This window comes from Lichenostomus cassidix, chromosome 1Aa, assembly GCF_008360975.1.
Source record: "Lichenostomus cassidix isolate B80296 chromosome 1Aa, HeHo_3.0, whole genome shotgun sequence".
Taxonomy (NCBI): Eukaryota; Metazoa; Chordata; class Aves; order Passeriformes; family Meliphagidae; genus Lichenostomus; species Lichenostomus cassidix.
In genome coordinates this window covers 20,884,221-20,956,309 of record NC_139480.1, presented here as the reverse complement: position 1 = coordinate 20,956,309, position 72,089 = coordinate 20,884,221, and the positions used below count along the sequence as shown (strand labels likewise).

General features: G+C 39.8%; 2 protein-coding genes and 1 long non-coding RNA gene across 5 annotated transcripts; 2 read left to right on the top strand and 1 right to left on the bottom strand.

Moving 5' to 3' along the window:
* The first annotated feature begins 20,566 nt into the window (after window positions 1-20,566).
* On the top strand, window positions 20,567-27,190 carry SPAM1 (sperm adhesion molecule 1). Of its 3 annotated transcripts, none has more exons than XM_085042004.1 (4): window positions 20,567-21,535; window positions 22,957-23,046; window positions 24,913-25,351; window positions 27,026-27,190. In XM_085042004.1, exons 1-4 carry the CDS (start codon window positions 20,567-20,569, stop codon window positions 27,037-27,039), a joined length of 1,512 nt encoding a protein of 503 aa, XP_084898130.1. In that variant the 3' UTR covers window positions 27,040-27,190. The 3 variants fall into 3 exon arrangements, with proteins under 3 accessions (XP_084898130.1, XP_084898121.1, XP_084898112.1); XM_085041995.1 differs by having other exon boundaries at window positions 24,913-25,356; XM_085041986.1 differs by having other exon boundaries at window positions 24,913-27,190.
* Window positions 20,894-33,785, bottom strand: LOC146443285 (uncharacterized). Its single transcript, XR_014846702.1, has 4 exons — window positions 31,343-33,785; window positions 31,069-31,203; window positions 22,925-23,015; window positions 20,894-21,026 (listed from the first exon to the last, which is right to left on the bottom strand). It is a non-coding gene; the product is annotated as an uncharacterized LOC146443285 (long non-coding RNA).
* A 386-nt stretch (window positions 33,786-34,171) lies between these two features.
* On the top strand, window positions 34,172-57,433 carry LOC146443284 (ADP-ribosylation factor-like protein 8B). Its single transcript, XM_085041975.1, has 7 exons — window positions 34,172-34,528; window positions 38,942-39,022; window positions 50,226-50,299; window positions 50,691-50,784; window positions 53,211-53,278; window positions 54,285-54,355; window positions 57,046-57,433. The coding sequence occupies exons 1-7, from the start codon at window positions 34,340-34,342 to the stop codon at window positions 57,093-57,095; spliced, it is 627 nt and encodes a 208-aa protein (XP_084898101.1). The 5' UTR covers window positions 34,172-34,339; the 3' UTR covers window positions 57,096-57,433.
* The last annotated feature ends 14,656 nt before the right edge of the window (window positions 57,434-72,089 follow it).

The following is a 72,089-nucleotide window of genomic DNA, read 5'->3' as shown; positions in this document are numbered from 1 at the left end:
TAATTAACTTGGAAAAATAGCTTTGGAAAGAAAATATATTCTTCCCTTTGAAAAATAGTAAAATATGTGGAAAGTTCATGTGATCATTTTATTGCCGAAAAGGCTGAGTATCAGGCTGAAGGTGGGGGAAAATTACTGTGTTAGAAAATATGGTGATCTAAAAGAAAAATGTAGGTCAAATGGAAAAATTGTACATAGGATCTAATAGGATTGTGAATTTTTTGAGCAGAAATGTTTAAACTGTTATTTTCCATACAGACACATCAGAGACTTGGTTATCAGCTCTGCAGGGAATTCAGTTTACCCAGGCTCACAGGCTGGTCCAGCCAGATTTCCAAAGATGGGGATATCAGCGAGTGAGCACCAGAGACAGGACAGCTAGATTAATCCCTTGCATCAGGACACATGGAGCCACTCAGTACCAGTATCTGGGGGATTTTATACACCAAAGCCCCATCATTCCCCTCCACAAATGTAAATCACACACTGGATTATGAATCCATAACCCTGCATTAATAGTTGCTATTATTGGAATTGTCACCAAGGAACCAAAAAGGAGTTCAAGAAGGTTTGGAGTAATTCCCTTCAAAATATCTTACTCTTTGGACCCTGGTAGAGCAGGAAAACAGGGATCTTGTCTTCAGCCATGTTGTACCCGGACATAAGAAGAGGTGTGGGTTTAGCCCTCCACCTGCCAGCTCCTCTGGAGGGATGTGAAGGAGTGAATCACAGGCTGGCTCACACTCTATACCTTGGCTAACTGACCTGAGCCTTTAAAACGTGACACCCAAAAGAGAGAGTGAGGGGCCCTTTGCCTTCTGCCTACATTAGTTGTCTCTGAAGTTGGTATCTGTGGGTCCTGGGTAGCCTCCTCATTGTGGTAAAGAAACTTCAAGAAGCATCCTGTGTGCCCACCCAGGGCCAGCTGGCCAGCACAGACTGTGAGAGATGCTTGGGTGTTTGTGGCCTTAGGCATTTTGCTGCCTGACACATCCCATCTTTTACTGACCTAAATTCACTTTTTTTGCAATCCCTTCAGGTCATTCACTGAAGGCTGACTCCACTTTGAAGATGAAAATGTTGTAAATGCCAAACAACTTTGTCATTATTTACATGCAAATTTACATTGTGTCAGTCATTTACATTATAGCAATCAAAAGCATAAGGTCAGAATTAAGCAAAAGGTCAAAAGTCAACATTTTCTGCCTGAAACTAATGTGCCATTGAAAAGTATTCAACTAAGCTCAGTTCAGGTAGAAAAATTGATATTTATACCATGTTCTTTCCTCAGATATCAGACATGAATCCTTCAAAACTACAATGAAGTTGTTACACACTGCCTTCCTGTGGCTCCTAGAAATATTTCCATTCCAAGTATCAACATAAAAATCCACTATGGCAGAGCAGTAGTTCCTGTGTTCTATTTACAAAACAATCCTCTCCCTTGGCTCATGGAAACCTACTGCCCTATTCCACTAATTTCTTCCCATTCCAAATCTTTGGGCAACTTGAGAGGCTGGTACTAGTCATAGCACAATAAATTAAAACAAAAGGGCTTTGATTCTGATGGCACAGGGTCAGATCCTAGGGCAAGGCATTTTATGAGCAATTTTGAAAAAATGGTAATGAATACAATAAATAAATAAATACATTTACTTTCCCCCCTCAGTCAATATATACTTATTCTCTTTTATTTGTTCCTTTGTGTTAGCAACCTATAATATTTTAGAATTTGGTTGCCTTTTTTATCCTCCCATCCTGTTCCTGAATTGCTCCTTAGTGCTCCTATGCAAGGCCAAGTCCTCTTTCTTTCCCCCAGTTATCAAGAAATTGTGTTGTAAGAGGGTCTTGACTCTTTTCCACCAATATTTGCATTCTGCAGTATTTTAGTTTTACCTTGCATGAACAAATTCAGAGTTATTCACAAGTAAAAGCAAGAAAAGATCTGTGGCTGCTTGAAATTCCCTCAGAGACAAGAAGAGGCAGTGAATAAGTAAATTGTATTCACTGGGAAGCAGAGTACATTTTCTGAGTTAGCAGCAGTTCTCAGGGAATTAGTTGTAGTAAATTGTGCAAGTTTTACAGGCCAGTGGGCATGGGGTAAAATTAGTGGTAACAATCAGAGAATGGAAGAATTTTCTCCCTCAAGGAAAGGGAGATAGTTGGAGAAAAATAATATAAAGCATTTGTTCAGTGAAAGTTGTATCTAGGAAAAGAAATGCTGAAAGAGCATAACAAATATCAGTGGCTAACAAACTAGTAGCTTCACCTAACTGCAAAAACACCTCAAACAATTGAATTTGGTGTAGCAATGGGACATCATGAGGCATTATCCCTGCACTTCCAATATTGCACACTGATCTGAATAGAATCCTACCTCAAAAATATGTTAAACATTATAAGCAATTCAGGGGGAAAAAACATGAACAGGAGCTAAAGAGACCACTATATACATTATACACACACACACCCCCCAAGTGGCTGATTATAAAATGATTCCTGGTAAAAGGACAAAGTCAAAGGCTCTAAGAAAAAGTGCTGTATATACCAGGAAAGAGAAGATCTATCTTGTGTGATGTCAAAGGTTATGAATGAAAACAATGGATTCAGACTAGGAAAGGAGGGAAAAATCTGGTGAATATTAGAGTAAAATAAAAGTCGTTAGATTATTTTATTTTGTGTGAGGTGCTTGAAAATTATATGTGAATTTAGGGATATACACACATTTTAAAAACAGAGACCAGATGAGATATTTAAATTTACCTCACTTGGAAGATTCTGACAAATTTATCCAGGGAATGAAATGTCATCAACTTCAACATCATTGATGCTTTTCAATAAAATAAGTTAATCTGGCACCTCGTTCCTGTATTAAAAAAATTCAATAATGAATATGTACATTACCATTGCCTGAATTATTTTGGATGATAACAATTGCTTATATTGTGGGCATCTTTTGGAGCTAACTTGGTACAGGCAACTCTTTCACCTAACTGTCTAACACAGTATGCTCTTTGAAAAAGTTATCAATATATGCGGTTTTCATTTTAATTCTCACATTTTTTTCCTTTTAAGTAGGTGATTATTGGAATTTATCTTTACATAAGTTTACTGAAAATTAGGCTAAACATCAAGTATTCAGCTATGCAGTATCTTGCAGAAAAAATAGATGAGCCACTAACCAAAGTTGCTGCCCCTGTGGGTCCCCAGCACATCTTCAGACTGTGCCCTGACTCACAAATGGAGCAATTTTGTGTGATGGTATTCACATTGTACTTTATCACATCCTGAGTAGTGCAATATAGTGCAGAAAGCACTCCCATCTCCTAGGGAGAGAAATTACTTTTCACTTTCTGTGTGAATATCTGACTATTTAGGTCTTGAATTCATCTACATACCTTACCTTTCCTGTGCTAATTAGAGGCCTGCTCTCATTAGGTACCATCTGCAAGTGACTTAGAGAGACACAAACTTCTGCAGGGTGATTCCTTCCCCCTCACCCACTGTTGAGGATTTGAGATGACCCTGAGATCTTCCTGTAGAGATAGCCTATGACAACTACATTCCTAAGTCAAGCATCTCAGCTAAATGCCTGAAGTTACCTGGAAAGAGATCTGTGGCATCCAATTCATACAACTTCAATCATTTATGTCTGTGGACCCAGTTATGTGTCCATGATTTACTGAGTCATTATTAGAGGGAGAAGGTATTCCCTGGCAAAGCTAAATCTACTAGATAGATGTTGTACATAGATGGGATGAGTAATGCTTTAGGGGTTTCTGTCTTTTTCTGTCCATGATAGAGTATCTGGAATAACTACCTCAGAGCAGGGACATAACTTTTAGATGGATGAGAGAAATCCCATCCTAAACAATAAAGGAAAGTATCAATTTGGCAGCTAAACAGTCATCTTTCAGCTTGCCCAGAAGGATGAAATAGGCAGCAGGATGAAAACTTCACTGTAATGTTATGTGAGTATCATTTGAAGTTATTAGGCTCCAATTTGCCTGAAGAGTGGGAAAATAGCTCAGTCTTCATTGCCATTAACTCAATTACTTCCAGCTGTACCACAGATTTTATGCCAGAGCACTGAACATTCACTATACACATTTTATGTGATGAAACAGGTAGATTAGATACTAACAGGAAAGACTGGAACAGAAATTTCAGCATAATCATGATGCCATGATAAAAGAAAAAATATAGTTAACTATAGATACTTTGAATCCATTGAGAGAAGACATGGGGAAAGGACCAGTATTATTTAAATAAGGGATGAAGACTATAGGTTATGGAAGATTTTAATGTCCTGAAGTCTTGATCATCTGAAAGAGTCCCCTGGAGATCGTCTGATTATCCCTTGCTTTCTTAGTCCTTGTCTAAACCCTGGTGGACATGGAGAACATAAATGTTCCTTCATCCCTTTTAATATTTTTTTTTCCATTTCATAACAATAAAAATTATTACCATGTTTTCCTAACAATCTCCTTTAAAGAAGTGTCCTTCCTTCCTCCCTTCCTTGCATCCCAGGCCAGAGCTCTGGCAGACCTGTATGCCATAAAAGATGATCTACTAAATATGATTGAAAAAAGGTTGTGTATCTTGTGGTAATTGTAAGTGATTTACTTATTTGAAAATTATTACTTTCCTAAGCTTTTCTTTAAATATTATTATGAAAAATTCTACCCCATGAAATAGAAAATTCTAACTATTGTGTAATCCATTATTAAAGTGTTCTTTTATCTGGGAGCACGTGGACTCAGAATTAACATAACAGCAGAGAAAAAGATGCTTCTTAATATTTTTTCTTTGTTGATATAATATTCAGAATGGGATTCCTACATTTGCATGATTTCACCAGCTGCAAGATCTTTCCCTTTCCCTCAGTAAAGCTATAATTTCCTCTATGTTTAGAGAAACGTCTGTCCTTGATGATTAACTCTGCTCAACACAGAAGCAAGAAATAACAAAAACCCACCACTTAAAAGAATCCTATATAAAGCTTTTGAATTTCTTAATCTCTACCACACTCTCATGTTCTGTTTGTTTCATAATGATCTGATTGCAGGTGGTTTTATTTCCAAGTTCAAATATCTGTATGGTTTGAACAGTGGAGCTGGAAATAAGTAATTCACTCTGTTTTATAGAGGCATTCCAGAAGATGGTATATCATCTTTATATAGACAGTTTCCAAGTAAAGTCAAGCTTAGAAGAAACTGTAATGGTTCTTAAATGACTAGCTGAAGAGTATAAAAAAATACCCTCCAGAAACTCTGCTTCTATATTGCAAAGAATTAAGCTATTGGAAATCAAATGTAGTCTAGACATGAAATTCTCATGGAAATTGCCATTTCCTAAAGCTATTCCTTTAGGGTCTAAAAATATCGGCTACTGCTGTCTTGAAGTATAGTGCAATTTTTATAGCATACAACAACATTTTAAGACTATACAAGATAAATAACCCAAGAAGGCTGTCACTGCAGCCTAGAATCCCCATTTCACTTACCATGGGTCTTCCTGAATATATTTTGGCACCAGCCTTTATGACTCCAAGTAGTTCTTTTCATGTCTTTAACATGTAGATTGCTAGCCTGGGAAAACACTTACCTTTTCTACACTGCTTTGCAATCCAAATGAGCTGCTACCCCTGCAGCTTTCAGAAGTCATTTAAAGTAGTTCCCCAAGCAGGTGAAGCAGTTCCAAGGCAGTTTATAATGCAGATTTTCTTTAGGGCTGCATTCCAGCTGTGTTAGATGTGGAAACTTACAGGTATGGGAGCTAGCAGGTAAGCAACCTCCTACCCTGGTCCTTCTGAAAAGTCTTGATTTCTTTATTTTTAATTCAAATTCAGGTCGTCATTTTCACACAGAACATTTATGGCCTATTTTAACTGGCACTTTTCTCAGCAGGCTTAATAAATTGGACTCTTAGTTTCTAAAGGTAACAGACAGTAGGGTCTGTTGCTTCAAGCATTACTTTAAATTGAGATTCTTATTAACTTAAATAATGCATAAAGTGCATAAAGTCTTTGTCAGACTGGACTTACAATGACTTGTATTATTGTTCTTAATATGGAAATCACAAGCAAATCTGGGTCTGATGTCTCACTCTGGTAGAAACAAGTAAGAAGTATCTTCTAGTAGTTTGTGCAGGATAGACAAACCATTTCTAGATAGATCTTCTTAGAAATAGTTCCTGATCTGTTTCTGATTTCTTCAGAAGTGATATGTAAGCCAGTAATAGGAAGAGGAAATAAAAAAAAGCTTCTGGAACCCTTGAATTTTTTGTAATACAGGGCAAATATTTGTCATAACCTTTTAGTATCTACATCTCAAAACTTCCTTCTAGTGTACTAATAGTTATAGCAAAGCCATAATAAGTTTTAACCCTCTTTGGCTTTACAAGCAGGGGCGGGGGGGAAGCAGAGTCACCAGACAAGTTTTGAATCCTAATGAGAAAGAACAGATTTAACTCCAAGAAGGTCTCAGAATAAAATCCTTGAAATCAAAGACTGAATCAAGCTGATACATGCAAAGGTGAGGGGAAAAAAAACTCCTAAAAATCAACTACACTGGGGAGTACTAGTGGATGGGAACAGTTTGATCAAACTATTTTTTAACACAAAATGCCAATCTGTCAAAAAAAAAAAAAAAACCTCTCAGAAATTAGTAGGGAATATAGCAGTCCAAAAGAAATTAATCTAGTCCACACTGACTAGTTAAATATCATTTCCCTAGAGTGGAAATGGCAGTAGGAGCAATAGAAGCAGCACTGATCTCCCTGCGCCTGCTTACCATGCTCCAGTGAAAGGCAGCTGAGGGTGATTTTGGCTGCCCACACCTGTGCTACCCATCTGTGCTGCATGTGTAGACATCTCCCAGCTGAGAGATGGGAGTGGACTCTTAACTCAGTCACCCCAGCAGAGATGGCAGAGCTTATTTCCAGGTATTCTCCTTCCTCCTTCCTTTTTCTTGTCTCCATCTTCTTACGCAATCCATTGTGAACAAATACCCAGGAAACAAAGCCTCCTCCTCCATGAGCCTTGCATATCTTTGCTTGGGGCAGTGATATGTTTCTGTGGTTGGGGTGAAGGTCAGCACTTTTAACCAAAGATAGCTTTTGCTGGTCAGTATCATCTGTCATATTCCCTGTATTATCCTCTGTAATGATGCCTAGTAAAAACATTAGTATTTTGGAAAAAAGTGGGTGGAGAACATTAACATGGATTTTGCATGTCTACCACATGAATAACCCCCAGGTGGATTACATTTCCTTAACAGAAATGTTCTGGCGTGTAAGACACATTCTGGTATGAAAAAGTAAAGGCTGTCATCTGAGAACAAGAACCCAGATTTGCTGAGGTCCAGTGGTCCTGGTATCCTAAATGACAAGAACTAAGGAGTCCAGGGAATGCTGGTAAGTGCCTCTTGTACTCTCCAGTATTTACAATGGGAAAGTTGGTTAAGTTCCCATTCTCTGCTGTTGTGGTGAGGATATGTGCTTTGCTCTCTTCTTTCCAAATGTGCTCTTGAACCTGCCCATGTGGAAAGGATCCTTTCCCAGATGACCACATCAGTGCACATGAATAGGCCAGTGGGCTTACTCTTGCTAAAGGTGTGATTCCAAGCAACCACTGTATTAAGGAATGTTGGTTCATTGGTATAAATTTGCAGAGATGCACCAGTTAATTACCTGCACTGTCTGGGTTTTCACTGGTGACACTATGAGATGAGATAAGCTTTGGAAGCATTCTGTGCTATTGCTGTTGATTTAAGCTGGAGTTTAGGTTCCCACATTTTTTTTCCCTTGGGTGAGGAAGGGTGTCTCTTTGCTCTTGTGTTAAAGCTGCTGCTTTCAATATGTACATTTGATAAACAGGAATATATCTTTCTTGACATAAAGCCATTTCACCCAGATTGATTTCAGCTTTCACACTGGAAGATATAACTTTAAAGTGCATTGGCATAGAATGACATAAAGGACAATGAGACATGAATGGCAATCAGGTGAATAGGAAGATTCTTATTTACTAATTTTTTCAATGTCTATTGTCACGGCAGCTTGGCAAGGGATTAAAAAGATTTAAATATAAATTAGATCTGTCATTCTCAAAATGAAAACAAGTTAGTTATTCAAAATTGTAGGGAAAAAAAAAAGAAAAGAAAAGGCAAAAGAGCCTCCTGTGTTGCCTTTAAAAGCTTAGATCTGAGCCCTGGAAATCATTGAGTGCAAGCCATATTATAGGAGGCCTCCCAGGGGAGAGTTATGCTGCTCCTCTTACTATTTTCTTAGTCTGCACAGAGAAGCACAAGTCAGAGATAGCCTTACATATGCAAATGTGCCAGAAGAGGAAAAAATTGCAACTGCAGGAATGTGATGCTGTGTCCAAACTAAAAGGTCTGCAGAGACAGCAACAGCAGAGCTACTCTGCAAACGAGGTGTGGGACTGAAACCTGCCAGTTTCTTCAATGGCAGCTTTTGGGCTTAGAAGGTGTAGTGCAGGACTATCCCACACTTAGACCACCTCAGGTCCTAAAAATAGGCCAGGCAAACTAAAAATGTCCCATACTGAACAAATACACTGCAATTTTCATGCTTTACCATTTAAAAATCCAGGCTGGTATCTCTGTATTTCATTGTACCCTGCAGGTAAACTGCTTTATTTGGAAATAAACACTTATTTGGTCTCCATTGCATGATACAGACTCACCCACAGAACATCAAATGCCCCAGTGCACAGTGGGAGATGTCAGTGGCTTGAACTGCTATAATACAGAAGAGGACTCTGGTGCATTCAGGACATACTTCCACCTGGAAACTTTATACACACATAGGAAGAAAAGTACTCTCTCAGGGTAAACAACAGCTATCAACCTCCCTGGTTTTCTTGTATGCCTAATGTACATCCTGTGGGAATGCTGTGATTTGCATGTTTCTTCCCCACTGCCCTGGTTTCCAGAGCACAGAAACCTGGTGACAAAGGCCATGTATATACAGGTCAATTCCCTGACACAGATGCTCAGGAAATAAGATTTGAGGATGTCTATAGTATGTGCTTGTTGGTCAGATTTTTTGCAGACCTCAGCCTTAGAAAAAGATTTACAACTTCACTAGCACCAAAATGGACCCTTTCAAACAAAAGAGAACCCAAGTGATAGCTGCTTATAATGTCCCACCTCTAAAGGTATCTGAATCCAGTACCACATGGGAGGGCGGTATGGAGTTTAGTCATAGTTCTCCAAAAAGCAGTTTGAATTCTTTAGGCTGGAGCTGGCAAAGAACTGTTGAAAATATCTAGAAAATCTTTACTAAAGAGAAATAATTGGTAAAGGCAAAGCGACAAAGTCATTCCTAAATGAGGAAAACAAATCTTAGATGTGCACAGGGCATGCCAAATGCTCTGTGGTGCTAACCAGAACTACCAGTGCAACCTGAGCTCCCATAGCTTTCCTGTCAGAGACACAATACTGCCTGGGTCTGGCTGCATGGGAGGACAAAGCTCACCAGTGACAGGAATCCTGGGAGCAAGTTAGGGGAGTCAGCCCCTCTTGTAAAGGGCTGAAGGAGAAGAGTGTCCAGAGAGATGTAAATTGGAGGATAGGTTCTGTCCCACAGCCATGGTGGGTGAGCATGGAGATACAGAGCAGGTCCTTCTGCCTAGGGTTTGTGGAGGTTAGGATGGGCACTTTGGAGAAATGAGGGTTGGAGGTGTGAAGGTGCTGGAATAGAGAAAGAGGACCTCAGCAAAGGGTGGGCTAAGGAAAAGGTGATATGGTGTGTGCAGGGTAGGATCTGTCATGAGGCTCAGGGAACCGCTGCTGAGAAACAGGTTACAGGTGCCTTAATGACTTGCTCTGCTGAGAGATGAAGTGGCTGGTGCCAAGGAGGTGCGCTTCATCTCAGTGGAATCAGACTGGCAGGAGAGCAGGTGATGTGTGGAGAGAAGGGAAGGGAGACACCACAACCTCAGCTCAGTCCCCTGCCTCTCATCACTCCATCCCATGTACCCTCAGCCTTGCAGTCCATTTTTGCCAAAATCACAGTGTTGATTTTTGCCACTCGTTAATAATGGGATTCACTCCTCCATGCTTCATTCTTGGATAAGCTGAGTTCAGTCTTTGCTTACACTTCTTGGAAGCTTTCCACCAGCTCTGCCTATGCACATTACGCATCCTACTTTTTTATTTATAGTGTATTGTGGTATTTGCAGATCTTTAACAGCTTCTCTTTCTATCTGGGGAGACATCTCCTCTCTTACTAGCTGCCAGCTGTGGCTCTTCTATTATTTCATCTTCTGCTGCTGCCTCACAGCCAGCAGGAGCACCAAATTAGTGTTATATCAAAGTGAAATCAGGAACCACCCAACAGCCATATTCTTATGCCTTGAAGTAGTTTGGAAATATTTAGCACCAGATTATTGGGTTGACTCCAGCTCATTCAGCAGCAACTGCTGACAGGCTGGCAGCTGTGGGGCGTGATACTGGTGGCTCTTCTCCAGTTGCTAATGGACAGATGTCCATGTCATAAAGCCCCAAAGATTAAGGCTGTTGCTGGCAGCCTCAGCAGGGACATATCCAGTGGGCAGTGAGGCTGTTCTTACACTGAGCAGCATCCCCAAATAAAAGCCCAAGAGTACTGAAGTGAATTTTTTGCAGACCACCCCACTCTGAGGCTTGTTGTGGGGATGGGAACCCACTCTACCAGCAAGTCCTGTTTTGAAAGAAACAGTTTGATGATAGAAGCCAGAGGGGATGTTGCTGGACATAGAAGACAAAGTGATAGGTTAATGAGGTGGGAAGGGTTTGACCATTGTTCTCTGCACTTCTTATCTTTTTGTTTCCCATACCTCAGCAGACCCTTTTTTATACTCCTCAGGCCCCTTGGCTTTATTCTATTCTGCACCATCATTATTCTTTATTCTATTCTATTCTGCACCATCACTTCCACCAAGTACAGTAATGCTTCATTCAAATGTTGAGAATTATTTCCCTTTATTGTTTAATACTGCAGCCAGCATGAGATGGCTTATTCTGCAACGAAATTCCTATTTAACTGGGGAAGTGAATGCTAGACCAGAAGATGGGTGGTAAAGGTGCTGGATGGGATTTTGACTGTGGAGTGAATCCTGCATCATAAAGATGCAAAGTTACAGGAGAGAAAACTGCTACTCGTGAAGTGGAAAAGCCTTGTAGTCCATGGCTTGGGCTAAACCAGTAATAGCTACCATGAGTCTCTCAGCAGTAATTTGACCTACATAGTCTAATTACTGTTTATCTTATTTTCCTTTTTATTCTGACACATAAAGCTGGTTGCCTATTTTCCATGAAGAAATAGCAGGTGGAAGAATTCAACACAGACAAAAACATATTTCAGCACTGAATTTGAAAACTCCAAAACTTTATTTTCATTTTTTCCTAAACTTTTACCAAACCATACTAATTTAAAGTTCTTATGCAAAATAAGAGTAATGTATATAGTAGCATGTTACTGAGGAATGATAATGTGAAAATGTATAATTTGAAAAGTTCTATCTTCTTCATCATAGCAAACTGCTTTACAGTGTATTTTCTCATAATTTTAGAATTACCAGTTTTTTAAACTAATTTTTAAACACCTTTTTTCCTAAATAACTATTTTAAATTGTTGTTCTATAGTTGACCTTAAAAAAAAAAGATGGCTTTTTTGGATTATTTATTTGGATTTGAATATTTGGATTATTTTCTAATTTGGAGGATTCATCATTATAGACATCTAGGGAGGAAATGTCACAAAGTACCAAAGACTTAGTAAAAAATATTACACAAAGAAAACATCATGTATGACATCTAAAATGACAAAAACATTTCAATATAGAAATGACTATCTTGAAACCAAAATTGATTCCAAGGACAATTTTTTTTATGCCAGGAAAGATGAGAAATAGTTTTAAAATTGCAGTATTGAAAGTGTAACAGAGGGTCCACAGCTCAAAATGACTCTAACGTGTGGCACTGCCTGCCATCCCTTTGGTGTGGGAAGCCCTCAACCAACCCAAAGTGCTGTGTGAGCATAATCAGAGCCAGGAGTTTAATGACAGACAGTGGTAGGTTGTTTAATTATAAAGCTCCAGTGGTTCTGCCCGAATCCCTGTGAAAGCAGTCAGAGGGTCCAATGTGGTGCTCAGCTCAGTGATGCCCAAGCATGGCAATCTTGGTATCTGCTCTCCAGCACAGGATCTCTTCCTGTGACCTCGTTTCACACTCCATGTGAATGCACCACCTGGGGGTACTCCAGAGTCTGGCAAAGCAGAACATGGTTTGGCTCTCCCTATCCCTGGTTTTTTTTTACCTCCACTGGACAAATCACTGCTACATTGAAAAGCAAAATTAAGTCAAACTGTATTTCTTTTTTTAGAAAAAGGAAGTCTTTCAAAGAATTTGTTCAGTAAACTACAGAACATGGTGCAAGACCTTTGACGGGTAATGTGTTGTTGTACTACCTAACTGTAATCAGCTCTGTCAGAAGAGACCTTTGATCAACTACCCTATAATTATGCTAAGGCTTTCCCCAAATGATGACTCCCAATTGGTTGAGCCAGAGCCCTGCCTTTCTAGACAAGGGTAATTATTTTGTAGACTCACCTGTTCATTCATTTCAGCAAGCCCTGACCTGTGGAATCATTGAGGTGAGTATTTACTGATTATTTTTGTGCTGTTTAAATTTTTGCTATTTTTAAATTCAAATCTCAGAGAGGGAAGGCAGAATTTGGTAGGACTTTCCAGAAAGATTGTCAGGAGTTGTGAGGTGTAATAGCCACTTATCTGTGTTACACACACTGAACAGTGTGTGATGCTATCAGCTGTTTCTCTCAGTGTATTTTGACTTTTTTTTCAATGCCACTGACTCATTGAACTATTACACACAAAAAATTACCTATTAACTGAACATATATAGCTGTCAGAGGTATTGAGTGAAATCTATGTCTTCAGACAAACCAGGTTGCTAAAACAATATTATTTTAAATAAGTCTTATTTCAAGCTTTTTAAGTCAAGTTGTTATTCTAGACAATTTTTCTTAGGAGGTGGGAATAAGTTTCCTTTACAGGTGAGAGTAGGCTAATAGGGCTTTTTGTTTCTTTAGGAATCTATTGGTATAAACTTATGCCTGAGAAAGTTTAATATGAAGTTACTTCATGCTAGTGAATGCCTCTAATCAGGGGTGAAAGAAAAGACACCTGCATGTTTTCAACCTTTCAACTCAGGTAAATGATATGTTGCAGTGTAATAGTTATTTTTTACATGAAGCTGCAGGCAGGTAAGACAACCTATAAAATATCTGAGGTAAGAGGTTTAAGTCAGAGTTGCATGTAAGCAGTGGAGCACATGCTGGGCAATCCCACACAGGTGAGCTGGCATGGATCTCCACTAAAGCCTCCCAGAAGGAGAAATCTGAGAGGGTGTGAGGATATGGGCATCAAGAGCCATGCCTGAATGGCACTCACTGTCCAAGTCCCAGTTCCCAAGACAAGTGGTCCAAACTCACTCCCTCAACATGCTAGATGTTTAGGTCTCTTAACCTTAAAACCATCACTGTGTTTCTCAGCTTTGCTCTTTAGTCAGAGTTTGTGAGGGGGTTTGCAGGTTGTCTCAGTCAGAAGCAGATGTGGCGGTGGGGTTAGGTGTCCCAGTAGTACATGCGCAGGGAAAGAACCAACTTTGCCACCCTAACTAGTGGAAGGTCCAAACAAAAAGAACTCATTTCCTCAGCTCAGAGCCACAAGCCCCTGCTTTCAGTTCCTGTGCTGTAAATCCTTTTCCTTAGGCTTTCTCCAAGGGTTATGCTAATGTTCTTGCTCAGGCAGGCCAACTGTGCTTCTTTCTTCTTTTTAGTTGAACAGCTAATTCTCTGCATACTCGTTTCCCAAAACAATGCTCGATAATGCTAATGCCTCCTTCATAAATCACCGGTTTTCTGCATAGCTTTGTACTCACTTTTGTTTTGAGACTTTGACATCTGTTTACCCATCTCTCCCACTTATCTCCAGGGATGGGTGGCAATTAGACTGGCTCCTTGGAATTAGTAGGTTTATCAAAATAACAAAAGGCTATGTGAGGCCCGTGAAGGAACAGCAGGTGAAAAGGGACACAGTAGGAGAGAGAAATTACTCTTGAGGCAAGGTTTATTTCTTTACTGCAGTTTCGTATTTTTGTCAGATTGTATTTATTTATATTCAATCGTGGGAGAAAGGAAAATGGAATGAATTACAGTCCCAGGAGAGGAAGACAAAAAAGAGAGAGCATTCAGGTATTGCAGAAGAGAACTTGAAATCACATACTGTGAAGACATATGTTAATGTACAAACTGGTACGAAGGTTAATAATACATATTTATCTCCAAGGATAATTCACTCTGAGGACCCCCCCGCTACCCCCACTTACTGTTGCTCTAGCAACACACTATAGAGTGTGGCTACTGAAAATCCAGGAACAATTTCATCCATGCAGGTTTCTTTACCTCTGGAGTGCTTCTGCTCCCATACATTTGAAAGTGAACACCACCATCATCTTTCTTGAAGATTCTGATTTTTTCTAAAAATGACAGCACAATTTTGTGACTCAGTTCCAGATGCAGAATTGACCGCTGTGTTAATTTTAGTACTGAAATACTTTCAAGGACTATGCACAAGCCTGTCCTGCTCTCTTCTGCAGACATTCTCCAGAGCAATCTCACCTTTTCCAAAGACACAGTTATTTTGTTCAGTGTAGATACTGTTTTTTCTTTCGTAATGCCTTGATTAGGGTAATAATTTCTTGGGGAGAGGGATATATTTTTAATACAGATGTGAAATGCTACCTGCTTTGTGTAGAAGTGTACTGCAGTGCTTTCTGTGCTGCAAGTTGGCTTAAAAAAAAAAGAACGTATATTTTTCTGTTCAGACTTCTGGTATTCAAAATAGTATTCATAAGGGAGAGGATGATCATTAAGTGCTTACTAATAGCAGATAATAATCCTCCATAATATGGGCCACCTTTGATAATGTCTATACACTTGTAGATATAACATTGTCTTGTTTGGAGGAGCTCACTGGGAAGATCGAGTAAAGTGCTTAGGAAGCCTGCTCTTGTACTGCAACGTGCACAGTGAGCTACACTAGAGCCCTTTGTAAATACTGCTGTCCAAAAGAATTTAAAATGATGCTGGAATACGTGATGCTGCAGAAAACCTGACATTGGGCATCTTAAGTAATATCCCTAGTGGGTGTTGGACCAGGTGACCTTTAAAGGTCTTTCCTAGCTTAAACCATTCTATGGCTCTATAAAAATCTGACCTACAACTTTGAGCAGTAATCAAAACAAAAAAGAGGCTCAATACACAAGCCCAAAGAAAATTACCCTTTTGTTTGTGTTTATTTTCTCTGAAGGCTTCTAATTAGAATTATTCAAGAGGTTTCAGTGTAATATACTGAAAAACCTACTTGATTAAAAACAAACAAAAGAAAACCACTAGCTGCTTTTAAAAAATGGGCTGTGATTTGCCCAGTATTCTGGGTTAGGATAGCAGCGGTGTAGTACAATGATCCAAATATGCTCCCAGGTTGTTCTCGCCTTTAATTAGCTGTATATATTAGTCTAATAATATAATAGCACTAATAATCTATATTAATGCTGAGTATACAACTATATTTTTTAAATATTATATTGACTGGTAATGCATTTTTCTTGCTCTAGAGAATATGTTTGGACTTGTTTTGCCACAAAATACTGGAGATTCAGCAGACAGTGCACATTTTGCAGAGTAATAGTGAGATAGAATACTTTGCAAAGTCACACATGATGGACTCTCTATTTACTCTCTGATTCCTCTGCAATGGAAACCATCGTTACAAAATCTGAGTTCTGCCAAATCTATTTATTCATAATACAGCAAACGAAATTTTTCCAAATACTCCTGGAAATGTGTTGAGATGTTTTAATTTGTTTTTTAGCAAGTTAGCCAAATACACTATCAATTAACAGGCTGTTATGATATTGAGAAATTTTATAGAATTGAGGATTAGAACTTGCAAGAGAAAAAAAAAGAGAATGAAGAGTACAGAGAATTTCCCAATACATGAAAGTAATCATGGAACACTGCAGCAGTCATCAAAAGACTATGAAAATAATTTGGACATAATAGTAAAAACTTAGAGTTTAAATAAAATTAGTTAAACTCATATAATTAACTCATTTAAATAATTAAAAAGTTGTTTGACTACTTTTGCATATGTGTTTTTAAGGAGTGTGGGCTACAATTTGGATGCTCAATTCCTGACCTTTATATTACTGGCGTACTTTGATTTTTTTTCCACAGGCAACAGCCAGGAATGCTGGCACAGAAATTTGTTGGGAGGTTTTTTCAGGTCCTCATGCACTCATTGCCCTGTGCTCAGAAATGGAACTCAGGAATGGGAGTAACCAATGATGAAAGAGATGATTTGGCAGTTCTTGATGATAAGGGCAGCCACAGCACTGGGGTGTAGTTTGACAAGCATCTCTTAAATCAGACATGCTGACTAAACTAGCCAGTTTTGCTGGTTCATGTACCTAATAACAAAAACCCCTTCCTCTCCTCTATTTCAGCTGAGGCATTTTCAACCTCAGCAATTCATTAAGTGGCCTCATTAACAGTTGCCTTAGCCCAGCTGAGAAAATTATACTGCAATGAGGGTGGGTGGAGTTTTAAAACCACTGTCAAGATCAGTGCTTACCAAATTCTGACTTTACAGAGAAGTGAAGCTTTATGCATTTGAACAATGAAGCTACATCCTCTATGCAAAGATCACCCTTCACAGGTTAAACCTGCCACCTGCTGTGTAGCACAGATGGCTCATACTTCCAGAGGTGGACCTTCTTTCTGTGGACCTTTCTATTCCTCACAAATATCAATGTTATTATCACAACATCCATGTGTGTTTGGGTTAATTGAATGTCCTTGCCTCTTCTTTAAGAAGTACCAAATTGACCCAAATGGGGAATGCAATATAACTACAATGTTATTGTTCCCTTTCTTTTGTGGCTGTTCTATGACTGACATCTGTTTGTAATGAACAAACAGTCTCTAGCCAGAGCATGCACCTCTATAAAGAGCAGGAGGGTTTAATTTGAAACAGTGTTGAAGTTGAAACAGTGATACTGTTCCCTTCATCCAGAAGAAAGACCCTTCCAGAACAGAATGGAAGGGAATGGGGTCATTTCCCACAGTAGCACCACCGGGAGCACCCAAGGACAGAGCAGGGTGGATGTCAGACACATTGACTGTTTTCCATTGATCTGTGAAAAATGTATCTTGACTTCAGACAGCTCTTGCCCAGCCACGTGGGCTGACTTGATCCTATTTAGAGAAACTGTGTATGGCTGTATCTGTATTGCTGGTAACTGCTTTGGACTCTCCTTCAGGTTTTTTCCCAGTTTAAATATGTTAACATTTAATTTAACATATCCTTAGTCTGTTCTTCCACTCCTCAGAAGTCTACTCTGTTTCTCCTTAGGACTTAATCACTGTTGACCTCTTCACAGAAGCTAAGGTTGAGTCCTTAAACATCTGTAAACTTTATTTTTTCATAACCTTCAGATAAAGGAAAATATAAAGCAACTTGTCTCAAGATCTTAAGTTACACTAATACCTTATTTTGTCTGTAACATAGAGTTATTTCTACACTAAAGTAGCTAGTGTTTATATGAAAGCAAAATAATAAGGAATAAATCCTTAATATTCTGGTCCCATCTGCATATTTGACCATATGCCTTATATCACAGCCTCAGGCATTTAAAGACTTAAATGTAAAGATTTAAAGAGCTAGATTATTCTATCCCATCAAAAACTGCAGTTCTACATGCTGACTTCTGTATCTCTATTTTCTTTGGCATAGGGAAAAGACCAGCCAATTTTCACATCAGTATTTTTTTATTATTATTATATCATTAACAGGCAACAACACACATATTATTTGCAATGCAAGAAACAGTTAATAAACACATGAGAAGTATGTAATCTATAATCTAAAATGATATCATTGATGATCTTGGCACTGGCAGTGTTCTTACATGCTGTTGTTCAACAAGACAGATCAGTAACACTCACCTTCTGCCTTAGAATCATGAAGAGCACCCCTGCTTTCACGTGTTCCAACTAAAATAGGGAAAGTGTAAGATTTTTGCTTGACATTCAGTAAGTGTAACTAACACTATTAACATAGGAATGTCAGAAACATTTTGCTTATTGGCTTAAGTTTAGTGTTAGCAGCTCTGACTTGACTAAGCAATGTCTAATTATGTTGAGGCTGAATATGGACTGTCATCTAATTTTCATAAAAAATCTAAAAGCTGAATTTCTCTAATGTTTAGTGGCATGTTTTGAACATAAGCCAAGCAGGATAACCAATGCTTTTTAATGCGATACACTTGTGGGGCAACAAAGAACATCCATTCGTGTGAAGTTTAAGGATACATATAGTACTTCTTTCCCTTTTGTTTTCAAAGTCTCTTTGGTCAAGTGGAACCTTTTCAGAGTTCACCTTTTCAGGGACATGTGGCATGGCCCAAATCTATGACTGTGTAGTTACCAAAACACACAAGCACAGTTGCACTTTCAACCATGTGTGTTTCTGCAGTCCAGTTTATGCAATGAAAAATGATACAATAATTAAACCAAGGAAATTAATATGATTTCCTTTTAATAATTAACCTTTACAAATGGCAGACATGGGAAAATCTAAAGTCAAAGCTTTTTGCCTAGACTAAAGGTACTTAGCTCCATCAATATGTACTTCCAGTCAGGTAGCCCCTGAGCAATTAGTGTTAATATATTGTAAAGAAATTGACTTTTTGACAAGGAGAAGGGCAGCTTTATGACTCAGCTCACTTAGACCGACATCAAGGAGACTGAAGAGAATAACATTTATCAGAGCTGTCATTGTTAGACTGGGATAAAGGCAATCCTTTTAACTGGAAACTATCACATAAAATAATCTATTAACTCATACCCAGTAGAGTACATCACAACGAGATTTGGAGGAAAACCATTTCCCAACAATTAGTTAAATTAAAATTTGCAAGATCAGCCAATTATAAATGAATTCTAGCTAAACCAGTAAATGTAGTATTCAAAACAATGCTTTCCTCTTTTTCTTTATGTCAAGTCAGCCTATTACTAAAATTCACTCATAAAAAAGAGCTTACAGGAACAAATAATAAAATGTGCGTTCTGTAGATTTCTGACTTCAACGGAGGCAAGAAATCTCTTATAACCAAAGCCAGAGGAACAGTAAAAACCAAACTACTCCTACAGCTGCTTTCTGAGGTGATCCCACTTTCTTATGACAAAACCAATCACATAAAAGATCAGTGTCCTGGCAAACGCTAGGGTGTATCAGGTGGTTATGTATGAAAATTTATTTAACTTGAGTAGGCTGTATTTGTGTAAGTGGAAAATGTATTTCTCCAGAATTTCAGTGTGGAATTCTTGAAGTTTGTCCAGGAAATCTCCATCTGTATTCTCTCAGGAAGTGTCACTTACGATAATGCATGAGCCAGCAAGAGAGATGCTCTGTTGTACCTCACAGTTACAAACAGGAGAGGTGGAGGCTGGGTCTGGGATATGGTGATTATGAGATAGTGGAGTTCAGGATCTTGAAAACAAGCAACAAAACATATGGCAAGATCACAATCATTGCCTTCAGCAAAGCACATTTTGGCATCTTGAGGCATCAGCTTGGAAAAATTCATTGGGAGACAGCGCTGGAGAGAAGAGTTCAGGAGCTGATTGACTTTTAAGAATCACCTTTTCCAAGCTCAAAAATCTCCACATGCAGGAAATCAAGAAATGGCAGGAGGAGCTCATGGCAAACCTCAGACATAAAAAGGAAGCACACATGAGGTCCTAGCAAGGACAAGTAAACAAAACACTGTCTGTGCTGTTGGGATGTGGTTAAGAAAGCCAGAGCCCACTTGGAGTTGAATCTGGCAACATGTATGAAGGGCTTCTAGAGGTATAGCAGCAGCAGAGGGGAAAATGTGGGCCTAGTGCTGAGTGGCACTGGCAGAGATTTAAAGCATTTGTCATATGAGGAGAGGCTGGAGAGAGCCAAAATTGTGAGCACATTCACTCTGATCCATGAGCCACGGAATACTATGCCGCTGTCAGTTTGACATCTAAGTTTTATGTATACATAGTTTATTTCTCTATGGTTGTACATTGTTCTTTTCCTTCAAAGGGGAATTGTATTCAAGCATTATATATTCAAAATCAGAAATGGTATTTGTTTCAGGGTTAGAAAGTAAATATTTATAATTTCTTACTTTACATTTGCCTCTTTTTCTGCATTAGGTCTGAGAAGTTGTTGAAAAGTTTCCTGCAGCCTGAAATGACAGAGAGCCTTGTAAAAAGAACACCCCTATTTTACACCCAAGGAATATTGCTTAATAGGCATTAATCTGAAGAAATATATGGTATGGTAAAGTTTTTGACAGACTACCAACCTTTTAAACACCCAGAGAGCATTTAATTTTTGTCTGATTAGAAGCACCTAATGTCATTGCACATGCTACAATGGAAACTGTAAGACAAATGCAAAGTTTTGGCATCTGTGTTGCCTGTACATATCCTGTAGCATCTGGGGTGGTGTTTGCCACTCTTCTAGTTTCTTGCTGCTCATCCCTGAACATAAGAGCTCGTCCACTTGTTCCTAATTCACCTTTCCTTTCTATCTGGAATGCTCCTACAGAACTTTGTACTGAAAGGACTGGAGTGCAGCTGGACATGAATTTTTTTCCTCTAATTGGAAGCACACTAAAGACATCCATTGGGCAAAACATCACTCTCTTCTATCCAGACAGGCTTGGCTACTACCCTTACAAAAATGAAGTCACAGGAGAGGCATTCAATGGAGGACTCCCTCAACTCTCGCTGCTGGAGAATCATTTAAAAAAAGCCAAAGAGGACATCCAGTTCTACATTCCTTCAGATGAACAGCTTGGATTGGCTGTCATTGACTGGGAAAACTGGAGACCTGTGTGGATAAGGAACTGGGGATCAAAAGATATTTACAGACAGGAATCAATTGAGCTAGTTCAGCAAAGAGACCTCAGCCTATCAGAAGCTGAAGCCAGAACTATAGCTAAAATGGAATTTGAATTTGCAGCAAAATCATTTATGTTAGAAACTTTGAAGCTGGGCATAGAAATGAAACCAAATCGTCTGTGGGGATATTACCTTTATCCAGACTGTTATAACTACGATTACAAACAAAATCCACACAATTATACAGGAACCTGTTTAGATATTGAAATAGACAGAAATAATGAGCTTAACTGGTTGTGGGAAAAAAGCACAGCACTTTACCCATCTGTCTATCTAGAGACAGCCTTAAAATCTTCCAGAAATGCTCAACTCTTTGTTCGCAACAGAGTTCAAGAAGCCATTAGAACTTCCTATGTCTCTAATTCTAGTCATCCCCTTCCAGTCTTTGTATATACACGCCCAGTATTCACAGATGTCTATGAGGAATATCTTTCTGAGGTGAGTGAAGATAGACCTTAAATAGTCCAAATTTATATGGGAAGAAATTACCAGGTGACAATTATTTAGCAAATATACTAACTTGCATCAGAAAAAAGTCTGCAATTTTGTACAAAAATTAAATTAATCCGTCAAAGAAATTTGACCAAACAAAGCACTAAGAGATCTTTTTTCAAACCTTGCTCATTGTACTATTCAAATAATGTTTTATTCTCTCAGTTGTCCTCACAGGTAACAAAGTATCACAAAGCTGGAAAACATATTTAGCACATTTAGGCAGAGGAAAGAAATACAAGTAACGTCTTTCAAAGAGAATTAGTAATACTGGGCTTACCTAATGCCTACTTTTTAGGTTGTAAGAAAAAAAAACGCAATAATACAAAATCTTTCTTTCCTCAAAAAGTGTTTAAAGCTAGTGAGAAAATTCTCTCCTTAGTTGTACTCAAGTAGCTTTTTAAATGGTATTTCAGCATGTCACAGGTCAGTTAAGGTTAGGCTTTGATTAAAATCCAATCATTTTATTGCAGTTCTGGCTATACTTTTCCCTTCACATTTTTATAGACAGCCACCCTATCAGAGATACCACCAGTCTGGGGAACCTCTACTTGGTTCCTCAGCCCACGAGGAAGGGGAAGCTGGAGGCTGTGGTCCTTGTGATGGCATTTTGTCTGGTGTCCTCCCACATTCTGGACAGAGCATTAGCAACTGTTGTCCTCAGCTCTGTGGATGCTTTCAGGGAGTAAGGGGTAAATCCAGGGGGCCCTGCTCAGATCCTAATTAATAATTTCAATCCTATAATATTTACATTAATCCTTTTTTTGTGTTGTGCTCCAGAGTAAGTTACTTTTTTATTGTTCTTTTCATTATCATAGTTCTCTCCCATCCTATATCGGCCTTAACATTTTGCTAAGACTGGGCTACTAGCTGACCCTAAAAGGAGAACTGAACAGAAAAAATTTCCCAAATCAATCTCTGTAAAAGATCAGAGACATTCTCTGGAAAAGTGATATTCCTATTGTTGAAAGCTCTTTCTCTTGCTGCTTTTCTGTTTTAGCACCTTCTAGTAACAGAAATTAACTTGAGAAAAAAAAAAAAGAAAAGAAAAAAAAAAAGCAAGCTTTAACATGGTTGGAGGAGTGTTTGTCATATGCCTAACCACTGGCTCAGTTTCACAGGCTTGTTTTTCTAACCAGATGACATATATAAATTGGATATTGTTGGCAACATTTTCTGGCAACCTGTGCAATCCAATCCCAGGATAAAATCGTGCAATTGAGAGCAGAACATTTGCATTGTGTATCATTGCTTGCTGTATTCAAAGTAGTTATTGTGGATATGCCATTTACTATATGCATTTTATCATTTGCCTTTATGTTATAGGTTACTTACATTTGTATGATTCTTTGCACATTTTGCCTCAGGAGGACCTGGTAAATACCATCGGAGAATCTGCTGCGCTGGGTGCTTCTGGAATTGTGATCTGGGGTGATTTAAATTTAACACAAAATAAGGTATGCCAAATCAATTATTACATGACATTTTTAAGCAGAAATAAAATGAAAAGGATGTAAAGCATTATGATAATTTACGTTGTATCTTCTACTTTTAAAATGATGACTCCATATTGCTAGCAGATTTTTTCAGTCAAAACCAAAGCACATCTGAGGCTTTTTAAGGTCATCATTGACTGTACAGAACAGGAGTTCAAAGTATCAGTAATGTTGGCTCTGGGTAACTGGTCAAGCTACTAGGACAATTGTAGGCAAGTTATCACTTCTTTAATTAATATAAGAAACAATTCCTATATCTTCATTGAATTCCAGTCATGAGATAAATAAAAAATTACTTGTGCTTGCTCAGAACAATATTTAAAAGACCCTTCTGCTTTTTGAAGTGGTGCATGTGGAAATGATATTTCAAACACTAGGAGGAGTCAGTCTGTAAAAGTTCAGGCCTAGCCTGTTCTGTGCATTGTAAGTACTACTTTGATTTGTTTCACTGTATGAAAGATCTGAGTCAGAAGAGGAAAAAACTCTAGTTTGTTTAAGGAAGGTTCCCCTTCCTTAAACAAACTAGACTTTTTCCCTCTTCTGACATAGTTTGAGAAACATTGTTACAAGGATGTTCCAATAATTCTTTCCAGGTAGTTCATTCATAACCACGTAAGTTAGATATAACAAACTATTGTATGGGAAGACTCCTGTGAAGTCTTCTGAGTGCAAAGAACTGCGATGCTTCATCCCTGCCAGATCTCCTGTCACAGAAAGCATGGCCAAATAAACCTCCACAGCTCTGTAACATTCTCATTCCTCAAAGCATCCCACTTCGACTTTTTTTTCTGTGCCTGCCTTTGAGAAAGGATATCAGTTGTACCTGGAACTTTTTTGCCCATTATCTCAATATCAGAACATAGACGAGCAGCAACTTTTATTGTCTGAACTTTGAGATTCCAGTGAGAAAAAGGAACTCTCCACAGCCCAGTCAAACTATGTATTTGTGCACTAATTGCACCTGATTTATTACAGCTTTTACAGTCACTAGCCTTTCAGCAATTGGATATTACTGTAAGCCTCACTTCTGCATCAACCCAAATTTCTTGGAAGTATTTTTATATATACCTAAAAGAAAACAAAAAACCCTATGTATATCTCAGATTCAGCAAAGTGATCTTCATGGGTATAAATATTAGGTGTATCTACATGTATTGGGCAAATGCCCATAGTGTCAGGAACAAAGAGAGAGTTCCCAAACCATCTGGTTATTAAACAGTGCCAAGAATGCACAGAATATATGCCAATTTCATGATCAGTTAGAATGATCAATTTTCTTAGCATACTTTCAATTTGACCATCCGACCACAATTATTTTAATTCAAAAGTGCCATGAAAGCTCCCTACCCTGTAGCCAAGATATTCAGGTTAGGGGAAAGCTGAAAAGTCTCACAGAGATGACGTGATAGAAAAAGTATTTTTTTAGGCTGAAGAAGTAAGGTTTTTTCCCAAGATCCCTTCAAACTATTTGAGTTCCTATTAAAAAGAAACTTCAATCCTTCATGAAACTTCTTTAAATGCATCTGATCCAAAAAGCTACCTGAAATATAGAGATAAAATGCAAGCTTAAAGACAACTGCTTTCTGATGTGCTTTTTGTAACATCACCAGCAACTATACAACATAAATTTGCTGTGATCCTTGAATTTTTTAACAGCTTCTCAGATAACCTTGCTTCCAACAACAAGTTACAGCTATTATCAAATCCTCAGGGGAAACATTTATAGATATACACTGCAGTATTGTTATTAGAATGACAGCACTTTAAATTTTAGTAATTTTAATGGTTTCCATACTAAACTGTGGAAGTATAATGCTCTTTTCACAGAACACCTGTAGAACTCTGGACAACTACCTTAGGAGGACTTTGATTCCATACCTCATCAATGTCACAATGGCAGCCAGAATATGTAGCCAAGTGCTATGCCAAGACTCTGGTGCTTGTGCACGAAAAAAATGGAATTCCAATGACTATCTTCACTTGAACCCTGAGAACATTGCAATTCAAATGACAAAGGACGGAACATACACTTTACAAGGGCAACCATCGTACCAGGATCTGCAAATATTCATAGAAAAATTTGATTGCCATTGTTATGCAGGGCACAGCTGTGAACCTAGAGCTGATATAAATGACATCCATTACCTCCATGCTTGCATTTCAGAAGATATTTGCATTCAGATATCCTCAAATTCACTTTCTAACATAGAAGTCTCTGAAGAAAAGATCCTGTCTAACAGAACTGCATTTTCATTTACCTCCGAGAGTAAGGTGACATTATCTACACATCCTGAAAGAGATTTCCAATCTACCTTTGGAAATAATATACTTAATATAACAACTGCAGAATATAACACTGTTACAGCTGCCAGTAGCTATGATTTAGAAGAAAATGATACTCGTACTTTCAGTAGCTCTTCATCCTATAAGATAAGGATGTTTGATCTGTTTCACTTAATTCTACTTTTGAGAATCTTAATACAAATGACCCATGAAAGTGAGAATATTCTTTTCCCTGTATGCATTTGAAAATCTAAAGGTTTTACATACAAATCAAACAAAATAGTTCCTGCAAGGTTTATGATCTTATCTGAATCAGGTAACCTTTTCTAATCTGTGGGTGACACTTCTGCTTGAATGCATTTCTTCAGTTCAGTTCTATAAACTACTATTTGTGCCAAAGATTATTGGTCTATGTGTACTGACTATACCATGAAAAGCTAATCCAAAAAAAGAAATATTTTTTACAGTTTACATTTTTAACCCTTATATTTGGGAAAAAAAATGTTGGCAATGCTTTTTTGTGTACTTTAAGACAGTTAAATATATGGTAAACATACATAATAAGTAATCCGGTTTCATTCTTGCTCTCTGCAAGAATTAATTTCATTTCACATGAATGGAATTAGCTCTTAAAAATATTTGGCTTAACTTTAGATCTGTGGGACTCCGAAGTATGAAATTAATCTGATTAATGTTCCTTCACTTTTCACAAAACTTTTAGGGATCCTGTAGTTGTTATTTTAATTAAATATATTTGTAATTCTTCAAAAGATTCTAACTTTTAGTGTAAACATTGATTTTGAATATTACAGCTTCATTATTTAAAATTTGAGCTGTAGCATTTACTCTTTCTTCTCACAAACCCTCTCCCTCATTTCAGACGTCCCTTTCTTGTTTTCCAGTTGTTTTGTCTTGCCAATACTCACAACTCATCTGCTCTGCCTGTGAACTCCCTGCCAGCACTGGTCACCAGTCCTAGTTTCTCCATCCAGACATCTCTAGGACCTGGATAGGGCTGTATGTGCCATTTGGACAAAAGTCTGTGCATGGGACTTCATGCCTCAGTATTTCCTGAGAAGTCCCTTTGGCAGAAATCAGTTTGCTCTGCAGGAAAACCCAGTAGTGGAGGCAGAAAGATAAGAGTCACTGGGGACCTGAGACTCCCTTTATTCATTTCCCATGGTCCCCAGTCTCAGGACCACCTTTTTGATTCAGTTTGCTGACACAACTGAAAGTATTTGCTTAACACTATTCCTTTGCCAAAAGAAGTGTGAAAGTAGCAGAGATACCTCAAAGAAAACTACTCCCAGCATCATACTAGGAGTCTAGTTATGATTAACATATAGTCAGTTTAAGCATTTAAAAGCAATTAACTGCCATTTATTTGATAAAATAACCTTTTCAAATTATTATGTCAGATGCTTAATAGACAGTTGGCCTTCTGATGGGTAAAGAGTGGCTGCTGGCATGGATACATTAAAAATCTCCCTAGAGCTAGGTATGATCTACATAAATAATTCACCACCTCCCACAGATACAGCTTGCCTCACTAATGAAAATAACCAGGATTTCAATACAGTGGCCATTTACTTATAAAAAGTTCATTCTTTAATTTAGCAGAAAACATGTATTATATCCATTCTCTTTGAATTTTCAGGTGGTTGGTCATAACAGAGATGCAGAAAAATAGATGAAGCCTTTAGACTTAACATGGAGAAATAATATTTTATGGCTTTTGGACAGCAAGTTATCAAGAGGAAGTGACAATTTTCTCATCCCAGTTACAGTGACAAGTCCACGAGTCAAAGCTATTTCTGCCATTAATGTTTGTCCTAGGTTGCAATATAGATGTAGTTAAATATTCTATTACCACCAGCTGTGGGCCGTTAGCTGCTATCAGCTGCTAATGACCCACTCCGGATGACAGGCAATGGGCCATCAGGGACCCACCGTGTGACTCATGGACTTATCCCATTGTGAGATGCTCTGCCGAGGAGGGAGGAGCCAGGTGTTCCCACCTGGATATAACCTGGCCCTGGAACTGCCTGAGCTAGCCCCTGTCTACTGGGTTCCCAGAGGACCAGAGCTACCACTGGATCTTCAGCTGGAGACTAGACCTTCACAGGATCACCGCTTCAACTGGACTACTTCAGTTGGACTGCTACTACCACCCTAACAGGGTGTTAGGTTGTATCTGACTTTGTCAGTGCTTTTCCTTGTATTATTTCACTTATTTTTAATTTCAATCTTGACTTGTGATCTCCCACTGGTTTGTTTTCAAACCAACACAATGTTCCAAGTGGAATCATGAATAAAAAATATAAATGTAGCAGATTTTTCAGCACAAAAGAAACCATCTAGTTTCGATCACCTTTGCAAAAACATGCTTTCTTCACTGCAGCTTTGATATTGGTTATTTCATCCTGGGTAAAGAAAAGGCATGGTATCATAACTCCTGTGCCTGAACTCCCTTCACACTGCATTTGTGATAACTATCAAAGGGTTTCTAAAAGCTGGAAACATCACTGGTAACACCTAAGCAGAACTTGTATAACTCACATGAAATTCTATTTTTTTTACAACACTTTAACACGGCTGAGCTGAAAGATACTGGATCTGTAGCATTTTGTGGTAAGACAGCTTGCAGGTTCACAAAATTCACAAGTCTTGCTGTGAATAATTTTGACTATCAGCCAGGTAATAGCAAGCAGAACATTTGTGATGGTTCAAGCAGGAAAACACCAGAAAAGGATGAATGAGAAGTTAAAATCACAGAAGAGTTGAAACAGAGCACCCAGGACCTCCCAATGGATGCAGAGGAAGTGAACTGCAGAAGTGAAAGAATGAAGCAGTGGGGAATGTGGACACACCAGTCTCTTCCCACTCAACGGTTTTTATCTACCTGGTACTTAATATTGACAACTTTTCCCCAAGACTCACTGTAAAGATAAAGGAACACATTAACTGATATGTTAGACCTATTTATCTGATCCCATCTCTTTTTTTCTTGAGACCAGCCAGGACCAGAAAAGTAAAAGGAAGATGAGAGGAAAGCAGTCTATTGCAATAAACTGCCTTCCTAAGCTGCATGTGTAAGTAGCTATCTTCCTTGTGCTCTGATGCCCCATGCTTTGCCAATCACCTTTCAAATGTTGATTCAGGATTATTTATGTTACCTAAGTGTATCTGCAATTCATGCTTTAAATCCTACGAACTTCAGGCTCTAAGTCTGCTATGTGTTAAATTACAGTATTTTCCAAATATATTATTTTGCTCTGTATTATATCTGTCTTACCTATGTTCTATGATAAAGAGTCACCACAGAGTCAATGAGTCTCCATAGAGTAAAAGGAAAAAAAGAAGGAAAGGAGTGCTATGCCTTGTATTGCTGATGACTATCTTGTGTTCAAAGCCAAACTTATATTCTCCTAAAGAGGACTCCCTTCCAAAGAGATTTTCTTCCATTCACTGTATTTCCTGTACTCATTAGTTAGCCTTTTAGCTTTCATTTCTTGCATTCTTGTATTTTTCAAAAGAATAAATGCTAGAGGAACAGTTCACTTTGATTGCCATTCATTATTTTGTATTTCTCCTTTCTAGAGAGAACTCAGGCTGGCAATACTTAGGGAGAGGGAAATGCTAGAGTGGGTTTGATGAAAGGGTCTGTTTAAGTGAAAGCAGTTTAATACTCTCCTTTGATGTTTTGACACTTTGCTAAAATTTTAATTGAAATTCTGCTTCTCTATCTGAATAATCTGGATCTAGTTAATTGTATTGCTTATTCTGGGACACACAAAGATATTGGTACTTGAAAGAGAGATGGCAATTGGCACTTAAAGAATCTGAACAGAATGAAAACAGTTTAGTCCTCGCCTTACCTTTTTTTTGCTTTTCTGTGTTAGAAATAACAAGATGGAGAGATATTTTGAGAGGCCAGTAAGATCAGTTTGTAGACAGCCTAGGATGTGACTAGCATCCCAAACAGTTCAGCAAAATTTGCTTTATTCCCTGCATCACACTGGGGCACCCTGTTATATATACATACCAGCAAAGAATTGTACGGAAGATTTCAGACTTGTGCAATATGTACTAGACAACTTCCAGACAGATTAGACTTCTACATGTACCAATCCATCACTTTTCAATACAAACAACAAGACAGTAGACACAGTTGCATAATTTTAAAACACATTTTGTTACTGATGAGCTTTTTAAGTTCACAACTAAATTTCATCCTTTAAGCATACACACCTAAAACTTACTTGAAAGATTTTTTCACACTGTGCTTGTGCCAGCTCTTTTGCACTGGCAGATAGCCATTCTGTCAAAGCAGAACAGCCTGCAAAATCAGGGCATGAAACTTCAAGTTGGATTAATGGGTTTCATTAAAAAAAATAACCTTGATTAAAAAAAAGTTTATTGCGTGTCTTAAAAAATTACTGCTTTATTTAATGATGTCACTCTTCCTAAAGACTCTTTTTTTGTTGTTCTGTCTCCGTATTTTTTTCTCCCGTGCTACTGAAAAATATTGTATAGGTGGCTGGAAACAGATTAAAAAAGTTTACTAGTCTAACTTCATCCCTCACCACTTTAAAATGATTCTCAGTGTTTGGCTATCCCAGACCTCCCTGTCTGTTAATCTAGAAATACTCCACTGAAAATTAACCCTGCATCACAGTATTTTTCATTAGGATGATAATCCAGTAAACCTGCTGTATTCAAGATCAATTCTAAGCTTTTGTGTATACCAGTCAAGGATCAGGGACTTTACAGAATAATTCTTTCACATAGCTGTTCTGAACCTCTTGCAGCTATTCTTCACTGTCACTACCACTCAGGACTTCAAATGCTTTCCACATTTGTTGTCCTCTTGTTATATACAATAAAGGGAAAGAAGGTATCAATATTAGCATCCTTAAGGGAATAACTTTGGATTTAATTACGTTCAGTAATGTGTTACCACCATCATGGTATATTGATTACAGTTCTCCTTGGTCAGTAGTAATTAGATGACATTTTTCAGTGTATGCTTGTATAAGCCTTGGTTTATAACTGATAAGGTATTTTATTGATTATTAATCAGACACAGTATGAAAATTAATGTGGATCATTACTTTATATATTCAACTGACATTTTGTCTCTGTGCACACAATTCCAGAGGGTGGTGTTCAGCACCATACATATGTTGACTCTAGACAATATGCAGTCACCTGTCTCTGCCTTTGTTTTCATACCAGGAAATACATTTATTCAACAGAACTCTTCAGGATCCTGTAGAACAAATATACCATATGTTGGCAGTCTCATGAAGCACACTGCTCCCTCAGGCTACTAGCAGGTTGAGACAAGACAACAGCTTGCCTGTGTCAAGTGATGATTTCCTGAGGCAGGAACAAAATAACCACCCATTTAAAGGGAGGCTAAGGGCACCCTGCAGTTCCACAATAATATGGTTAATGTCACAACAAAGCACAAAGTATTTTACTGCTGGGACAACCAGCAATTAAGGGCACTAGACTAGTAACAGACTTAGGTTGTCTATAAATACTAGGCACTATTTCAGGATGAACTGCATACACCAAGTTTAGGTATCCAAATTTTTGAGTTAAAAACCTTAATCTGCCACTATTACAGTCCTTACAGAAATCCTTCTTCACCTTTTCCCTCACCAGAGCATGACAAGAATTTAAGGTACATACTAGAGCCTCGGGGGCTGCAGCCAGCAGAGGGCACAGACGATACATGCAGACGCTGGCAGGTACCTCACAAGGCTTTCACTGAAAAGTTCAACAGTCTTTCTGTTCCCTTCAGCAATGCAGCTCTTTGCCTCTGGCCTACAAACAGAAAAGATGACTAGTCACTCCCTAACGGAGTGCCTCATTAGCAGAAAAGATGCATGACTTATTCTACAGGTTTTTTTCTCCAAATATCTGGCATATCAGGACAAACCTGAGTATACCAGTGAGACATTACTTCTTCTCATGCTCTCTTCTCTGGAGATTTCATTCAGCTGAAGGCTCCTTCTCCTTCAGATCTACCCAGGGAGGTGGTTGAGTCACTATCCGTGGAAGTGTTCAAGAAACGACTAAATGTGGCACTTAGTGCTATGGGCTAGTTTAGAAGGTGGTGATCAGTCAGTTTGGACTCGATGGCCTTGGATGGCTTTACCAATGATTCTGCAGCTGGGCACTGCATGGTCCCATAACACTGCTAAACTGGTCCTGAAGTGTGTAAAACTCAATAGAAAAGACAGAAAAGTAAAATACTTTATCAATGGTTATACGTTTCCCAGGAAAATTAAGTGCCTTGTCTGTCTACAGCCACAGAGGGTAACAGGATAGCCCTAAGCTACAAAAACCACTGTCCTCTGAGTTGCTAATTGTAGCAAGGCAAAAATAAGTTTACATACAATATTCTATTACCAAACATTCTGAAAAATAAAGAATGCCTTTTATAATCACACAGTTTTGCAAAAGATACAACAGTTTTTAAAACAATGTAAGAGAACTTTGAACTTGGACAAACCCCCAAGACACTGTAAAAGACTTCAGTCACTGTACAACTAAATGACTGTTTTAGACTCTGTCTGTGCATCTTCTGCCAACCTTTCATGAGGATATGCCTGAAATGTATTTTTTCAGACTTTTACTATATCTACAATATATTGTTAATTAAACTTCCATCACTATGATACTCAAGCACTACTGAAAAATTTAGTATTTCTTGCAAAAATAGAGGCAGCTCAATTTTATGAGTTGACCCCCATGCAATAATCAGAACCACTTCATTCCAGAAATCACTCTCACAAATTCATTGTCTTTATTTTTCACATCAACAGCTGAGTGATATATGCAGATGGGGGAATTTTACGGCAGCCAGAAACATTTCACTTATTCACCCAAAATTCAGTAATTGCTTTGGCCGAAACAAGTTTTTAAAAACTGTAAGATATATAGCAGAAAAATGAAATGTTGGTGATTTGCCTGTGAATTATTTCCCATTCCTTTTACCCATTCAACCAGAATAATCCATTTCATCAACGTCAACTTGTCCACCCATTTCCCCAGTTACATGTAGAATAAATAGTAAACTGTCCAGGAAATTTGTGACTGCTGGTGAGGATGCACCTACGTACTGAGCAGCCATCTGGCTGCTACTCAGAGACAAGTAAATGAGCAGAGTTCTGCTACACTCTCTCTCCACACAGGAGCTGACCAGGTTCCTTTCACTCTGCCACCAATTTTCAAGAAACTTCAAGCACTTTGAAACTGCTGGAGACACTATCACCGCCTCAGTTTTAAGAGCAGCATTCAAAATTCTGGCTCGACCCAAACTACCAATGCTTGGGAACAGCATTAGGAGAAATGGACTACCTGTAGCCAGAACAAAACCTTATGCTACCAGGAAAAAAATAGGCAAAAAAAAAGGAAAAAAAAAACCATCAAAAAACCAAGCTTTCTTTTGTTTGTTTGAGACTTGCCACTGAATATGAAATCTGAAGCAAAGCAATCAGATTTATGAAAAGCAAGGAAAAATATTTCCCTAACATTACCACTGAGTGGCAGGGCCAGCTCCAGTGTCCAATTTAATTTTGGAAATGTGCAATTAAATTTAAAAGAGTAATAACTCAATACTTTTAGAATTACACTATGAGTCATTTTGACTATCTAAAACAAGGGCATGAAAACCATGACGTTTTTCACCTCTATAGCTAGCCCACAACCAGCTGCCCTTGAGAGCAAAGTCTCAAGAGCTTCCAGATTTTGTGGTCCAACTAACATAAACAGTGAAGTTTTATCACAAACGGCATTCTCTAAATTTCTGAATTATGTCTCTAGAAAGACCAAGAAAACAAAATTTCAAAATGCTTTGACGAATGTGCTATGTTCCAACAGTACAGGTATCCACACTAAATGTGTATGGGCCTTGCTTACACCTGTATCAATGTCCTTCATCAACCAACCCTACCAGCACCTGTAACCTTTCCAGAGCATCAAATTTTAGTAACAAGTTCTGAGACTGGCAGATGGATCCAGAAGAAGCGTTAGCCCTGTGTTTATGGGTAAAACAAGCCTTTCTCTAATGCTCTGCAGCAAGACCATATGCTAAATGTTGTCCATCCAGTGCAGGCAGACGATTCTTGGTGAAGGGGCATGTCCCATCATTGACCACAACACAAACCCACCATTACAAGCATGCCTTGAGGCAAGGAGTCATACTAAGGGTGATTTTCCAAAAATTGTCACAGCAGAAACGAAATAAAACCATGGCAAGCCCTGGATCTGAACGTCGGTCGCTACAAAATGAACAATTCAAGCAGTTTCGTGGGAACAGCGGCGGCCCTAACCTAGGGGTGCGAGCACTGCCATCACTGGACGTGACGAACCTACAAAATCGGTCCTGTCCGGCAGCCCAAGCCCACGGCAGCAGGGCTGTGCCAGGCCGTCCCATCCTGCCACACCCCAGGGGCCAGCCGGTCCCTCCCGGGATCCCCGCGGAGTCCGGAGCCGCCCTACCGCTCCCTGGGCTCGCGGTGCCTCCATGCGCCGCCTCGGCCCCTGAGGACCGTGGCACTCCCCGCGGCCCCGCTCGTCACCCCGTGTGGGAGCCGCGCTATCTCCTCCGCGGCTCCATCACCTTCCCGGGCGCTCAGGGCGGCCCGCCCTCGGGCAGTGCCGGCCCCTCCCGGGGCACTAGTGCCGCTCCCCGCCCGGCCCAGTCCAACCCGGCCCGCCTCGGCCCCGCCCGGCCCCGCCCGGCCCGGCCCGGCCCGGCCCAGCGCAGCCCCCGCCCCTGTCTGCGGCGAGTGGCGGCGGGAGAAGGGCGGCGGCGCCGTCACGTGAGGCCCTGCCTGGCGCTCCGCTCCCCGCGCAGCCCCGCCGCCGCCAGCGCCAGCCCCGGCCCGAGCCCCGCCGCCGCCTATCCTCGCCTCGCCTCGCCTCTCCTCGCCTCATCTCCCCCGGCGCTCCCATGCCCAGCAGCGAAGCGGTGCCGCTGGGGCTGGGCGCCTGCCGCAGGTCGGGCGCGCTGGGCGGGATGCTGTCGCTGGTGGCGCGGCTGCTGGAGTGGCTGCGCTCGCTGTTCTGGAAGGAGGAGATGGAGCTCACACTGGTGGGGCTGCAGTACTCGGGCAAGACCACACTGCTCACCGTGCTGGCGGTACGCGGCCCCCGGCCCGGGGCGAGGCAGGGCGGTGCGGTGCGGAGCGGAGCGGAGCCCCCGGCGGGGCAGGGCCGCGGGGTGGGGCGGGCGCGGCCGGCCGGCGGGGCTGCTCCTTTCCCGGCAACAAGTGCGGGCTGCGCTGCGGCGCCCGCGGCCAAGCCGCCGCCTGCCCGGAGGTCCCGCGGCGATGCGGTGGGATGCGGCGGGAGGGAGGGAGTAAGGAAGGGCAGGCAGGCGGGGGAGAGTATGAGGCAGCTCTTGCATCGTTTGCAACCTCGAGAATTTCACAGCAGCAGACGTGTGTGTGGAAGTGTTTGTAGAGGGAGACAGAAGATGTCTCCTGGGTCTGGCTGCAGAGCGTGCCCATCTTGGAGCAGATCCGTGGGCATGGGCTCTTGCTGTGATTCAGAGTTGGCTTTTCATGTCCAGTGTATCCCAAAATAATACATTGTGCATCCCCCAAGGACATAGCTTGCCCATTACTGTATTCTATCCTCCCATCAGTTGCATCAATACTAATGTCTCCCACAATTCCTCCATAGCTCCTTCCCAGCATTCAAGTCTGATGCCAGCATTCTGTTCCCCCCCTGGTGATGGCCTTGCAGACTCTCTGTTGCTGACACCTGCCATGACATCTTCTCTGTCGCCATGCTGACATTCCTCATCTTTGTTTGCTGTGCCCTCCAACCTGCATTTAGGTCCATACCAAAGTTTCGCTTTCCATCAAAAAATGGAAATAAATATATATGTATGTTATCTTTGCTTACTACTAATCATGAAGCTTAGTGCATATCATTTTGTGCAAGGTGGTATTGCTTGTGAGGTGTATCACAGCTTCAGCTGCTACAAGATAAAAATTGCCAGATGTTCTTCAGCCATTGTCTTGAAAAGCTACTAGATCAGGAATCAAAACCACACTGGGAGATGTGTTGGCTAAAGTCAGAGAGATTGAGACAATGGAGACATCAGTATATGATACAAATAAGAATTTGTAAATTGTTATGGATTAAGGGAAAAAATAGGAGATTATGCATTAGAGTGAATGAAGAAGCGGAGAGAGAGCAGGAGAAAAAGGATTGGGGTAGAACAAGTGCCCAGTAAAAATATGTTTTGGGTGACATCAGCAATCAGTAAACAGAATATACCTGTAGCTGGTATTTTAGTTGGTTTGTTAGGCACTCAGGTGGTCTTGGTAAGAGAGGCCTCAGTGCTTCTTATGCCGATTGGAAGTGTTCATTTTCCAAGGGCAGGCCTTGGTGAGGAATGGGGAAAAGGCATGACAAATTACATTGCTTCTTGGGTTCTTTTCATGAACAGAGCAAAGAAGAACACAGTGGTTCAGAGACCTCAGTAGTGCGTGGTGTCAGACTTTGTGTGTAACTGTGTGTCCACTCCCTTGTACTATACCTGCCATGGAGTGGCATCATAGGTGTTTGTGTCTCTGATGTTAATACCTTGAACACCAGAGCACACCTGTAACTGCAGGTCTGATTTTCCCAGCAACTGTTACTTCATAAGAGTATTCTACAAGGCATTCATGTTTTGTGACTTAGGGAGGGTCACATTGCAGGTTTTGTAGCTTTTGGATTTCTCAGTCTGGAGATGACATGCCATGATACTCACCAAAGAAAGTGGTTGGAGAATTTTGAAAAAAAATAGGATAAGGCAATGAATAATAGTTTACTCTTGAATACTGTTGATATGGGAAGGGCAAACAGATTGGGAACTCTATGTATGTTTGTGAATATGTGGCTAGAGTGTGACAAGATGAAAATAACTGTTGCAAAATACAGGCTACTTAGAATGCAAGCTGCAGTGGATCAAGAAGAAATGGTTTTGGAAATTACTATTTTTTTTTCACTTTGTAAGAGCATTCAGAGATCCTGTGATGCTAAGATTGAATAAACAGCCTTTGAGACAGTCTCTGCTCTCAAGAGTTGGAGCCATATTCAGTCCTTTGTTGCCTTTTACTGTGGACATGCATTGAAATAATGGAGTACAATCTGGTCCACAGTTGATATGGTAAGGGGCAATAACAATGTTCATTATCAGTTCAATATTCAGAAACTTTTAGAGGACATTGCAGACTTCTTAGAGTCAGTTATTTTTCATCTGTGTTGGCATGTGATTTTTTTTTACTGAAATACGACAATAAACTTTTGCACTGCCTAAATATTCACAAAAATTAGGTAAAACTTAGGAAGCACAGTAGTACAGACCTTGTTACTTCATGGTGGTTAGGCAGTTACAACACTTGAAACAAAGCACAATAATCAGGGCTCTTGGACTAATGTGGGCAAAAGATTCAATCTATTGCTTTATTTTCTTCACTGTGTGGGAAAATGAAGAATGATAGACATAATACTTTCTTTGTATCTGGTTCCATTCAACCAGAAAGGGGAAATTTTAGAGGAAAAGACTAAAGACCAGTGAAGGGGATGCTAATTCTTTACATTCTATCCCCAATACCCGAGCAGTTATGGTGGTTTGGTTTTTTAAATAATTTTTGTCTTCCAGGTTAGCATATTACATATGATATATAATTTGCTGACAGGTGAGGAATCCTGACTTTCTATAGCCTCCTGAGTCAGCTCTCTGGTTTTCCAGGCATTCCTGCCCTTGAGTAATAATTCTACATTTTCAGTGTTTATGTGTTCATATGAGTTTACATGTTAGTCTTCCACAAACACACGCGCTATTTAACAAAGTCCAATATTTGACTGAACAGCACCCTGTGAGCTAAACCATAGCACTAAGTGCCATATCCAGTTGGTTCTTGTGCACTTCCAGGGATGGTGACTCCATTTTCCTGGGCAGACCAGTACCTGATACACAAGGTGGTTACTGGTTGGCTTTGCTTGACTACATCCAGTTAAAACCTTCTGTCGGTGCTGGGTATGTGTATTTGTATGAAACTGCAGGTGCTTTTGTCTTCACTTTTTTTTTCCTACTGCTGTTGACAAGTTACTGAAGCAGGGAAGAAGAGAGGAAAAAAGGAGACAAAAGATAGTGAAGATGTGTAGTACAGAATTTAGCAAGAAGATTCTCATAAATAAGGTTGAAATTGATGGAATTTGTTTCTTGACTGAAGGATCTAATACCAAACTCTGAAATCCTTGTGATACAATCAAGTAACTGTCAAAAGTTATACAGCTTTTAAAACCCCAGATTAACAGTTATTGACCTTAGATTGTAAAGGCAAACTGAAGCCAGAGTGTATTCTCACTCCACTGCAAACAAGGAAGAGTTTCAGAAATCATACAGCTCCCAGGAATAGCCCTGGAGGGGTAGACTGAGAGACACTTTGCTGTTCCAGTGCACCCTGGAGCTCTGATTCTCTATTTCTCAGATGAGAGGGAACTGATGGAGCATGGCTGCATCCTGCCTTGTCTACATACTGGTATTTTCTTCCAAGAAAACTCCCAGGGCACGTGGGTTGAGGAGGTGAACGTGGGCAGATAGATATGGAATGGCAGTGGCAGTTCCATAAGGTCCTGCTTTCCTTGCTGGGTGACTGGAAAACCAGAAATGCTGTGTATGTTGCAGAGAGTGCCTGGGCCTCTGTGTGGACATAAGTGACTAACTGCCTATTTTACTGTACCATGTCCAGGAGACACAATAGCTTGGTAATGATACATTTTCAAAAGGAAGAATGAACGAATTACCTACTTAGTTCTCAGTTTTGTCTTTATCCTCAAAGGCTGTCTTCTGTGGTGGGTGGAAGTCTGTAAGATTCCCATTGGCATGATGAGAAGTGTCTCTGTTGTGAAAATATTTCTTTGAACTGGGGGAGGAGGCAGCACTTTGGTTTTACGTTTGGGGTTTGAGGCACTCTGAATTTTCTTTTTTCCTTGTATTTTCTGTTTTAATGGCATTCTCTTAGCTCTGCAGCAGGATTCCTCTGCTGTCACCTATGCAGAAGAAACAAGTCTGCACATAGTACTCTCTACATGAGTAGTCCTTCACTGTTTTTATAGTTGGAATTAAACTATTGGTAACAGTAGTGAGAAACTACAGGGAAAAATCATGGTGTGGTCAGTTTTATACTATTTTATCATGTTGGGGGTAAGACTAGGTGACCTTTGAAGGTTTCTTTTAGTTCAAATCATTCTACAATCCTATATTTTTGCTGTGCTGCCAAAGGATCAGATGAAGAATTATCTGAAGTCTCGTGGTTTCTGGGGTGATCTTGGTTGCTGAATAGAAAAAAAGATCATTTAAGGGGACTGAAATGAACAGTCTTCCTTGATGTGACAATGCAGTAATTGAAGTGCTGCCCAATGCTCTTGCTGAAAATTAATGTGGTGTTTTACAGTGTTGTAAAATAAAGTTTTTTAGATTGTAAATGTGAATCTTTCTTGTATCTATCAACTGTTTTATAATAAATATAATTTTGGTTTTATATTCTAGTCGGGGCAGTTCACAGAAGATATGATTCCTACAGTGGGCTTCAATATGAGAAAAATAACAAAAGGAAATGTTACCATAAAGGTAGGTGTGCATGTTTGAATTAATACAGAGGGACTAAATAACACAGTAATTTCAACTGGAAATATGAAAGACGGGAAATTTCTTTTAAGATTATAGGATCCTTTATCTGTTCCTCTAGCTCCACAGTAACTTTTTTTAAAGCAAATAGTCATATAGTAATATATTTCTCTGTTACATTAGTCTGTTTGAGTTAATTATATTCCATGCCAGACAGAAGCTTTGTTGCACTTTTTTGATTTAGAAAGGTCATAAAATGTGGAGATACTGAGGTAGCTGAGTGGACTCCTGTGGGTGTAGCTGTCTCCTCTCTCCCCCTCAGCCCCCTCCTCCCAAATGTAAGTGAAATCTGGAGCCACTTGACTCCTAACTTAGGCATCTCAGTGGAGAATGTGGTTTTAGCTCACACGTTATCTATGCTGAACTAGAACATCTATCTTAAGTCAGTTATCAGGGAACTGTCTCTTAGAGCTATAGAGACACATAGTCATCAAAATTAAGATAAATCACTCCAGTAGCATTAATGCTCTGTGTGTTGTTTGATTGTGGAGGGAGCCTGGTTGATTAGTCTTGATCAAATTCACAACTTCTAGCTAAAATTAGGTTGAGTCTTGATTTTTGTCTTTACTTTGACTTTTCCCTCCTTTTCCATAAAATGTTAGTTTTTTTTCTCCCTCAGTTCTACAGATACTCTTCCTCTTGTTTCGTATGACTCCTAGACCACTGATCAAAGTCCAGAGATGCCACAGTCAATAAAAATGTTACCACATTCAACCATAGTTCATAAATAATCCACAGGAATAGGAATTTCGTTTCAGTTCCTTTGTTTCCTTTCTTTTGCACAGAAACACTGAGGCCATGATTTATAGAGAAAAAATATAACCATAATTGGAAGGCTGTACCAATGCTGTTGCAGAATTGTCAGATATGGAAGAAATCAAAAAAGTTGTTGACTGTTCATTAAAGTAGGCAAAAATCTTCTATAAGTAAGCAGAGTCTTCAAAATAAAATATTTTTGAGCCAGGATAGTTCAAGAAGGAACTGACTAATAGTTTATACCAGAGTTGTCTGTGCAAATGATGTCACAAGATTAAGTTGTGCAGAGTGTGTGTGTGAGTTTCTGTGGAACTGTGCCTTGTTTTATGATCTCAAAAGTAAGTCTATATATAGCTGCTATAATAGAACTTTTAAGAATAAGGAGATAATACTAACATAATTAATATATTTATTAGTTTCAAAAGTGATACTTGTTTTGGAAGCAAGTATGCACAGGAAGATATCTTAACTCACTGCCATGGTCTCTCTGCTACAATGTCTTGCATGGGAGAGAGGAGATTTATGTGTTTTTACAGTTTGACAGACTTTAAGATAGTTAGTTCCCCAAGACTTAGTCCCGTTCACAAGATTCTTTGATATCTGGCCGATTTGTCTAAAAATACCATTTATTTGACACAGAACATAAGAAACATACAAACATAGAACAGATTGACACACATAAACACACAATGAATACATAATTGCAACACATAATAGCTAAAAATGCAATTATGGGGTAAAACCTTGCTTGAACTATAAAAATAGTTAAAAATGTAAGAAATGCTTGCTTGAACTATAATGCAAGTTAAGAGATGCTTGCTTGAGCTAGCTGAAATGCAAGTTAAGAAAGGTACCTATAAGTTAGCCGGAATAATACAATTTAGGAAACTCAATGGTCTTACCAATACTCAATTTGGAGCTGGAATACATTAAGACTTCCTCACTCAATCCCAGGGAAGTAACCACAGGGCTGTGTCCAACCCTGGGGAGAGGCTTACTTCACACTCCTATGTCCATGTAAAAAGCTTCTACTTTTGCTGAGTTTTCGTGGTGTTTTATAGGGAAAAGAGTGTGTATTTGCGGTCACTTGAAAATTCTTCACATTCTCTCAGTGTCTCACTCTGAGTTCCAGACGCCAGCATTGATAGTCTGGATTAAGCTATTGACTTAATCTGAGCCATCGATCTCAGCTAGCAATCAGGGAGAGAGAGAAGGGGGGGGTGTTTGTCCTGCCACATACAACAGCATACAGTGAAAGTGAGGGGTGTCGGGGAATACGACTCCTATTCATAGATGCTTATATCCTTGCAAATCTGTCAGGATAGAATACTTGCATGTCACTATGCCTGTATCCAGGCTAAAATTTTACAGCCTGATTGCTAAAGTTTCCAAAATTATTTTACTTTGAGAAGAATGACATCATTTGTTGGTAAGTTGATGACTGAAGAGTGATAAGGGGGTGCCGCTTGCTAGAATCCTTTTATGAGATATTTGCAGCCCAGTAACAAGGATTCAGAGTGAAATTTTCTTTAACCTTTTTATCCCAACAAAACAGGTAACCTTTCTCATAGAAATACTATGGTATTCAACTGTCAGCTATTAAAATTAATGGATAAAGTGTTATTTTACTATATCTGTGAAATTCTTTAACATGACAGGAATGATCTCTATGCTAAGCAAAGACCCAGCATCGTGTCTGACCTTTTTCAAAGGTTTCAGGGGACACTGCAAGACAGAATCAATTAAACTTACTATAAAGTGAGGCTGAGAAATCGTCTGGGTCAAAAAGTCAGCAAGTGAAAAATTGGCATTCTAGAAGTGTAAGATTGATCACCTTTGGAAAAGTAAGTTGCAAACCCAGCAATTATGTGGTATTAATCATTTATCTGGTTTTGGCTGTATTTTGGGGTAGGCCACTAAGAAGCAAGTACTGTGTTAGTGCAGTGTCACTGCCTGGGTTCTTTACTTCAGCTCCATCTGCAGATTCTGTACAATTCCAGAAGGCAGAAAGAACTGAAGCCTGTGGTCTTTCCTCTCTTCTGATTTTGGCAGTCATTTCCAGAAGCCAGTAGATTTATTCTCATTTTTAGTCTCTAATCTTTATATGTAAAAGTACGGTCACTGGCATTTCTGTGTGTATAAGTATTTATCTGAACCACACTAAAAGAAAAACACTGATTTACACAAGCCAAAACATTTTGTAGGAAGATGCCAGTTTCATATGTTCTTGAATTGAAGCAAAACATGTTTAAAAATGTAAGGCTGTCAGCTTTAATCATGAATTGTCTAATTTTGGTTTATCAATATATTTAATAGCCTGTCACCTGTTATTTCCAAGAAAAGGAGGCAAAAGAGGAGAGATTTTACCACACTGTGTTTGAAATCTAAGCAGGAAGCTTTATATTTTGAGGTTGTGGTTGAGGTATTAAAGTACAGGATGATTTCTAGCATCAAAATATTTAATGTATTACAACTTAGGGGTTTGCTAGAACTATTATAATGAAGTTCATTACAAAACTGATGGCTATCCTTTTTTCTTTCCTGACAAAAAGATCTGACTGAATTGCTTTGAGATTTTAATTCAACAAGTTTTGCTGTTTGCTGAGTGATTTGATTTTGATGGATTTTCTGTATTTTTGGATCTACTTAGTGTCAGTAGTCCTTTTGCTTGGGTGAGATTTACTGTTCAACAATCTAGACAGCAATTAATAAAATTAACTTTAACAGGCCAGGTTTCAGAACCTTAGAAGACATGAATCGTGAACTGCTGTTTAAAGTGATTGGGAACCTTCAACTAACCAGCCTTTTGTTCTTGCATTGATGGTCTTAGAATAGTCTCAGTTAAAAGGAGATAGAGCACCACAGACATGTAGGCACACATTATGTCACAGCTTCATCTCCTTTGCTCTTGCACTTGTTTTTCTTAAAATGACACCACCAGGCAGATTCTGCACTTCCCAGCCATTGCAGTCTGGAAGGAGCAGAGAGCAGGTGCTCAGAGGGCTGGAGCTGGCGGGGCTGGGCTGTGGTCATCCCGGCTGTCACCACTAGATGCCGGTGTCCCTCCACCTCACCCAGTGCAGGCCGGGCTGCAGGAGGGCAAAGCTGAGCTTCTTGCTGCTTGCACTTTGCTCTAATGTGGCAGAGGGAGGATGAAGATACCAGCTCTGTGCGTTCCTCTGCCAGCTTCCTTTGTTGCAGCACTCCTCCTCTGGACTATAGCGTTTTCAGGTCTCCACACATCCTCATGGAAGCAGAATGCTCCTGCTTTGTAATCCTTCATCCTGCTTTTCAAGTTATCTTACCTGTCGTATCATCATTCCAAATGTCATGCAGTAATACCAGCCTCTGTGTGTACTCCCTGTATAGCTCCAGCTCCAGTGTTTTAGCACATACTGGCTATTCTGTATGGCTTGGGTCACTCTGAAAAAGCTGTGCTGTGTCTGGGCTGATTTCAAGTTAAAGTAGTTACTTCTATAAAAAAGGGATTTTTGCTGGATGTCCCAGTGATTTATGACAGTTGGCTGTAAGGAAGAGCTGTACTGGTGGATTCAAAAGGGCTGTGATCCACGGCAGGAAGCCCAGTTACTAGTGCTAAATCCCAGGGGTTGTTCAGTGTGTTCATTAGGTACCTGGATGATGGGACAGGTGCCTTGAACAGGTTTGCTGGTAGTACAAAACTGGGAAGAGTGGCTGGTACAGCACAGAGTCCTGCTGCCATCCAGAAGGACCTTGATGGCTAGAGAAATGGGCTGATACGATCCTAAGGAAGATAAGTTCAAGGTCCTGCACCTGAGAAAGGTCAACCCCAGCACCACCACAGGCTGTCTGCCTGGAAGCAGCTGTGCAGAAAGGGACTGGCGGTCCTTGTGGACACCAAGTTGATTGCTGGTAAGCTGTGTACCTTCGCAACAGAGATATCAGCAGCATACTGCTCTGCATTAGGAAGAATTTTTACAGCGGATCTAAGGAGGTGATCCCTCCCTTTTATTCAGCAGTGGTAGGGCCATACCTGATGTGCTGTCCAGTTCTGGGCTTCCCAGTACCAAAGAGATGTGGAGCTACTGCAGAGCCCATGAAGATGATCAAGAAACAGGAACATCTCTCATGTGAGATGATGCTGAGTTGTCTGAGACTCTTTGGCATAGATAAGAGAAGGCTCAGGAAGATCTCATCAATGGAACCAGAAGATGGCAACCAAACTTTTTTTTGAGGTATTCAGTGACAGTACAAGTGGTAGTGGGCACAAATTGAAATATTCCATTTAAACCACAAGAAAGAAACATTTTCACTATGAAGAGGATTGAACTTTGGAACCAGGCAGGTGCTGGAGATTCCACCCTTGGAGCAGTTTGCTCTTGGTGACCTTTCTTTGGACCAGGGAAAGTTGGATTATGCAATTTCCAAAGGCCCTTGCCAGCATCGGTGATTCTGTGAAGAGGAGTTAGCTGAGGATTAGAGTGGCACAAAGAATAAATGTAGAGCTTCCTTGGAATTACTCTAGGATCAACTAAGAAGGAAAAGTATGAAAGTACTTTCCCCCCTGTTAGTTTGAGTAAAGCCTTGGGTACTCTGTTTGTCCTGGGAGTTATGTGCTGTAGAAGGTGAGACAAGACCATGCACGAGATAGGAATGCTCTAGGAGCTCCTACAGTTGTCCAGACACAAATACCTGGGGCCAGAAGGCAGTGTCCTGAGTCAAACAGACAATGTTGAATGTTTCACCAGTCATCCAGAGTAACTGTCAGAGATCCTAAATATGAGGATCAAGAGTTGATCTCAAGGGTGAATCAGAAATTTGCCCAAATATCATCTGTAATTGTTTCTTACAATTAATTCTTCCATGAAGAAGGTTTTACAACATCCCTTGTTTTGCACAATGTTCTTTCACTTGTCTTGAAAGGTTTTTTCCCTTGTATCTGACAAGAATTACTGTCATCACAAATTGAGCTGCTTTTCAATTCTTATATATCTGGCAGCAATTTCCTGGGAATCATTATGGTTTTGCTCCCCTCTCCCCTCTTTATAGGTCATACTGTTAAAGTCTTGCCCTTTTTATCTCATCAGGCGTCTCTGAAATTTGCCTGTGTCTGTTCTGTAGACTGATGCTCAAAACCAATATAGAAGCCTCCCAGACACTGAGAACAGGGCAGTATATACATTTAAAATCATACATGAGATGCATCTGATAGTCCATGCTGATGTAAGACCTGCAGCATTGTTGAAATGTGTTGCGGTGCATGCCTGCAAGTTCTAGTGCTCAAGAGACCAGCTGCAGGGAGCTGTGACAGCCTGGACTGTTCAGGTCATGGAGACCTGTGGAAACCAACCATGAGCCCCTGCGGTTGAAGAAATTATTTCTAGAGACTTCTCCTTTGTTCCGTCTTGAGTTGCTTATTATTGGTTCATTTGAATTGTATCCCTGTCCCTCTTCCCTCTGACTGTCCTGGTTGGTCTGCGCACCAAACCACTCCCCTTTCCCTTCCCCATGTAACCCTTTGTCACTGGCTGTTCAGGGCTTGCAGCCTCCAGACTTCCAGCCCTCAGCCCGTCCCCGTCTCTCCGTCCCTTCTCACCATCCCTGGACCCTCACCTGAAGACCCTCAAATAAATCCCTGGAAGCCTGCAGACTGCGTTTCGTCCATTCTTCTGTCCCACCTTGTTTCCTGCCCGCCTCTGTCCCCCAGGGACTCCGCAGACTGGTCAGTGAGTCTCTCTACCAGGGCACACCCGGCAGGTGCGCGGCGTGGCAGCTCGCCCTTTCTGTGTGGCTTCGGGGCGTGCCGCCTGAACTCGAAAGCAAGAAGCCACAGAAATGCACATTTAGTTTGTGATCTAATCAAGCTTTTTGTCCTGCACCTCTACCTGGGTATCCATTTTGTGCATTTGGCTCGCTCTGTCCAAATGTAGCATTCTGAACTTGTTTGTGTCAAATTTCAGCTGCCTTATTTCAGACCATTCCTCTAGCTAGTCCAGGTACTTTAGGATCTGATCTTTTTATCCACTCCCAGCTTACAGTTATCTGCAGCTTATATAAATAGGTGTTCCATTCCAGCGTCCACTTGGGACACCTGGGAACCATAAATGCTGTCCCTGCTCAGCTCTCTCTTCAGCATCTTTGCCTCATTGTTAAATGCTGTGAATCTGTTAGGATTGCTCAGACTTGAGAGGTAGAGGGCAAGGAGAATACATGAGGAGAGTGCGAGGAGAGTTATTCTGTCATGGGAGAATGTCCTTTTCTTGTCATGTCTACCAATATTAGATTATTCATTCCTGGCATACCCACTGTTGCATATCCTCCTGGATTTTCGCTGCTGTTGAGCAAATAAAAATTTTTGCTTTGATGGTTATATGTTCTTCAAGGACAAGCAACAGTAATAATCACTGCAGTAGTTACAGATTGGCTGATACGAGCTATAATGTCCTTGCCTCTGGTCTCCTTCCCCTCAGTCTTCCGAATGCAAGGTCTGTCTGCAATTTAGACCTTCACCAGAGTTTTTGGATTATGATGTCTAGAGACTAATCCATGATCACGTGAAGAGAAGGTACAAAGGATTGCACGTGGTCATGCAGTATCAGGGCTTTCTGCTTCTGACTGCTGTGTATGTGTGAGCTCATTGGCCGCATCTTACATGTCATTGGTCACATCTTAGGCTTGTCTGTGTATATTGTGGTGGTGTTGGATGTTACTGGTGCTGCCTTATTCTGCCCAAATACTCCTCTGTGCTTACAATTTCCTCACCTGTTTGTTTAGGTTAGGTATTATGGCTGATATTTTCTGAAGACTTCCAAGAAGAAAGATATGTTTCTGAGTTCAAATATTTGTAGTGTTGGATTAATCTTGCAGGTTAAGATAGATGTCTGAATGTAAAGAGCTAGATGTCTGCAGTGAGGCTTAAGCTCTTTTAATAATAGTCAGAGGAGCTGTAGTCAGTACTGTCAAGCGTAGAGCGTAATTCTGTCATCCTAAACAAGATGTTGCATCTGATCAGCTGAATGGCTGTCTAGACTTTGCTGACTCCTGTGAGATTAGAGGTACTGAACCCACACATTGACATCAAGATACAAATGTGCTATTTTACAATTCTCTGTCCATAAGAAATATGCTACCCAGCATGTCTGAAAAACGCCATGTAACATGACATCTAGAAAATACTTTTCCTGCGACTTGCTCATGAACTATCAAGCCTTCCCACAATATGAGGGAATTAAAAGAAACACAGCTAGAGCATTAATGAACCTTCTTATAACTGAAAGCTTTCACATGCATTTCACATGCTATCCACATGCGTTTTTGCTCAACTGTCATGGTACAGCTCTGTGCAAAAGAAAAGGATCTGCTCCTTAAACATAGCTAATAGCTGCATTCTTGAGATGGAGCCTTAGATCCTCATGAAGAAATTAGAAAGAGATATATCCAAAGTTTCTGGTTTTAGAAGAATTTAACAGGTAAGTATATGGTAAACAGTGATTCCATCATAGTGATTGAGTTGACAGATTAAAACATTTCACTATTTAATGAGAGTGTAGACCTGCCAGCACAATAAGAATTACTATACTACAGGAGTAGATAAGAACAATTAATACATTGGTTTATAAAATGCAGTACCAACAAGATATGTGCCTTTGAGACTGAGCCTGAACAACAACTCCTTGAGATTTTAATCTCCTGTGAGGCAATGGTACCAGGTATCAAATAAGTTTTTTCTTAATTTCGTCATTCTGTAAGATTTTTCTGATTCTTAAAATCAGCTGATCTTCTAGGGATAAAATTACCTTTTAAACATTACAAAACTTTTTTTCCTGAGTGACCAATAAAAGCTATGGGAGAAATTTGAAGTTCAGTCTCTTTTTAAAAACAACCAGACAAAGTAAACTTCTTTTTGTATTTAGCTGTCTGTTCAGCTGTTAAGGTGTAGTGTCCTGCTTCTCCCTGTTCATACCCAGAATATGCTTTTTACCTGTGTATTAAATACTTGAATACAAAAATAGTTGATCATACAAAATATGCACGGCTCATGCAAGAAAACTTCTTTAACACTAAGACCTCTCTCCTTTCCTTCCTGGGTGCCTCTTGTATTCTCACAATTCTGTTCAGTCATGTGCTGTGAAAAGGGTTTGGTGCAGAAATTTGTGTTTTGAATAAAATAGTTAACTCTCTCAGTGGCTATTCAATATTCAATATAATAATTCAATATAATAAAGAGTATTAGAAAATTACTATTAGAGCCATTTTGATTTCAAAGGGAAAGAGGTGAGGAATTTTCTTCATTTTATGCATTTATTTTTTTCCATATTTCAGATAATTATAACTTCTTATATTGATGTAAACTTGGTTCCAAAGCACTGTTAAAAACACCTAGTCTATCTTGTGTCCTTCATGTTGTACTTTAATGAATAACTGTAAGCCTGATTAGGGAAACTGACTGGAAATGACTTATCTTTCCATTGTTTCAAGGTGACTTTTTCTCCTAATGAGAGTAATCTTGTTCTGCAGTGCAATTTGATACAGTAAGATATAGTATATCATCAAACAAGGACAAAACCAGTATTTTTTATCTTGTATTATTTATTTTGTGATTAGTCCACGCTACATCATCTTGTAGATTTTCATGGCTATCAGCATTCCAAAAATCTAATCTGACTACTAGCTTGCCCTATCATCTTTCCCTTTCTTTTTTCCTCTGGTCTACCAAGAATATAATTTAGTTTCTTTTTCCAGACAGACAGATGTGCACCAGATGGCTTTGGATAGTTTCAAGGTCTTGATGAGTTATTGGAATAATTAGTGTTGGTGTAAGTTTTGTCACCTAACCATAATGCTGAACTGTGTACTCATCAAGGTTTTAAAGTACAAAGGTTTATATTATTAAGACCTTTGATTCACTGCTTCAAATGTTAGTGCAGATAATAATTGATACCCACTTCATGGTCAGAAGCTCGTTCATATGTAAAATTTTTGCTCTTATACAGGGATCAAAGGCACTCTACATTTAGGTGATGCAATAATTTTATGACAGAAGGAATGGTAAGATATCAATCAGGGAATGATTTTAATGTTGAATTGTGAAATACTTCTAAAATATGAATGTAAGATATTGAAAATTAAACAGAAATAGACACATAAATATGATTTAAAGGCTGTGAAATTAAAAAAAATAGTGGACATCAATTGAAAAAAGGCCTTATCCCATGTGTCTGTGAAGTCTTGCTCTTTTGTGCAAATCTTTGTTGCCACAGCAGGTTTAATACATTTGGATTTATAGTGTAAATGTGAGGACAGCTCTTAAAAATTTTGCTTCTGTGTACATTATTTCCAAGTTTAGTTTTTTCCCAAATACATATGCCTCCCAGATCTGGTATACAGTATATATTGTTTTGATAGCTAAAATAAGAAATAATTACTTCTCTTTGTCCTTGACAAAGGAACAAATCCATTGCTTTTATATTTCAGTGTTCATCACTGTTTTAATCTGTGTGTCACTTGCACCAGAACTGCCTTTGGATGTAGCTGCAACAGCTATATTATCACGCAGCCCTGGTCTGCATGATGTAGATATGTTCCCTGGTGTTTTGATCTGAGAAACAGCTTTGAAACAAGATACTGTCATCCACCAAAACCACCAATTTTTTTTGCAAGTAAAGCAGAATAAGTAACTCCTGTACAGAAAAATTATGTGTTAGCGTTTTAACAGGTAGGAATTCTGTGGGATTGCCTGGCACTAATAGCATGTGTAAGTATTTACAGTATTGGAGCTTTTATAAATTCATAGCAGAATTTGGGCTTTCTTTCCTTAAGAATCCCTTCTTAATCACTTCAGACCTATCTATACTACTGTTTCCTTTCTGGCTCTGGTTAGTTAATCCATGTGTCTTTTAATGCACATTTGTTGAACAAATGGGAGAGCTGTGGAGGTGTTGGAGCCCCTTGGAGTGTATCATCCCTTACATGGATTCAGTCTGCTCTCTGACCAACTCTTTGTTTATTTAATATCTGTCTATCCTGTTGAAGATCTGATGCATTCTTAAATCAGGTCTCCTAGCCACATTAAAAATTCAGCTGCATTACTGTTTCATACAACAATGATACTTTTTTGTTTTGAGACTCTATTTGCAATATTTCACTTTACTATCTGAGTAAGATTTTTCTTTCAGTGAGTGGGAAAGTGTAACATTCTCCAAAAGAACATTTCAGTGTCACAGGACTGACTCACTCTGTGAATGTGTCTGTCTCCCTCCATTGACTGGAAGGGGCCAAGAAGACCTTTTAATAACATTTTGGAATTGGCAATACAACCTGCATGCTGCATGTCAGAGTTCATTTATTCTGTTGGGTTAGTACTGTATAGTTCAAAACCATTTTGGGGCTGGAGTGTTCTTACCTTTTCCAGGTGTGGGACATTGGAGGACAGCCAAGGTTTCGAAGCATGTGGGAGCGTTATTGCAGAGGAGTCAATGCAGTTGTGTGAGTTTTCTTTTGTATGTCCACAGAAAATGTACTTTGCAATATATATTATTATAAAATTAGATATTACATTATATTATAATTAATAATATGTAAATAGATACAGTTTTTTTTATGTCCACCTCCATCACATAAGAAGACCTATTACAATAAGAGTAGTGTGTTTTGCACATGTCACATCCCAGACATATAAGTAATTACATATTCCAGGGCATTTTTCCCCCACAGGCTGTATTTAACTCTCTGTCTTTCTGTATCAATAAATGCAGGGCTTATACAATTCTGGATTTTTTCTAATGCTGTTGTCAAAAGTTTGTCATGTTTCATATGTTTTAATGCAAATTTCTGCCAGTAATGGTAAATGCCATAAATAACTGTATTCTCATTGCAGTTACATGGTGGATGCAGCAGACTTAGAGAAAGTAGAAGCTTCAAAGAATGAGCTGCACAGTTTGATAGATAAGCCACAATTGCATGGAATTCCAGTAAGTATTTTCATTATTACTCTTCCCCACATGTCAGCAGTGTAGCCTAAATCCTCATGAGTTGCTTCCTCTGGTCTCTTGAAAATTCTAGTTTATATATGATGCAGCCTTGATACACTGAGCACTCTTAGAAAAATTACTGTGATTTTTTTTTCACAGTACTCAACAACTTACGAGTGCTGCAGTGTGTTTGTACATTTTCTGGTCTAAAGATCAGAATAGATTTGGGAAAATTGTGTTTTCACATGTGGCATTATCAGACAGTAATTACTTCCAGACAGCCCCTTGTTGGCTGGGTTTCAACCAGTGACTCAGGTATGTTTCTGGCAGTATCTTAAGGCATGTGAGATCCATCTTTCTGGAGGTTGGCAGACAGTAACATCAAGTAGGGTCCTCTGCCTCCAGAGATTGTATAGGAGCTTGGCTTTTTATGCATCCTGACTTTTTCTTGACTTAGTATTTCAAACTAAATTGTGTGGAAAAAATGCAAATACGCATCTGTTCTCCAGTTGGAAGTGTCAAAGAATAGTGTATTCAGCTGAAATTCTAATGAGGAGTTACGAAAGTGGAGACTAATGTTGCTTATATAAATGTAATCTGCCAATTTAGGAATCTACCAGGTTATCATTGGTCTTTATGTTGAGACCACCAAGCGGGAGTTCATACCTTTGATTGTAAGAAAGAAAACAGTAGTACATACAAATGAGGAAGAAGTTGTTTACATCTTGTTGGCTCTTCCTCAGCCCCTTTTTGTAAGCAATTATTTGGACATTTGGCCACTGCAAGTAATCGAAGTTGTCTGAAAATGAGTAGACAGTGGAAGGACGTAGAGAATGCAGTTGAACTGTGTCAAAACACTGTTAAAGCCACAGAGGGAACTTCCCATAAGATAAGCCACCATAATGGGAACTTGAGATAAGCACAGATGCTACAGCAGCAAGGAGGTAATTCCAGGCCTGATGGAGCTGAAGGGTTAGTTAGCATGTGGACATCCTACCCATCTGAACATTGCCACCATGGCAAACTGGGAAAGGAAGTAAGTGTTTATACAGATGCCATCTCAAGTTATGGGAATGGCATCTACAACCATGGATACCTGGGAGGACCTGGTCTGTATAAAAGTGGTACCTCCAGTAGACAGTCAGTCTCCCTCTCTCTTCTCCCTCCTCTCCCCCCACTATTCTCAAAGGAGAATTTTTGAAGTGATTCTGCATATTTTTTATAAGGTTTTCTATAATTGTTGAGATTTTATATATTAATTGTCTATTGAACAAATTCTACAGAAATAATAGTTATGCTGTTCATGGGGAGTGACATTGCCTGTCCTTTGCGCTCTCTTCACGTGGTGTTTTGCTTCTCACTTTTCCTTACTGAAATGATTGGTCTCTCATATCTTCAGTAGTATTTAATTAAGTTCCTTGCCTTTTATATGTTATAATATCACATTCAAAATGCCCAGCCTGACCAGCACAGTAATTTCAAAGGTGCAGTGATGTACTTTTTGCTTGCTTTTATTTCATATATAGTAATTAGTATTGAACTTCCATCAATTTATTGTGCTCAGGATTTGGCACTATAGATTTTAAAGCAGCTTTATTAGTCTGGACTGCAAGTAATGAGTTTAATATGTTCCAGATTCATGGTATATAATGGGACAGTCTTAACTTAGAATTGTAGCACATCTAGAAAACCATAATACAATCCTAATTAGAGAAACCTTCCATTGCTTACTTTATCTTAGCATGTCTTCAACCTGTTTATCTGACCTTCATTTATACTTGAAGACTTAAATAGGAGCTTTGAAGTTCCAGCGTCTATTCGGTAAATTTTCTGCATTTCTTGGACTCAGTTGCTAGTGGCTGCCTTTCAGATTTCTACCATGGAGAAAAGTGGAGGGAGAGGAATTGGTCATTTGGCTGGTGCTTAGGTGAAACTTGGTTTGGAGGCTGAGCCGTTTAGTGTGTCAGTGTTAAGATGCAAGGGAGCAAAAATCCATAGAGAGGACTGTGTCTGGGTCTTTAGGACTCAGCCTCTGCTGCTGGGGCCCTACTTTTGAGTAACATTGGTCTGGTCCTCTGAATTGTGTATCCTTCAGCAGCTTGAGTGCACCTAATGCATGTTCTCTTCCACATTTCTTTGCATTTAATCTGACACCGTCCTATAAGGCCATCCAGAATGGAGAGATTCACTTCCAAAGGAGATTTCTGATACTAGTACACCCAGAAATAGTTTGATCCAGTGTTTTATAGGCTGTACATCCAGCACCTGGCCCTGACTGTGACTGGGATACCCATGATGCTCCCACAGTCATTGGTAATTTTTAATATGTCCTCTGTTATATTCTAAATAGCTGCAAGTTCCAGAATAATGCCAACGAAATTGTCATTGCTCCTGGATTTAATATGCATATGAATGATTTCTTTCAGGTGTTAGTTCTTGGAAATAAACGAGACCTCCCAGGTGCACTAGATGAGAAGCAGTTAATTGAGAAACTGTAAGTGGCTGGCTTTTGTAAAAAGCTCGAGACTGTGAAATTTGATAATGTGAGAGAAAATCTTTGGTAGTCTATTGCAATAACTGGCTATAAAAGATGTTATTTTACATTCTCAGATATTCCACTTCAAGCTCTGCTTGCACCTGTCACAGTGATCTAGGCTGATAACTGACTGCAGTAGATTTGAACATCTCTTGATTGTTTTGGTTGCATAAAATTATTTCATATAATCCTGTTTTCCAATCACTGAAGATACAACTCCTGTGGATAGTAATAGGGTCACTTTGACTTTTCACAATACATTGTAATGTTAGTTTAATGCTTGAATGGCATCAGAACAGAACCATTTCAAACTACTGTTGGTAAATTTAAGCAAGTCAGGTATTTTTGACATATATCCAAAGCAATATGCATGTCTGTGTCACTTGTGTGAGGATAAATAAATGAAAAAATAACAAAGTGCTTAGAAACTCTGAGGGGGGGTAGGAGAATTCCCAGAAAGAAGTTGATTAAGAGTCAGTTTCTTCCTAAATGTGGAGGCATCCTTTAGTAGGAGTCAGATCTGATATAGTAGATATGATATGGTAAACATCGTGAAGATAAATGGTGTGTTCAGTTGAGTACTGTTATTTTATTATGATTTACTGGAGATAAAAACTCAGAATTTTAAGTGAAAAAAGTAAAAGGTGAATGGTAAGACATGGGTAATACTTGGTTGCCACCACTAAATGTTATTTTTAGTTTACTGATTTCTGGTTTTATTTTTCACTATTACACTGACCTAATGAAAAATTAAAACTTTTGTGAAATGACTTTATAACTTTTTAATCCTTATAGTTTACGAAATGTGTGGTTTTCTGTGTGCAGTGGCATATTTTAAAATTTTAACATCTGAGAATAGAATTGAACCCACTGAATAAAAAGCAGAAAACATATAATTTAATGGAAATTTCAGTTTTCAGTGTTTATGGAGTTATAACAGTACTTACCATTTTTGTTTCTGTAGAAACCTTTCAGCTATTCAAGACAGAGAAATCTGTTGCTATTCTATTTCCTGTAAAGAGAAGGATAACATAGGTAAGCTTCTTCTGGTGTCATCAATGTATGCTTTGTACTTTGGATCAGATCAGGTTTGAACATCTACCTCCACTATGTTATTGAAAATCTCAATTTACATTGAAAGGTATTTTGCTATTATTGTATGTGACTGTACTTGTTTCAACATATGATTATGTGTATTTAAAAATAACTTGTAGAAATATTTAGTTCCATGAGAAGTTCATTTGACAGGGACCTTCGAAAAACTCATTTAAAGGCTAGAGTAATTGAATCCTTTACAAGAAACCTGTGTTATTTTTGCAAAAACAGTAGCTGCATATGAACACCTTCCAATTATTAGGTTATCCTAAAAAAAGTTGCTGTTTTGCTCCATACACAATTTTATTTGGTAGGCAGGTTTTACATGCATATAGCTTTTCTTGAACTGAGGGACTGGTGCTTTTTTTCCAGCTGAAAATGCAGTGAGAGTGTCCTGTAGTCAGTGAAGACCTATCCCCGTGAACTTGGCTTCCACCTGCCTTTGCTTTTTGCCTTTTCCTCTCCTATCTTCCACTTCCCTGTCCCTTTCCTCTGTCATGTTCTCCTGTTCCCTTCCCTCCACAGGGCAGGAGGAGGGGATGAAGCACAGGCTGAGCCAGCAGCAGCAGTTGCCTGGGGGCATTGCTACCTCTCTGCCACCCTTCCCTACATGCTGCTAAGACAAGTGGTGCTGGATGGGAGGGATACAGCCTGGCTAGATATTTATAGCTGCCACTTGAGGAAGCCAGACTTGTTAGAAGAGCTGGGCAGCTCTCTAGGGCTTAGCTGAGTGAGAAACTATGAGAGTGAGAATGGGAGGAAAGCCAGTTTCTCTCAGCAGCAGGGGAAATTTCCATCCTACACAGGGAGGACCAGGTAGTGGAGCTGGTGAGGAGGCTGTACCTTGGCACCTGGGCTTCAGTGAGCTGGGGGAGATTTCAGCTGAGTGCAGAGTTGTGTTTGGCAGTGAGGGCTTTTCCTGGAATTGGTGTAGATGACTTGGGCATGTTAGTTTGAAGGAGACCAGACCCAAGTTTGCTGCAGCGTGGGTTGCAGCTGTTACCTCTGAGAGGGAAATGTACAGAAGGTGCTGTTACACTGCAGAATATTACACTTCAGGATATAAGGACGGTGGAAGACAACACAAGAGAGTTGAAGGGCAGTGAATGTGATCGAGGTTTTCAAAATGCTGCCCTTGATCCTCGTCAAATTGCCAAGGCTGCAGTGGAGATTCTCAAAAGTGGGATTGTGACTGGAAACTGGTGAAAACAGCTTATTTTCTGAAAGTATCCTGGAGAAAATAGATTTTGATCCTGGTCCATTTATATGGATGTCCTGGAAGAGAAAAGCATGCAACAAAAAGCATGCTAAAATTTGCATGAAAGAATGATCACTAATGCAGAACAGTATAGGTCACTTGTGGAAGTTCTGGGAGCAGTGATGAAAAAGTCTCAAATCCTAACTGAGACTTGGTCAAGTATTTTCTGGTGCAATATTGTGCCTAGAAAGACTAGCCAGGTTCTTGAATATTTGCCAAAAACAAAGTAAAAAATGGGAGCATGCTGCTTATATAATGTGTGTTTGGAACTGTGTGGGCATTGTTGGAGCACCATGTGCCACATTTTGAGGAAGACCTTGAGAAAAGAGATTGGGCAAGAACCTAGGGAGATGAAAGGGCTTGAAAGTACCGTTTATAATGGAAGACTAATGCAAATATATTTAGTTTATTAAATGGATGAAGCTTCTAGCATGTTAAGAAGAAGACTGGGAGCTGTCTTCTTCCTCTGCGTTTTTGATTGATGTCAATGCAGTTGAATGAGATGATACTGTTTTTTCAGTGCAAACAGCAGCCTAGCTAACTGGTCTCCTCAGGAAGTGTAGGTGTAAGGCTGGCAATTACTGTGTCCTGAGAGACTGTGGAAGATGATTATGTGGTTATTAGCTTTGCTGTGAGTGCTGTGGGCTGTTTTTTTCTACAATCTCAGTGCCTGAGCTGGTCTGCAAGGATATTCATGGAGTGCTGTCTTGAACTTAGGACAAATACAGCAACAAATTTCAATTTGAGGGCTAGAGCTGTTGCTGCCCCCTGACATCCTTGCTGCCTTCCTGACAGATGTTAGTGCCTTGAGGCAAAAACATCTAATCTGCTCATGAATCAGTTTGTGAACTACTGCAGTTTTCAACTCAATGCATAAGATTGCATCAGGAGGGGTGCCAATTTCAGCTATCAAATTTTAGTTCAGTGTTGCATGTCTTTCAGAGACCTTGGACTCCTACAACCTACTAAATAGCTTTTTAATGTATTGTCAGATGGTTGCCCTTCTCATTCCTTCTGTTTGTGTATTTGCCTTTGTTCTCACACAACATTTCATTCCAGTTTGGATTTTACAGTTCATTTTATGGTCATCTTAAATCTTTGCTTTTTCAACAGTTCCTTATCTGTGGCATAGAGAACTTGATGTCAGTCATATTTCAGGAATACAAAATGACATGATTAAAAAAAAAGGGAAAAGAGTCACCTGGAGGTTTAAGTTCTGAATTTTAATTATGTGTGAATGAGAACCTGTGGTTTCTGGGTTTTGTTTGGCTGGGGGTTTTGTATTTGTATAAACCTGCTGGTGTTCAGTTGTGCTTCTACAGTCTGTGAACAGGCCGTTGAGTTTTTCATTTTGTTTCATCTATCCTGGCAGACATAACATTACAGTGGCTTATTCAGCACTCCAAATCAAGAAACTGTTGAAGAAAACTTTTGCTGAAGATAACTCTTCCCCAATCACTTTGACTCCTATCAGCTATACACACTGAAACGATAAGGAATGCAACTGTCTACTACCAGGACTCACTGTGGTCATATTTGTTAATAGAAGTAAATTTGAGTTGTAACTTGTCAATTTTTATTTTTTTTTAAATCCAGCTATTTGTCTGCCTAGGTGAAATTCCTGAACGCCTTAATACAAGACTGGAAGAAATCAATAATTTTTTGAGCTGAAATGTTTTGAGTTTATGCATGCAAATTTTCAAATACATCATATTTTTTTTTCTAATTTGAAACTGAATAAACTGTGCAGTGGAAACAAATGACTGGGCTTTTTTGAATGTAGCATATAATTATTCACATGTAGTTAAGTACTAATAATCAATTAAAACTATAATTAAGGGCTTATTTGAACAAAATGCTGATATTCAGAACACTTTCAAATACTCTGGAGAGAAGGTATTTACAAAGTTATGTATCTGTAGTTACTTAGTTTTCCCAGTCACTAATGTGAATTATCCATATTAATATTCTTTGGGAATTGAAAAATAAATTCTAGACAATCCTGTCCTTCTTTATTGGGAGAGGAAATAGTCTGGAATTGCAGTGGATATTTTTGTTTCTTAAACAGACAGTAAAATAGAGAGCAGGTGAGATCATGTGCATTCTCTCTGACATTATTAACCCCCAAATTAGTGGATTTCCTAAGTGTTTTTACTGTAAATGAAATGGCTTTCATGGTGTGTCTGGACTAAGCTGTCCATTCCTGAACCTGAAGAATTTTCAAGTATACAACATAAAATACCCAGGTTCTGAAGCAGAATTAGTCCTTTTGAAACACATTAAAGAAGAAATTCACTTTTTAGATTTTGCAGCTTCATTAACATCTTACAGATACCTGCTTCCAAGTGCTTCACTTAAAAAGCACTCTGATGGGAACTTTTCTTTGAGTATGGAAATTCTATTACATATGGAAAGTTCATGTCAAGAAGTAGTAGACAGTGGCCAAGGGTTTAAAGGATGGTTGCAGATCTAAGAGGGGGATGTTCAGGCATGGTGTTCTAAAGATGTGGTAAATTGATCGATTGCTATAGTATTGAAAGGGCTGTAAGTTATTTATGCAGTTCTTGCACTTAAGTTTATGAACTATAGAAATAGCTACATTTTTTGTCACTTCTATTTGAGAATGCTTTTAGGCTAGTGGCTCTGATAAGCTGCTAGAAACATATGGCACAGACTTGATAAAATCTTTCTTGAGTGTCATAGGGTTGCTACTACAAACATAAAGGTTATAGCACTTGTTCACAATGCAGTCTTACCTGCAGAAGTGTGGCCACAGGGGCTCATTGTTATGTGGTAATATGAAAATAATTTGACCAAGTGCTGAGTGCTCAGTACATAAATAAGTGGTGGATGCTTCTGAAATGGGATGTTGCAAATGACCTTCCAAAATCTGACATTTAGTCCATCCAGTGACAATTTGTGTGCTGAAAAAACAGCACTGAGTGGTGAAGGTGATGAATTTCAAATGCTCTTGTTCATGGACTTTTGAAGGAGTAGAGCCATTGCAAAATGTACTGGATTTGCACTCACTATGCATACAACACATGAGAAGAGCTACGTCTGCATCAGCGGTCTCAATATCCTCCCTGTTGTGCTTTTTGGCAGTAGTGCCTTATCCTCTAGAACTGTCATTCTGGCATGGAAAGTCAGGCTTCTGGCATAAGAGCTCTACATAAAATCTCACTGAATCACTCTTAAATCTGGACCTCTCTCCTTTGCTGCAAGAGGTTTGTGGGAGTGGACACAAGCTCTTTGCAGGTTGATTGCAGTTGGTAAGAAAAGCAGTGCTCACTCCTATCCTTGCCTTACTTTGCTCAGTGTATTTCCTTGGGAGGTGGCCAAAGAAGTTAACTTCCTCTGGGTGGTATATACATTGTCAAGTACCAAGGACAACTTGTGGAGGGAGGAGGTCAGGTTCCAGATTGGCTGAATGAATCTTTGTGAATAAGAGGTGAAAATTAGCAATTTTGTTATTAAAATCATCCCATTAAACATCATATGCTGATTTTTCTCCCTCATTTTGCCTGCTATATGACCTTGTATCCAAACTTTAGGCAAATGATCACAGGCATTGGTCTCACTGTTCCCATTTGCAACAGCTTGTCTGTTTTTCAACAATTTGCCTTCAAGTAATTTTTCAGAATGGACTTAGCTGAAGGTGAATGTTTACTGTCACATTCAATAGCTTTGTGGGAAAGATGAATTGTGGATGACTGACAACTGTGACATCTTACTTCTGAGACTATATTGCCAGGAAGGTTAGAGAGATCTAGACCACTGGAGACAGCATTGCAGGAAAATTGTTTGGAGAGGTCACAAACATCTCTGCCAGGAAATCTCTCTTCAGGGAGTGTCCCCTTGCTCGGGCAGCAATACAGAATGCAGAGCCTTGCATAGATCTACAGTAGGTGTGTTTCAGAAGCAGGGAGGGCGTGCAAAGACACACAGTGACCACACTGCTTTCAGCTCCTCAGCACTCTTGAGAAGGTGACTGCAGAACAGAGCAGCAGAGGCTGCTGTTGTGCTCTGGCTTTGCTGGGGAGGTGGTGATTGCCCTGCTGTGCTCAGGGGTCCTGATTCCCAGGCACGTGTGTGGTGTTCATCTGGTCTACATGCACAACATCCTCCAGGCTATGTGAGAGGAGCAGTGTTGGGGGATGTGGACAGCTGAGGAGCTAGGACTGACCTTCAGTTTAGGCGCAGCTAGAAAACCGAGACCGTACAATGTCAAGAGCCCTGAAACAGCACAAGTGTAACAGTGATGCAGACATGTGTCACTTCCCTTTTTTCCTTCTCTAAGTGAAGAGCATTTTTACTGTCATCTAGGGCTATAAAGGACCACCAGGTGCTAACCATCTGTTTTAATTCCAGCACATTTTATTTATTGCTTTTTTTCCTGCTAGTGATGTAATTTCCCTCATATTTCTTTTCCATTTGCATTATGTATTGTAGGAAGCAATTAGGAACATAAACTTTTAGTTAAATGATATTAAAAAAACACCCCAAAGTCAAGTTTTTTATCAAATGCACTAAAAAACTTCCACATTTATTGCAAAGAGCAGTGACACATACATAATTTGTTCCTGAATAAGCTCTTTTATAAGATGCTGTTTTTTCAGTCACCTGAGCAGCATATTAAATGGAATGCCTCTGTTCTGTGCTTTAGGACAGGGTGTACGTACCAGCTGTCACAAGACTTCCGAGCAGGTGATGGAATGTATACAGGAATTCTGTATAGTGACCTCAAAATTTTAAAGTTTGTTAAACAGAACAGACTGTACTTTTGGCTGATGTTTCCACCAAGGCTCTTCGGCCTCTTACTGTACCCCAGGCTGGTCAGTATCATGCACATTGTGATCCTGCAGGGGCCAGCATAGCAAACTCTGCCTAGCTCAGGCATGGCTTGGAAGCCTTGTAAGGAAATGGGGTTTGGGAGAAGGGCTGGCTTCTGCCTATTTTCTGCACCGTGGTTTCCAGGCCAGTTTGTGCCTTGGAGTCAGTAAGTGTCCATCTATACAGTACACCTGTGCAGCACTTGTCTCTATGGATTTGTCTTACTCAAATGCCTTCAAAGAGCAGGACGCATTTGTACTTTTCCCTTCAAAGATCCCAGTGTACACTGACAGGAGTCTTAGTAACTCTCCATTATATTTTTCTGCTTGGAACCTAAGACACAGACACACTCTTTTATGGGATTTACTTGCAAATCTAGTCTAGAGCCAGAAGTCAGCAGCACAGAGTGGTTGGTGGAGGACAAGATAATGAAAGCAAGTAAATATGAGATGTCTTTACATCATCCTTACTTACGGGGAAGGATGGTTTTAAGATCCGTGGTGCAATGAATAAGAACAACAACATCATGTGACATCAAATATGATCAAATTTTATCCCTGGCAAGAGATGATGTGGCATTATGTAAATCAAATAATACATGTCATCATAGACTAACCATCACTATTAAACTAAAAGAAAGCCGTATTCCAGGTTCTCATAAAAGCCTCAGGGGATTGGACAGGGTGGAACCACTTTTTTTCCCTCCACTGCAGAAGAAATGTGACATCTGTGAGGAGTCACACTTAGTTCTCTCAGTAGATACAAGGATTCCATGACAGACAGCAGACCGAATGCTGTTGTGTTTTCAGCTTTCAGTAGAAGCTTTTCCAGATTACTGGTGACACGGTGGCCATAGTGTTACTCTCAGAAGCAGTGAGGGTAACACCATCTTTCTGCCTTTCTTGGCTGGCCCCATGCCACGACAGGCATTTTCTCCTGCAGCTCAGACAAGAGACCTGACAGTTGACCATCCTGGCTTTAACCCTTTTCAGGAGCTGCTGCTTTTTTCCATTCTCTCTGCACTTTGCTTCCTGGCAAAATGGGCATCATCCAAAGAGTCTTCTCAGTGCTAAAGTAATCTTGAAATGGTGGCATCACGTCCCACTTCTTGAGAGCACTGTCTTCGTTGTGGCATCACATACAGGATCCCAAGAAGAAAAGGGAATCCGGAATTGGGCTAACAAGAAAAGCTGAAGTGGAAATGCAGTCCAAGTTGTATGGGCAATGTGAGGAAACATGAGCTTGTGGTGTGTTACCATCAGGGACAGTCCCTTCATAGCCATCAGTTCTGCAAAGAGCTGGGGCAAAGCAAAGCAGCAGACAATGGCAGCACTTGTGTGCTGCATACAGTGTCCAAGGGCCTCACTTCTCTTAACCTTTTCTCTACCTGTGTGGTAGTGTTTCCCTGGCTCTGGCAATGCTGCCTCACTTGTCTTTCCAAGTGTGGCTGCTGAGCAGGTCTCCACCAGCTCCTCGGGGAGGGAAGAAAGCTGATGCTGCCACAGCCATATGGCAGCCAAGGGGGTTGGCCAGCACCTCTCAAGGCTCAATGCTTGCTGAGCCTTGTAGTCCTTGATGGCTTGAAATTGAAAAAGGACAGGAGATGTGCAGCTCATGGCAGCCATCTGTGAGTCTCTGCTCTCCACTTGGAAAGGAGGGAACAGGACAAGGGAGGCCATTGCACTGATGTACCATATCCCCATGATGAGTTTGGTGCCAGACTCTTTGTGACATGGTTAGGTAATCCTCCTTGCAGGCACCTGGAAGTGCACTCATTCTGATGAAGGGTGGGGTTCTTTTGTTTCTGAAAAATTTTGAAGCACAGCTTTTAAAAGAGTAGACAGGAAGTCCTGTGACATCCCACAGTGCAGACTCTCTCCAGCTGCTGCTAGGATGCCCTGGTGACCTTGGTCCCTCTGGAGATGACTGTGTAAGCCAGCAGAAGCATTGGATTTGCACTGGAAAAAAACCCATTCAGAAGGGTTATCCACCTCTGTATGGATTTTCCCAATGTCTGTCCAAGGTCATGATAGTGTGGACAAGGTACAGGACCTTGTAATAATGTGGTTTGAGAGCTGCTGCTCTGGATGGGTCTGCATTTCATGGGCTTTTCATCCTGTCCAGCACATCCTGTGGTGGAGTCAAAGCTCCACTGAGTTGAACAAATAGGGAAGTGATTTCTTTGTCATCTGGGAACACCCAATCTTTGCTAATAAAGGCAGTTTATCCCTGGGACTCGAAGGTAGTAATTTAGAAAATGCTTTTGTTTCTTGACTGACTTAGACCAGATTGCACATAGTGCAGATAATTTTGCAAAATGGTCCCCAAGGAAGGTAGCTCATCTACCTCTTGAGTTTCAAAAACTGAAGCATTATGATGCATCTATGTAGGCAGTATACTTTGTCAAGATAAGGTATTTACAGATAAGTGCACTTGAAGTAAGAGGGTTTGTTAAGCAGCATTGCCTGATTTTTTAGTCATTGTTATCTACAGATTTCATAGAAAGTATTTTCACTCTAGTGGAGACCAAGTCAATACATTTCCCTAATCAATCCTTCAATGTAAAACCAGACATATGCACTGCTGGTATTTAAAGTTATTTACCAATTAAAGGACAAGAAATCCAACTTTGCAGCATGTCACTTGATTTGGAGTGGACCCGATTGGACCAAGAACCTTGCTACAGAGATTCAAGAATAAAAGAGCTTCCAAGTTTTTCAACAGCCTGTTCCTTCTAACGATGATAGCATTATCTAAGAAAGTTTATCCTCCTTGTATGCTATGGAGAAGTTGCCCTCTTGTCTGAAAAAGATATTGGAGTAGATCCTGAAGGAGTCAAGACCATTTATGCAGCACTTTGTACCTGCCTTCATCTTCTTTCTTCTTCCCCAAGTTTGTAGCAGTAGGACTTGAATTGATGGTTTTAAAACACCCAAATAGTTGTGGGGTTTTTTGCGGTTTATTTTCCTGTTTTGTTTTCTGTTTGTTTTTTTGTTTGTTTGATTGTTTTGGTTTTGTTTTCTGTTTTTGGGTTTTTGGGTTTTTGGGTTCTTTTCAGATATGGTGAAGTCTAGTGGTGAGATACTGAGTTAGCGTTTCTTCCCCTTTGTACTCACATACAGACACAGAAACTAGGCATGAGTAGATTGCACAAAGTAAACAGCTGCTTTTATATCCAGAAATGCAGCTCTCTGGCTAAGAAAGAGGTGATCTGATGCCTCTACAGTTCAGAACAGCATAGAAATATATATATGTGTGTGTGTGTGTGTGTGTGTGTGTGTATGTATTAGTACATGAAGTGGCTGAATGGATAGCAGGCATGGACAAAGAGGATTTCTTGACATCTGCTGGACAATATGTAAGTGTATTCTTCAAAAAAGTAGCTAAAATGAGACCATTGGGAAAACAGTCAGTCCTTTTCAGTCCCCAGAGAGCAGTAAATTGTGTTTTGAAGGCTTAGGCTTTATTTTTAAACCTTTAACCCAAATCCACACACTAGATCTTGATCCATTCACAACCCCAAACACACATGCAGCAACTTTGATGGGATATAAAAGTGTACATCCATGTACTTTACATGTAGTTGTACATGCAGATGGGTAGTTGGCTACCTGCCTGCTTGATTCAGGTCAAAATTAACCAGATATTTGGAAGGAGAGGTCATCAGTCACAAGGAAAAAAGAGCCCTACATGCCCTCTCTTCTTTAGAAATTAATATGGATTTTCTGTAAGCATTTTTGGTGTACTTATGCTGCATGGAGGTCTGTAAGTGCTCCAGAAAAAATCTATCAAGACGGTCCATGTTAATTTTGATATTTATTATACACATAATTCAGCTTCCAGATCAGATGAATTAAGAGCCTGTAATACACAACTGCAGCCTTCAGTGTGTGCCATCTTGGATTATTCATCAGCACCCCAGAGTTCAGCTCCCAAACTATCACTCTGCCCTTTTTCTTGGTATGCAGCAGATAGAAAATGCCTTGAGCATCCTGGGTCTGAGTGCCAATCTGAAGACTGCCACGTTAAGACAACTTTCATGTTTCTATAACCTCAGCTTACATCTGAGTGAAGAAAACCATTTTTATCATGCACCTGTTTATCAGCTGATTTATCCCCTTGTGCTATACAGAAAAATCCACTTTCCGGATGACCTCCTGAGGAGTGGAGAAATGGGTTGGTCACAAAGTAAGTCTCATTTGCCTTTCAAAACTGCATCATCTTTGAGAAAGATGAATTACTGTCACTGTAAAGCAAGTCTCCCATGAAATGAAATGGAAGAAAATATGGTTTTAATATAAAATTCTCAGGAGGGCTGTCTTCTATTTCCAGAACCTGAGATCTTGATTTTGTTAGTTTTGCTTGTGAGGAAGCCAGATATTCCAGGCAGTGAGCCTTTTAACTTTTTTATCACCTCAGATCCTGCTTCTTTGACTCTGCACAGTCTTCCTGGCACTCTGAGATTTTTTCAGTGTTTATGACCCACCCTGTATTGAACTTCTGAAATGTTCTGAATAGTGAGTTTCAACCTTTTGGGTTGGCAGCTGTCTCTTTTGTAAATGCACTGAGTGACAAAGAAGTGCATAGAACATAAAATCTCGCTGTTTGCAGATAATATTTTAGTTAATATAGTGATGATTTAATAAGTGCCCTACATCCAGAAGTGCTTTATGTTTTGCCCATGACCATCAGCAAATGTGCATGACTTATTCTATGTATGATTCATATCACTGCTAATCTCCTTGGCCTGTTGGCTGCATGGTCTAGAAAGGAAAGGTATTTTGTCTGTGAAAAGTTAAGGTTAGCATATTGCATAGAATGGGTAAGGTTGGAAGAGACCACACTGGATCACTTTGTCCACGCTCCCTGCTCGAGCAGGGTCATACCAGAGCACATTGCATGGGATTGTGTCCAGAGAGTTCTTGAATATCTCCAGTGAGGGAGACTGCATAACCTGTCTGGGCAATCTGTTCCTGTGCTTGGTCACCTCCACAGTAAAGAAGTTCTTCCTCATATTGAAGTGGAACTTTGTGCATCATCTTCTGCCCATTGCTTCATGTCCTGTTGTTTGGCACTACTGAGAAGAGCCTGGCTCCATCCTCTCAGCACCCTCCCTTCAGGTCCTCATCAAATTTATAGACATTTGATGAGGTCACTCAGCTGTCTGTTCTTGAGGCTGAACAGGCCCAACTGCCTCAGCCTTTCCTCATAACAGATCAGCTCCATTCCCTTAATTATCTTTGTTGCTGGACCCGCTCCAGAGGCTCCATTTCTCTTGTCCTGAGAAGCCCAGGATTGAACACAGGTGTGGCATCACCAGGGCTGAGTAAAGGAGCGGGATCACTTCCCTTGATGTCTGTCAGTGCTCTTGCTAACACGCCCCAGGGTTCCATTGGCTCTCTTGGCTACAAGGACACACTGCTGGTGCATGGACAGTTTGTTGCCCAAGAGAACCTCCAGATCCTTCTTTGCAGAGCTACTTTTCAGCAGGTTTTTCCCCAGCCTGCACTGGTCACCTGGGGTTGTTCTTCCCCAGGTGCAGGACCCATTCAGGCTTGAAGGCAGAAAAGGAAGTGGAAGGCATTTTGATCAGTAGAAGAATGAAATCACCTAATGTGTTTATAACCTTCTTTCACTTCTCAAATTCTCTTCATTCTCATTTTTTCTATGAGGAACTCCTAAAGCTGTTTTTCATGCATTTGACAAAACACTATTACATGCTTCATTTGCATCAATTACACAAAAAGCAGAGCTAAATAGCCTGTAAGTGGGGGTAGAATGAGACCTTTTGCTCTTCAAGAAAATAATATTTAATAAAGACTTCTCAGAAAGGCCTATAGTGCTAGCACCAACCATTCTCTCTGAAAATACTGTGCTTTGGAAATACAGGAATGGAGAAAGAGAACGGAATACATTTATGACTTGCATTTAAAAGATATTGCTAAAGAGATTAGCAGTTAATCCCATACACATTTGCAATTTCATTGCTGGGATAATTTCTTTGAAATCACATTATAGTAAGGTCACTGAAGCCCTTTTTTCCTTTATGTTTATATGATCATCTGGAAATACTTTGAGTGGGTTTATATGTTTCTATAAACAAAATCCAGCAAATTAAAGGAATTGAGGAACAAGGCGAGCTTTATTGAAGGGACTGATTATCATTCATAAGAACTTTTTTTTTCTACTAATTTTCTGACTGCTGTGTATTAATGGGTTTTCATTGAGAATAAAGTCAAGCTGTCACACTGCCTTACATGTACCAAAACAAAGTTCAAAGTTGTAGTTCAGTGTATGTCGAACTAAGCATAAAAGAGGGAAACACAAACAAAATAATGCTGCAGTAGTCAAACTGTTGAGAAACTGATTGCTAATTAAATCTGGCATAACTGTCAAAACAACTGTGCAATATATTTGAGAAATGAGACTCCAAAGTCACATGTAAGAAATCTGAGCATCAGAATTTCTCAATTTACTTGAGCTGTAAACTAATAAATCAATGTCTTTAAAATGGGATGAAAGATGAGGGAACAGTAAGAGATATCTTCACACTGCACAGAACAAAAGGTATTAATAATTTTAGTGGATATTTTTAATGACCTTTAATTGTCATACTTTAAGTCTTAAACAGAGGGTTTTAATGGGCACAGTAAAATTTTTGCCATTAGTTTTCAGTGCAATAAAATTAAATGCCTGATGCTGAGCTGGTATAAATCAATGAAGTCAGTGGAGTCACAGATACATTGTTTGAGGCTCAAGTCCCTTATTTTGCATCAAGTGCAGCCAATCTGCACTATCAAACATTGCAAACAGGAAAACATGCTGTGTAAAACCTGGAGTGCAGGAATGGCATCTTTTGGGGAGGAGAATTGGAGGTCATCATTGCTGGCTGAGGTTTGCTGGTCCAGGGCCTAATGAAAACTGACAGATTACTCCTCAGGAAAAAAAATTCTCCTCACAAAAATAACAACCATGCAAATTAATATGATACACACAAAGGGGGCAAAGATTTATGTTTCCCTCATCCCTTTCATCTGGCTTCCTTTTTTTGTGCTGCTCCCTAATGATGCTCATTTGTCTGCTTCACTTACTGCTGCCTCCCCTTCCTCTCATGCCACTCCACTACTGCTGGGGCTCACGGGGCTGCATCTCCCTGCCCTGTCTTGACCCCACTGAGGTGTTTTTGATGGCAGTCGAGCTCTTGCAGCGGAGGAAGATCTTTTGCCCATCTCTTCATGCCACTTCTCTGCCAAAGTTGATCTCCTGACAGCACAGGTGCTGGCATTTGCTGCAGCCCTGCACTGCAGCTGCAGCAGGTCATAGCCTTGGTGGTGTGTCAGTTAGCAATCTGTGAGCTGCTGAGCTAGGAGTGAGCTGGTTTATTGCCTCCTTGGTTAACCTCTGCCTGCCAGGCTTCAACCTGACAGAAACAGTGAGGCAGAGCTCGGCTGCTGAGGTTGCAGCCCAAGTCCATGGAGATCAGCAGGAAGATTTCTACTGCTTTTAATGCAAGTAGAACACTGGATTTAGATTACCCACAAGACTCAGTTCTCCTTTGACTTTTACAAAGAATAAGGAGATCCACTTGAGCAAACAGGAGTCAAGCTCTCATGTCTGTCCCACCATACTGCACCTAAACTCAGCTGAGAAATAATGCAGTTATGTTTTCCTACTTCCATCTTCCTTCTCATGGTCCCTCCCTATTGTCTCTGCTCTGGTGCATCTGAAATGAGGTTCTGGATTCTTGGAACAAACTCCCTGGCTTTCCATTTAAAGTGCAAGATGTTAGCATTTTTGCAATGGTTTGATATGATAAATTTGTAATGGAATATGTGTTTTTTGCACTTAGCTGGAGAGTAATTAATCCTAGGGCTTTTTTCTTCCTTATGGGAATGGAACTATCAGCTGCTTCCTGAGAATGAGAGGCAATTGGCAAGAGGTAGCCTTGATGAAGTGAGATGCATGGTGGATTTCTCTGAAGATATTGATACTGAGCAGGGTCTGTATATGAACAGAATGAAGCAAAAGGGAGGGAAAGGGAGGAGAACTGAGGAAAACATTGCCCCCTTGTCCTTCAAAGCCAGGAACATTTCTGCACATTTGTGGCTTTGTATTTTGCAAATGTATTTTCTGCCTTGTGTTTAGCAAATAAGCACTTTTATTTACTTTCACTTTAAGAGATATGAGATCATGTTATGAAATAAAGCTATTTCTAGAGATCTCATCTTATGAGATAAAGCTATTTTTAAGGTCACTTTCAAATGTCAAGGCAGACCTTTCCTGAATACATTGTTATCTTTTGGGAAAACAGGACATTAGGAAACCTAACAACTCCTTGACTCCCTAGAACATTGCTCTTGGCTGGGGAGGGTTTAAGAGTGATGAACATGTTTTTGTATTAGCTTCACAGGTTGGTTTGCAAACAACTGGTGTGGTTGTTGGGTTTTCCTGTGACCAGCAGAGTGCAGGGAGGATTGCTGACCAATGGCAGGGTGTGGCCATGCATGTAAAGTGCAGGAGTTTTCAAGGTCTTATGGCAGTCCCACTACTGGATGTTTGAAGAGGTTTGTGAAATCTTCTATTGAATATACATGAAGAAATTTTTAAGCAAATGTTGCCACAGTGTACAGTAAGGACCTCCAAACTCTCCTATGGACTTTTGTCCTCTCTTTTTCCAAAGACTTCTGTTAAATACTGAGTGGGTGATAAAAAAAAGCCAAACCAATGTACCAGTCTTTGGCATAAGACTTCAGAACTTTCAGATAACAAAAGAATTTTTAAAAGTGCATAAATTTCACATGCTTTTTACAATTGAACCATCCTTTGGTTTTGGAAGTTTCAGCAGCTCAGCATAAGTTGTTAACTACACCTTTGGGGTTATATCTGACAGTCCCTTGACTATTATCCACTTGATTCAATTTCTTTTGCAACAAGTGATGATCCTTTTAACATATATATATAACCCAGAGTCGATATAGCCAAGAACTCCTTTCTGTCTCTTGGAGAAATTTCTTTTCTTTGCCACCTGGAGACTTTTGTGTCCTGCTGTGTTTATTAAACTGCTGGCCTAGATATTGATGAAAGAGATAGCTTTGGGGTTACAAGGGGATATGTATGTACCAAAAATATTTTTTACCACTTGTTTATTCTATCTGAGGTTACATGCAGAGACAGTGAATGAAATAAAACTCAGCATATATTCTTTTGCGGTTATAGAGAAGTGAAATTTGCCTTGTAAGTCAATGGACAGCTAGTTTCATTGCTTGTTTTTTTTTTCTAATCTCATTTACAAGCTGAATATTTAACAATTATAATGTAAAACTTAATCTGAAGAAATTCTCCTCAGTAATGCACTATGCCAAAAGTAGTAAGCAGTGCAATTTCCTCCCCTTTCAGGAGAGGAAAAATAAACTAAGGTATTATGAGATATCTCTGGTGCCAAAATACAGTAGTTGTGCAGAGCAAACTTTGTCCTGCTTTTGATACTGGAGTGAGCATTCAGGGTGGATACTACAGCTATATATTTGCAAACCAGGAGGGTTAAGAGGCAGAAAGATAAATTGCTTATCCGGAATCATTCAGAGGTTATGTTTGCCACCAGCTGATGTACTTTCATCATTCTCCCCTGAGACTAATAGTGATGTTTTCCAATGCTTATGTGCTTGTGACAGACCCTGAGGTGAATTAAAGGGATTGCAACACAATAAATCTATTTAAACCAACAGAAATCACTGATAACACTTGGGGCTACTTTCTTTGTTTTTGGTTTGTTTTTTTTTTCTGTAGGCCTTCCTGGAATCTGCTTGGCAGTGTGTTAGAGTGAATGCTATGTCCATTATTGGTCAAAACAGTATGTTTGCTGAGATGCTGCCTCTTCACTGGAAAGAACAGCAACCTCCATAGTTTGGGAGCAACTGAGAAATAGTTGAATGCTGTTTACTCCATAGGAAAGTCTGTTCCTATCTCAACTGAAATGGATAAATGCAGCAAAAGCAGGAACTTTCCTAGTTCTTCACTGTTCCTTGAAAACACTAGATTTAAAAAAAATGCATAATCTTAGAATGGTGGCTTTTAGCTAATACCTTTATATATTGAAGTTATCCACTGGAACACGAACTAGAATCATGCAGTACCCAAAGAAAGAGAACAGCTTTCAACAGAGTGACTTTGTTTGCAGTGTGACAGAGACACACAAGTGTGGTTCAGATGCCACTGATTGTGAGACAGATTTCATAGAGCAAGTACCAGGCAGATCCTGCTGGCACTTCAGGTGCAACAGGATGAAAGAGCCCAGAGGTTTGGGATTGACCAGTACTGTCTCCACTCATGCCATTTCAGATAAAGCTGTTAATTTAGAATATCTCTAGCACATGTTGCATAAATGTAATCAAAAGTGTTGGGTATCTTCTTTATTGCTATTTTGCAGACTACAATCACTGATGTATTCAAGCTGCAACCTTCCCTCTGTCTGTTGTATTATGATAAAACTGTGTAAGAAGTTGGACAAAGATTCATTTTTCTGTTAAATTCCATTGCTTTTTTAAAATTCAGCTTTCTACCCCAGCGAGCTGCAAACTCTCTGAGTAGCTTTCAGGACTACATTCAGGATCTTGAAGGACATGGGAGCAATACTTCTGGAGAGGTCTCCATCATCCCAGAGAGGTACCTATATGTGCACAGGCTGGTTATATGACATGCACAGTAAAATCCAGTCAATCTTCGAACATATGGCACAACAACAACTGTCTGCCTGCACAGATGGAGTGAATGGGGTGATTTATCTGTTCATGTGCAGCAGCAGCTTCTGAGACACACCACAGTCAGTATGGCCATGGAATTACGTGTCAGATGCTAGCTGGGATGAACAGCCGTTCCAGTACTGATTAATGCATCCTGTGACCATTCCAAGCAGGCTTTCATCCTTATACTGAAAGATGTCATTAGCACTGTCTTATCTGCCTATATGATGTTGAGCATAATAGGAATCCTGAGCCAGGTTCACAGGTGTTACCAAGACAGAAGGAAATACTAACATATTCAGTCTTGAAAGTTACCTGGTCATGGGAGCCTCGTCTCAGTGCCTCAGCAAGTTTTCTCCTGGGGATATTGCTGGAGATCTTCAGTCTTATTAAGAGACTGAAAAATCACAGAATCACAGAACATGCGGAGTTGAAAGGGACCCACAGGGATCATTGAGTCCAATCCTGGCCCTGCACAGCACCATCCCCAAGGGTCACCCCAGGTGCCCAAGAGCATTGTCCAAATGCTTCTTGAACTCTGTCAGGCTGGTGCTGTGACCACTGACCTGGAGAGCTGTACCAGTGCCCAGCCACCCTCTGGGGGAAGAACCTTTTTCTAATATCCAACCTAAACCTTCTCTGACACAACTTCAGGGCATTCCCTTGGGTCCAGTCACTGGTCACCATAGAGAAGAGACGTGCCTCTCCCCTCCCCCTCACAAGAAGTTGTAGACTGTGATGAGATCCCAACTGTCTTAAGAGTAAGTTGTTTTGTTACTTTAGTCAACCATTTTCCAACTGCCTCTACTTGGTGATTTACCCTACAGGCCAAGAGTTTTTGTAT

Excerpts from the sequence above, each read along its gene's own strand:
- SPAM1 (XM_085041986.1), top strand. The coding sequence starts at position 20,567 with ATGGAAACTGTAAGACAAATGCAAAGTTTTGGCATCTGTGTTGCCTGT. Across the intron at positions 21,536-22,956 it reads ATGAGGAATATCTTTCTGAG|GAGGACCTGGTAAATACCAT; the intron begins GTGAGTGAAGAT and ends ATTTTGCCTCAG. Across the intron at positions 23,047-24,912 it reads TAAATTTAACACAAAATAAG|AACACCTGTAGAACTCTGGA; the intron begins GTATGCCAAATC and ends CTCTTTTCACAG.
- LOC146443284 (XM_085041975.1), top strand. The coding sequence starts at position 34,340 with ATGCCCAGCAGCGAAGCGGTGCCGCTGGGGCTGGGCGCCTGCCGCAGG. Across the intron at positions 34,529-38,941 it reads CACTGCTCACCGTGCTGGCG|TCGGGGCAGTTCACAGAAGA; the intron begins GTACGCGGCCCC and ends TTTATATTCTAG. Across the intron at positions 53,279-54,284 it reads AAGCAGTTAATTGAGAAACT|AAACCTTTCAGCTATTCAAG; the intron begins GTAAGTGGCTGG and ends TTGTTTCTGTAG.